The 65157-nt window shown below is 35.6% G+C and overlaps 7 protein-coding genes across 12 annotated transcripts in view; 3 read left to right on the forward strand and 4 right to left on the reverse strand.

The window, feature by feature from the left end:
- Positions 1-2113, forward strand: part of LOC102617142 (probable rhamnogalacturonate lyase B) — a 2677-nt gene extending 564 nt beyond the window's left edge. The window contains exon 1 of the mRNA XM_006490007.2: positions 1-2113. This exon is cut by the window's left edge and continues 564 nt beyond it. Within this exon, the coding sequence (XP_006490070.2) occupies positions 1-1611 (1611 nt within the window). The 3' untranslated portion in view covers positions 1612-2113.
- Positions 2114-8551: 6438 nt separating this feature from the next.
- On the forward strand, positions 8552-15227 carry LOC102629523 (histone-lysine N-methyltransferase, H3 lysine-9 specific SUVH5-like). 6 transcript variants are annotated; one of them, XR_008051658.1, is made up of 3 exons: positions 8552-8888; positions 9057-9178; positions 14978-15227. XR_008051658.1 is itself a non-coding variant. In XM_052433350.1 (3 exons), exon 3 carries the CDS (start codon positions 10864-10866, stop codon positions 12082-12084), a length of 1221 nt encoding a protein of 406 aa, XP_052289310.1. In that variant the 5' UTR covers positions 8734-8888; positions 9057-9178; positions 9294-10863; the 3' UTR covers positions 12085-12170. The 6 variants fall into 6 exon arrangements, 4 of the variants coding, with proteins under 4 accessions (XP_052289310.1, XP_006490027.2, XP_006490028.2 ...); XM_052433350.1 differs by lacking the exon at positions 14978-15227 and adding an exon at positions 9294-12170 and having other exon boundaries at positions 8734-8888; XM_006489964.4 differs by lacking the exon at positions 14978-15227 and adding an exon at positions 10822-12170 and having other exon boundaries at positions 8734-8888.
- Positions 15228-31639: 16412 nt separating this feature from the next.
- Positions 31640-35885, forward strand: LOC102630300 (leucine-rich repeat receptor protein kinase EMS1-like). The gene has a single exon (XM_006489966.4). It carries the CDS (start codon positions 31857-31859, stop codon positions 35757-35759), a length of 3903 nt encoding a protein of 1300 aa, XP_006490029.2. The 5' UTR covers positions 31640-31856; the 3' UTR covers positions 35760-35885.
- Positions 35886-36746: 861 nt separating this feature from the next.
- On the reverse strand, positions 36747-38477 carry LOC102617726 (serine/threonine-protein kinase ZRK1-like). Its single transcript, XM_006490009.4, has 2 exons — positions 38304-38477; positions 36747-38068 (listed from the first exon to the last, which is right to left on the reverse strand). Exon 2 carries the CDS (start codon positions 38061-38063, stop codon positions 37068-37070), a length of 996 nt encoding a protein of 331 aa, XP_006490072.2. The 5' UTR covers positions 38064-38068; positions 38304-38477; the 3' UTR covers positions 36747-37067.
- On the reverse strand, positions 36747-40944 carry LOC102630602 (serine/threonine-protein kinase ZRK1-like). Its single transcript, XM_006489967.3, has 2 exons — positions 40464-40944; positions 36747-40326 (listed from the first exon to the last, which is right to left on the reverse strand). The coding sequence occupies exon 2, from the start codon at positions 40319-40321 to the stop codon at positions 39287-39289; it is 1035 nt and encodes a 344-aa protein (XP_006490030.2). The 5' UTR covers positions 40322-40326; positions 40464-40944; the 3' UTR covers positions 36747-39286.
- Positions 40945-41082: 138 nt separating this feature from the next.
- LOC102631110 (glycine-rich protein DOT1-like) lies at positions 41083-41883 on the reverse strand. The gene has a single exon (XM_006489969.4). It carries the CDS (start codon positions 41788-41790, stop codon positions 41287-41289), a length of 504 nt encoding a protein of 167 aa, XP_006490032.3. The 5' UTR covers positions 41791-41883; the 3' UTR covers positions 41083-41286.
- A 6042-nt stretch (positions 41884-47925) lies between these two features.
- LOC102618011 (cytochrome P450 93A2) lies at positions 47926-50010 on the reverse strand. Its single transcript, XM_006490010.3, has 2 exons — positions 48971-50010; positions 47926-48660 (listed from the first exon to the last, which is right to left on the reverse strand). The coding sequence occupies exons 1-2, from the start codon at positions 49889-49891 to the stop codon at positions 48043-48045; spliced, it is 1539 nt and encodes a 512-aa protein (XP_006490073.2). The 5' UTR covers positions 49892-50010; the 3' UTR covers positions 47926-48042.
- Between the last annotated feature and the right edge of the window lie 15147 nt (positions 50011-65157).

Here is a 65157-nt window from a genome sequence, read left to right on the forward strand (position 1 = left end):
CTGGTGCCCTTAAATGTGGACATGAGGTACATAATGCGGCGTGGCGTCTCGGGGTTCTACTTCTATGCAATAATGGAGCGTGAAGAAGGATGGCCTGATGTGTACATGGATCAAATAAGAGCCGTTTTCAAGCTTCGAGAAGACAAGTTTCGTTACATGGCATTGTCAGACCACAAACAAAAGTTAATGGCATTGAACGAAGATCGTGTAAGAGGTCAGACTCTTGACTACCGTGAGGCCGTTCTCTTGACCAATCCAACCGATCAGAGACTCAAAGGAGAGGTTGATGACAAGTACCAGTACTCGAGCGAGAACAAAGATAACAGGGTGCACGGATGGATATCCCACAATCCACGAGTGGGATTCTGGATGATCACACCCAGTGATGAGTTCCGCACATGTGGACCCATCAAGCAAGAGCTCACATCCCACGCTGGCCCCACCGTGCTCTCCATGTTTTCTAGTACTCATTATGCTGGGAGGGAAATAGATACATTTTATGCTAAAGGGCAGCCCTGGAAGAAAGTACTGGGTCCTGCTTTTGTCTATCTGAACTCAGTTTCTTCCCGTGAAAATCCTCGTGCTCTTTGGGAGGATGCTAAACAACAGATGTTGAGAGAAGTTCAAAGTTGGCCGTATGATTTCCCTCGATCAAAGGATTTCCCGAAATCTTATCAAAGAGGAAGAGTTTCCGGTCAATTACAAGTCCATGACCGATATGTGAATGAGAAACCGATGAGCGCAAAATCCGCTTACGTTGGGTTGGCTGCTCCTGGTGATGCGGGATCGTGGCAAGCAGAAACTAGGGGTTATCAGTTCTGGACAAAGACAGACGAGGAAGGACATTTCACAATCGAAAATGTTCGAGAAGGGGATTACAATTTGTATGCATGGGTCCCTGGATTTGTTGGCGATTACAAATACGGTTTTAATATTACTGTCAGAGCAGGGTCAGAGATCAACTTGGGAACTGTTGTTTTTGAGCCACCCAGAAACGGTCCTACGTTGTGGGAAATCGGAGTCCCAGATCGCTCAGCTGCTGAATTCTTCGTGCCAGATCCCTACACAAAATATAAGAACCCGGTGTTCACTGGACCCTCGGACAAGTTTAGGCAATACGGATTATGGGAACGATACGCAGACTTTTATCCGAAGGATGATCTCCTATACACCATTGGCGTCAGCAATTACACTCGAGACTGGTTCTTTGCTCATGTTAACAGGAAAGTAGGGAATAACACATTTCAGCCAACCACACGGCAGATTATATTTCAATTGGAGGACGTGAGCAACAAAGGAAATTACACACTCCAATTGGCCTTGTCAGCAGCTACATTCTCTAATTTACGTGTTCGGCTCAATTTCAATAGTCGTCGAAGAAACATGCGACCTCTGTTCTCGACGGGAACGATAGGAAGGGACAATGCCATTGCTAGACATGGGATTCATGGGTTGTACAGATTTTACAGCATCAACGTGCCACGCTATTTGCTCAACCGAGGGAATAATACAATCTATCTTACTCAGTCAAGAAACAACGGACCCTTCCAAGGAGTCATGTATGATTACATACGCTTTGAAGGTCCTCCAAATTCCAACGAAGGAAGCTGAATTATGCATATTTTAGAGGAGATAATTAGAGAGTAAATTTTTTCATGTTACAAAGAAAGATATACATATGTGCAATTTTTTTTTTCTTTTTATTCTTTTTCCAAATTGAACTACATGTTTAAAAAATTATAATGGCAAAATAAACATTTTTTTGCAAAGTTGATTGTGGCTAGGAGATCAGCCACGTTGATTGGTTGATTGCTTGCAAGTACTACGATTTCCAGCAGAGAGAAGCTATGTGCTGCACTGTGGGTTCTCATTTTTTTTTTAATATTTTGTTTATTTATTTTGTTTATTTTGTTGAATATTTTTTAATATTTTTCCCATGGCTGAATTTATTTATTTTGTTGCTCCTAATTCAAGTATGTCTAACTAATTTTCTTACACTGAGGTTAAGGATGAAACCCTATTCAATAAAATAATTATCTTTTTATTTAATTAATTCCCTATATATGTTCTTTGATGGTTATGGTTTTTATTTCATATGATTAATTGGATGTTAGTAAAATCTTTTCATCAATTCTATCATGCATTATTAATTGTTAGGATTAATATTCGATTAATTCTATGCTTGGATCTATAAAGTTTATACATGGTTATCTTTGATTTTATGTCTTTCATTAAATTGTTTACATGGAGTGCTTAGGAAACTTTGACTCTTTGTTATTCAATATGTTTACATGAGATTCTTAGATGTCATATTATTAAGCAGAAAAAGAACCTACATTAGATTTAATTACTTGGGCTTAATTGTTATATCCATGAGATGACATAGATTGATTTCGAGTTGTCACTCTAAAATTGGGGATTAATTAATAATTAGATAATTACTAGTTGAATAGTGGTGGATTCCGAAACCTTGGTAATTTTTATCTCATTGAATTCTCATTTGCTTTAATTGTTTTCTTAGTTTAATTAGTTTAATTTCTCTTAAAACTCAATTTGGCCAACTACGTTAGAATTAATATTAATTTTAGATTTAAATTAGACTTTTCAATTTATAACAATCCTTGTGGGATCGACCTCGTTACCACTACTCTATTTCTAGATTCGTGCGCTTGCGAGTATATTAAAATTTTCACAACAAGAAGCAATAATGAATTGAACAACGTCTTGTAGTTGGAGTTATTTGTATGGGTTTCTTGATCATGCAAGGAACTTAGCTTCAAGAATTAGTGGTTAAGGCAAATTTCACATGCTAGTAGTACAGGCTAGAAGTCGTATCCTGCTGAGTTGGTGACATTAACGCTTCTGCTACTGTGGTAGGATCGGGAGGAATTGGAGACGCAAAATTCCTTATTGCAGACATGATTAATTGTTTAGTTAATTAGTTTGATAACAAGTTTAATCTATATGCATTAGCTAGTCTAATGGCAGTGATTATTCTTTCTTGTAAACAAATTGAGAGCCAAAGCAATGAATGATCGATCATAATAGGATTTTTTTTCCCTTTATAAGTGCGGGAAATTTATTAAAAAAAAAAGAATGGAGTTAATTACAGGTTAAAATTCAATAGGATTTGTTTCACTAATTTCTTTCCAAGTAGTGAGGCCATTAGCACCTTGGAAAGTACTCAGCACACCCACTTTTTCTATTATTTTATTTTTTAAAAAAATTGAATATTTTATTCTTTTTCTTTCAATTTTTTGTAATACTAAAATTGATATCTTGCACCAGAAGACTTTTCAAAATTTAATAACAATTTCTCTGAAAATTAAAATTCAACAAGCATTAATTTTTGAACAATTATGAATTTGACAATATGAACTGCACAGATCTACAACAATTGTGAATTAAAAGCTAAAACTAATCTTTGCAAGAAAGATTGTAATTTATTTAATGTCAATGGATATATAAAATTAGTTATTGTTTGTTAGTTTTTTGTTATATACTGTGACTCGTTAAGTACTTTTTGCTTGCTTGAAATAATTACGGTCTTCAAATCTCTTCAATGGTTGTGGTTGTAGATAAGGAGAAGAACACTGCGAATGAAGTTGGAATATCTTAAAACAAATAAGGAAAATTATTTGCCTGTTATGGTAATTTGATTATAAATGATTCGGTCATATACGTAGGCCTCCCTTAATTTTTTTCAACATGCGGTTTTAAAATTAATATCTCTATGCATAGTGGACAATAAAGTAGTTTTTTCATAAAGAAACAAACATTTTATTGGAAAGAGATTGAACTAAAGTTAGTTTGGGTAGATCATTGGTGTCTTTATAAATAACAAATCTTTAATTAGTTATTAATATTATTTTTTAAGTAGAGATGTTTTATTTAGATTTTAAAGGGTGCTAATAGTCCAACCCTAGTTAAAATTTGTTTGGTCCATTAAGTGCCCCATTAACATTATATAAATAACTCAATTACTTCTAAATACATCTATTTTGTTTCAAAAATATCATTTACCTTTATGTCAATGCATAAAAGTGATTCTGATTATCTCTTATTCTGCATAATATTTTTAGATATAATTATAAGTATTCCTCACTTATACTATAATTCAAACTAATGAATTTCATATGGATGGGTTCTTCAAATTATATTAGATGATATTTAAACTGATCAAAATCATGAGGCCCTCCTTTCCCTACTTAATTGTTTGGCATCTTTGTATCTCGTTCAATTGATCTTCACATATGTATTTGTTTGTTGCTGCATTCAAAGCTTGGTCTGTTGGACTGAAGATCCAGATCCTGGTCAATTAAGTGTTATTATTTGTTGGTGAAGAAACGCCTTGAAGGGGCATCATGAGCCCCTTTTTCTATAAAAAAAAAATCAACGAAAATTAAAAGAAGAAACATGGTATTCATTGTTTCATGGTGCAATTCTCAAGGGTAGAAATGTCAATATGTGAAAATGGGGTCATGTAAACATTATTTGTGGGGGGTCATTAATAGCCCCACTCATTATAAGTGCGGGAAATTTATTAAAGAAAAAAAATGGAGTTAATTAAAGGCTAAAATTCAATAGGATTTGTTTCACTAATTTATTTCAAGTAGTGAGGCCATTAGCACCTTGAAAAGTACTCAGCACACCCAGTTTTTCTATTAATTTATTTTTAAAAAAAATTGAATATTTTATTCTTTTTCTTTCAACTTTTTGAAATACTTAAATTGATATCTTGCACGAGAATGTTAGGAAATCGAGCTTCATCCTAATATCACTCCAAGTAATTTGTCAAGTAACAAATTAATAAGAAAAATTAAATGAAAAATAATATCAATTCCACAACACAAGATTTACGTAGACAACTCTAAATCCAGAGAAAAACCACGACCGTTGTCAAAAAGACAACCAGAGAAAAATATTCATTATGTGAAAAATTATTACAACCACACTCTCATAAATAATTTCTCTTACTCAAGCCCTAGATACACCCAAAATACTAAAATTTCCTAATACTCACTTAATGCTTAACTTGCATTAGATTTTACAACTCTGAATGTTTCTCTCTGGGATGATTAAAATGAAGGAAGGGCATCTCCTATTTATAGGCAAAAAACTTGCGTAAGAGTCTTCAAGTTTGATCAAATTTGGTGGCTTACCTACCAAATTTGATCAACAAATTTGGTCATGTTCAACCATGACTGCTCCCATGGTTCAAGAATGGAGGTTGAAGTCTTTACTTTGACATTCTCCCACTTGGAGATTTGATTGAGAATCAATCAATCTCCACACCACCCTTATTGTCTTCACCTTAGTCATAATCCTCAACATAGAGAATTATCATACTCCACCATAAAGAGTATACCACTTAGAATTAATTACCAATTCTAAGAATTTTACATCGGCACATGTCGAAATATCCTGCTGAAATTTATGGTGCAACTTCTATGTTGGCCTTCTTCGAAGTTTGTCAGCCATCGACATAAATTCCACCACACACCCTGCATCAATGCCAACCATGCCTTGTGTGTAAATCTTGTGGACCCGATAGTAGTAACATATCCCCTTTCATGGTACCAGCGTAATACCATGAGGATGTCGTCATTATCATTTTTACAAGGGACCATCGTCTCCCACGATGATGAGAGACTTACCACTAGCAATGCTATCAGTATCTGATCTGGAGCCACTTGCCGATCTTGCTCCATTTCTCTTATGACAATCTTTTTTTAGGTGTCCTGATTGTCCACACTCCCAGCAGACTCCTTTCTTATAATTATTTTTCTTCCAATTCCTTACAACTGCCAAAGCTGAGACATATGTAGTTTCAGTACTTTCACCACTCAGTCTTCTTTCTTCTGAGAGTAAAGTATTAGTAACTTCTTCAAGATCTACTGTCTCCTTCCCATACATCAAAGTAGGTAACAGGTGTTTGTAGGAAGTTGGAAATGACCATAGCAACCTAAGCACCTTGTCCTCATCTTCAATTTTAACTCCAATGGCTTCTAGTTTTGACACAATACCATTGAGAACACTGAGGTGATCATAAATTTTTGTACCTTCACCCATTCGCAGTGTGTGAAATCGCTCATTCAGGTACAATCGATTTGAGATGCTCTTTGTCTGATACAACTTTTCTAGCTTCTCCCAAAGTTCTTTCGTTGTAGGAATTTTTCCTACATTTGCAAGAACATTCTTTGCTAGACACAATCGTATGGCACTTGCAGCTCTATCATCAAAATCTTCCCAATCTTTATTGCTTATACTAACTTTTCCAGAGCCACTACTGGAAGCAGGGGATGGCTTTCCCTTCAATGCCTTGTGTAACACAGATTGAATCAACACATCCTTGACTTGAACTTGCCATAAGCCAAAGGTAATTCTCCCATCGAATTTTTCTATTTCAAATTTCACCGGACTTGAAAATTTTTAATCCGGACATATTTGCTTTGCAGATCAGTCTTTACTCTTCACTACAGACTGTTTTGATTGGCTCCCACTATTTCACGTGAATATTACTGTATATGTGAATAGTACCGTATACTTGAACAGTACTGTATACGTGCCCCGACACCAAAACTTTAATCAATGGCTCTAATACCACTGTTAAGAAATCGAGCTTCCTCCCAAGATCACTTCAAGCAATTGTCAAGTAAAAAATTAACAAGAAAAATTAAATTAAAAATAATATCAATCCCACAACACAAGATTTACGTGGAAAACTCTAAATTCAGAGAAAAACCACAGCCGTTGTCAAAAAGACAACCAAAGAAAAATATTCACTATTTGGAAAATTATTACAACTACACTTTCATAAATAATTTCTCTCACTCAAGCCCCAGATACACCCAAAATACTAAAATTTCCTAATACTCACTTAATGCTTAACTTGCATTAGATTTTACAACTTTGAATGTTTCTCTCTGGGATGATTAAAATGAAGGAAGGGCATCTCCTATTTATAGGCAAAAAACTTGCCTAAGAGTCTTCAAGTTTGAACAAATTTGGTCATGTTCAACCATGGCTGCTCCCATGGTTCAAGAATGGAGGCTAAAGTCTTTACTTTGACATAGAAGACTTTTCAGAATTTAATAACAATTTCTCTGAAAATTAAAATTCAACAAGCATTAATTTTTGAACAATTATGAATTTGACAATATGAACTGCAAAGATCTACAACAATTGTGAATTAAAAGCTAAAACTATTCTTTGCAAGAAATATTGTAATTTATTTAATGTCAATGGATATATAAAATTAGTTATTGTTTGTTAGTTTTTTGTTATGTACTGTGACTCGTTAAGTACTTTTAGCTTACTTGAAATAATTACGGTCTTCAAATCTCTTCAATAGTTGTGGCTGTAGATAAGGAGAAGAACATTGCGAATGAAGTCGGAATATCTTAAAACAAATAAGGAAAATTACTTGCCTGTTATGGTAATTTGATTATAAATGATTCGGTAATATACTTAAGCCTCCTTTTTTTTTCAACATGCGGTTTAAAAATTAATATCTCTATGCATAGTGGACAATAAAGTGGCTTTTTCATAAAGAAACAAATATTTTATTGGAAAGAGATTGAACTAAAGTTAGTTTGGGAAGATCATTGGTGTCTTTATAAATAACAAATCTTTTAATTAGTTATTAATATTATTTTTCAAGTAGAGATGTTTTATTTAGATTTCAGAGGTGTGTTAATAGTCCAACCCTAGTTAAAATTTGTTTGGTCCATTAAGTGCCCCATTAACATTATATAAATAACTCAATTACTTCTAAATACATTTATTTTGTTTCAAAAATATCATTTACCTTTATGTCAATGCGTAAAAGTGATTCTGATTATCTCGTATTCTGCATAGTATTTTTAGATATAATTATAAGTATTCCTCACTTATACTATAATTCAAACTAATGAATTTCATATCGATGGGTTCTTCAAATTATATTAGATGATATTTAAACTGATCAAAATCATCAAAATCAGGAGACCCTCCTTCCCCTGCTTAATTGTTTGGCATCTTTGTATCTAGTTCAATTGATCTTCACATATGTATTTGTTTGTTGCTTCATTCAAAGCTTGGTCTGTTGGACTGAAGATCCAGATCCTGGTCAATTAAGTGTTATTATTTGTTGGTGAAGAAACGCCTTGAAGGGGCATCATAAGCCCTTTTTTCTATAAAAAAGAAAAATCAACGAAAATTAAAAAGAAGAAACGGGGTATTCATTGTTTCATGTTGCAATTATCAAGGGTAGAAATGTCAATTAGGCTTTTTGAAGTGGGCCCAAACTAAGGCCTTGTAAGAAAATTCAACCCACAACGACTTCAAAAGTAAACTTGTTTCTTTCGTCTTTAATTTTTCTTCCTTTCTCTCTCTCTTGGGGTTCAAGAAACTATTAAACTCCTTCCTTTTGGATAATCGACTAACAAGTAACGAATCAGAATCCTACCATAATTAGAATTTTGGTATTTGTTCAATTACCCTTCTATGCTGCGGTTTTTACTCTGATGCTCTGCTTCTAGGCTTAAATTAAAAAACCACGCCGCCGGCCCAACAATGGGCTTCTTAGCTCTTGACTGGATATCGTAACCGTTGATTAAAACAACACAATAATTGCACATTCAATTGACCCTATCTCATACACTTGGCTAGATGCAATTGGCTAACAGCAAGTACAAAACCTTTAACTCCAAATAGATCGTAGTACACTAGATAATCTCTATTCCCAAGTGGGAACACGACTACACGAGTACGAAAAGTTAACACGGAGTCGGTTCCGCGTTCGCAGCAGTCACGGAAATTTGAAAAGCACCGACTCGCAGTATGTATAGGTCTCGAGTCTAGAGTTTTCCATTAGTTCTTTCTCTTTTAAAATTCTGAAAGTTAAGGTATGTTCTCTTTTCTTTTTCTTTTTCCCTGTTCATTGTATTTCATATTGTCTGTATTTGGTTTATTAAAAATACTTGCGTTTATTGTTCTGTTCCTTTCGTGTTATTGCTTTAGTTTGTTATTTGGTGCGATTGGATTGAGTTGTTGATTCTTATATGCTTGTTTAGTTAATTGGATAACAACATCAATTTAGTCCGAGTATGCATGGATTAGCCCAATATAGTAATCATCCACTCTTGCCGTCTTGGGAACTTGAGTGTCAAAGTACGCTAGAATGACGAAAATAAAGGTATGTGAAGTTAGGGGTGAAAGTCTATTTTGTATATAAAAGGTTTTGAGTTCGGTGTTTTGCCTCAGATTGTGATTCCATACATGGGTTTGTTTCGCAATTTTTTTTTTAGTAGTATGCAGATTAAAAATTGATATCTCTGATACATTGTTGCCAATACATGAGTTGTTGATACCATCCACCAATCTGCCAATACATGAGTTGTTGATACCATCCACCAATCGTTAGCGTTTTTGAAGTCGAATTTGGTAGTGCTGAAGTCATTGTTGCGGATCCACGCAAAGATATGGACATCATTGAGAATGGAGCTCTCATTCACAACCATAATTTGCTTTCGTTTAATGACTGCAAATTGACAGCCTGGTGGCAGTGACTCGTAAATTGTAGTAGTTTAAGGAGGATGAGTTATGGTGGCAAAAACTTCAACCATTCGGCAGATGGAAGCTGAATCGCTGGTGGAGATTATACCACTGCGTGGATACCATGAAGAGGATTTCAGCATTACCAATTTCGACTTTAACGGACGTTATCAGGAGGCAATTAATATTTCATTAATTGATAAAATAAAATTAGAGGTACTGGGTCATGATCATATTTTATTAGTGCATTATGCACTAGAAGTTACCCAGGTAGGGGTGACTCTAGAGAATTTGAGGCCCTAGTGGAAAATTTTGTTTTAGGCCTTTTTTTTTTTCCCAATTTTCTTAACCAGGTTATAAACAGGTTGACATGAAATATCATGTTGCTGTCAATCTGTTAAAAAAGTTGTGTAATGTCCAAAAAATTGTGTTGTGTTAATATTTGAGTCCAAGAAATTGTTTTTGTGTCAATATTCGAGTTAAAAAATATGTGTCGTGTTAATAAGTCCAAAAAATTGTGTCATGTAATTGTGTCCTGATTTATATTGCCAAACTTCTATTTTAGGAACTTTTATTTATAAGATTTGTTCTAAAAAGATAATTTAAAAGGTTTCTTTGGAAAAGATTAATTTAAATTTTAGTAGATGCATTAATAAAAAGAAAATTTACTTAATGTTGTACTTAATATTAATTTAAATTTTTTAAAAACTACTAATAACTCCAATTACTCATAAATTAGGGGGCATAAATTGATTATTTAGAGATAGGTCATTAGGCAACTAGCTAATAGCCCAGGACTGCCGCCCCTGGGAGGTTTTTTCCTTTTCAATAATAAACTAAAAATGATATAAGTTAATAATAATTAGAGTAATACAACACTTCTCAAATAAATTGTTAGAAATTTCATCTAAAGCCTTTTCAAACATTCATGAGCCAATTTTGAGTTATCCTTTTAAATAATAAATTACAAATCATATTAGTTAATATAAATAATAAAAGTAATGCTACACTTCTCAAATAATTTCTTAGAAATTTCATTTCAGGCGATGTTGCATTCATTCATTGAGTGTTGACCATACCATCAAATCGATTGTTTTCTAATTAGAATTCAATGTTAATTTATAACTAAAAACCCCTAAATATGAATTTCAATATGTATGAGTGGTGTTTTGTTTGTTCATAATTCCTTGTTGTATTCCTTATGAACTTGTAAGTATGTCAGAGCTAATTAATTATTGTATGTTTTGTTTATCTTTTTAATTAAAATCTTCCCGTTAATTTCAGTGATAACATAACTTTATAATTGGATCTACTAGAAGAATCACCATGGTTACATTAAATACACTTGGACATGATAATGGATTCCCCCAAAACCCAAAACGCCCAAAAGTCTATTGTGAATTTCCTTCATTTCCAAAAGGATGTGCAGATAGTGAAGTTCTTGATTCTAGATTTGGATATAGTGGAGTCGTTGATTCTAGATTGAACAACACTCCTAGGACATACCCAGCTAGAAGAAATTTGAAAGGGTTTCCTGTAAATAGAGACTTTCCTGCTGGCTGTGGAGGAAACCAAAGAATTTTGAAAGTGTTTCCTATAAAACGAGACTTTCCTGTTGGCTGCGGGGGAAACCAAAAAGGGTTTCCCAGAAAAGGAGATTGTCCTGTTAGGTGCAAAATCCAAAGTCTTGATAATTCATTTCACTTTAACGATCAGAATAAGCCTATCATAGAAGTTGTTAAACCTTTAGAGGTTTACAACGGACTTGGTAATTCTGATCGTGAAAAGGTGAAGAAGACTTTGAATTTGTTTCGGGAAGTAGTCTCCGTGCTCATGCAAGAGCAAGAGCATGAGCATGCAGGGAAGTCAGGAACCCATAAAATTCTTTTCAAGGCTGCTAAGCTTCTCAAAGATGAAAAAAGATGGATCAACACACCCAAAAGATTAGGTTCAATCCCTGGAGTAGAAGTGGGTGATAAGTTTCAGTGGAGATTTGAAATGACGATTATTGGCCTTCATCAACAGTTTAACAATGGAATAGATTACATGGAAGAGGGAGGAAAATTACTAGCGACAAGCATTGTTGAATCAGGTCGTTATACCAATGATGGAGGATATTGTGATCATGTGTTGATTTATTCAGGCCATGGGGGGAATCCTAAGGTCTCAAAAGATGCGGTACCTGAAGATCAAAAGCTTATACAAGGAAACTTGGCACTAAAGAATAGCATGGAAGCAAAGACTCCGGTAAGGGTCATTCGTGGGATTAAGAATTTGGTGTCAAGTAATTCTTCAACCAGTGCAAGTGTTATGAAAAAGAACAATGTTGTCTATGTTTATGATGGATTGTATTTTGTGGAACGCTATTGGCAAGCAAGAGGGCCTTTTGGTAACCTAGTTTTCAAGTTCTTGCTAAGAAGCTTAGGGCAAAAGGGTTATAGATTGGATGAAATGAGAGAGGAGCAAAGCAAATCCATGATTAAGAATAAGCCATTAATGTGGGAAAGAGAGAATATCATCCCATGTAACAACATGCTTGTTGGTTGATATTTTGAGACATGAAAGGTTTAAGAAATGTACTACTTTTATTAAATTTCATTCTACTATTTACATACTACTTTTATTAAATTTCATTTGACATTTTTTAATCATTTTATATCATCTTCATAAGTATTACATATTTCTTTATTAGTTTTGGTTCAGGATCACGAACTTTATTAATGTTCAAAAAAGTTATTATTAATTTATACGGCTTAATAGCTTTTCAATACTTTAACAAAACTAGGATCCTAGATAGAAACATTTCTAAGGGCTTTATTATCATTTTTATTTTTTAAGGTTGTTATCATTTAACTATCACAAGAATTATAAAATATTAAATGATTATAAGAATTATTGTTGTATATTATTTTATTGTTGAATCTTTGTAAAATTTTTTATTTTATTGTAAATGCAAAAAAAAAAACCAACTCATTTTTTTGCCTGATTAACCCAGCTTGAGTTTTTGGACTTTGACCTGCATTTAAGGGTCAAGGGTCAAGGGTCAAGTTTAGGAATGGTGATGGGACCCAACCTTAATTTTGGCCCGACTAACACGATTTTAATTTCTCGGGCTTTGACCCGAATATTTGGGCTTTGAGTTGGGTTTGAACCAAAATTTTTTGGCCTGATCAAATTTCGAGTCAGGGTTGGGCTTAATCTGACATGACCCTATATATATAAAAAAAAAATACACACTCACTCTCTCGCACACATCACAACATTACACATGCACACAGCACAATCACACGAGCACGCATCACATGCCAAGAACACACACATTTCACAATCACAAAACCAAATAACCAATCGAGCAAGTACCAAACCCACAAATCCTAAGTTAGCTGTTGATAGCCAGCATCGTCACTGTCAACTGCACCCTTGTCATGCTGCTGCCACTTCTTGCCTGCTCCAATCAACCGCGAGCTGTCTCCCACTGGCCTCTATCTCGCCTGCAGGCTGTTCCAATCAGCCGCGCGATGACATGACGTTAACTAGCCAACCAACCGCCCATTGTCTCACCATCTTGCCGCGTCACTGCCACACACGCTCGAGGTCGATGAGGGATGGAGAGGGGTTGAGCCACTGTCGCTAGCTTTGGTAATTTCACAAAATAGTGCAGCTCAAGTTAAATTTGTTAATCTGAAAAGTGAAAACAATAAGGTATCGGGTCGGGGTTGACCTGACCTGAAACACAAATGATAGGACTTTTTAAGGGTTGGGCTTTTAATTTTACTGATCGCCTGAGCCCGACTCGATCGATTGCCATTCTTAGTCGAGTTAGGGCTTAAATATTATGGTCTGATCAAATTTGGGTTATAGTTCTGCCCTATTTTGCCAAATGTGACTGGAACTCTTGAAAAAAAAGACATAATTTTTGTTTATGTTTATTCATATAATTATATGGTTGAAACGTTGAATAGAGTAATTTTTATGTTTATGTCACTTTAAGTAAGTTCCAAGGTTTTTAAATTTTATGATATGGGGGGATGTTATGTTTATTTTTTAAAAATTTAAATTAAATTTCCTACTGTTATTCTTACATTTTACTATATTAACACTAGGGTCCGCCTAAGTTACGTTAAACGTAACTTACGGCCTGGCTGTGAAATTTCATCCAGCCCCCCATATTCGCTGTTATTTATATTATATTCATGAATATTATAATAATTCTTTATTTAGAAAATTTCATTTAACCCCTTACACTCAATTTTATTTTATTGAAGTCCTAGAGTACGAATTCGCCCCCTATAATTTTAAATTCTCAAAATAACCTTATTTAATTATTATTAATTGAATTATAATTATAACTATTATTTTATTATAATTATAAATATATTTATATTTTTTAAATAGATTATTGTTATTATTAATAACAAGAATAAAAAGTATTACAATTAATTAATCTATTAACAATAATTAATAATATTTTTTATTAAATTGTTAATAATAATAATAATAATTAACGATAATTATTATTAATAATTAATTTTTGAATAATAATAATAATTAACAATTATCGTTAATAGATTGTGACTGACTCTGAACAAGTTGCCCGATATTTATATCATACTGTATGCATTCACTTCTAGCTGCAAAAGAAATTAAAGCAATAGCTTTCTTGTTAACCAAACAAGAGATTTAACAAAATCAGAAACACACGTTTCTCAAAACTAACAAGGACTTGGACAATTATGGCACTAAGTAGTACTGCAATTAATATCAGTGATGAGGGTATGTTGCTACTTTGCTAGCTAAGCCTAGGTGGGCATTAGCATTCCTAGGACTCTGAACAATTATCATTAATTTTCAAAAATTAATTATTAATAATAATTATCGTTAATTATTATTAATTTAATAAAAATTATTATTAATTATTGTTAATAGATTAATTAATTGTAATACTTTTTATTCTTGTGATTAATAATAATAATAATCTATTTAAAAAATATAAATATATTTATGATTATAATAAAATAATAATTATAATTATAATTCAATTAATAATAATTAAAATTTTTAATTAAATGAGGTTATTTTGAGAATTTAAAATTATAGGGGGCGAATTCATACTCTAAGATTTTAATAAAATAAAATTGAGTGTAAGGGGTTAAATGAAATTTTTTAAATCAAAAAATTTTATAATATTTATGAATATAATATAAATAACAGCGAATATGGGGGACTGGATGAAATTTCACAGCCAAGCCGTAAGTTACGTTTAACGTTCGGACCCTTAACACTATTAGTTAATTGGTAAAATATCAATAATATCTTTACTTAAAAAATTAATTAAATTTCAGGTAAACAAAAAATTTTAAAAAAAAATCAGTGTATGCTTATGGTCCAACGCCATTCCTTCTTCGTTTCTTTTGTTCTTCTTCTTCACCTTTAATTCCAGGTTCCAGCTGCTCTTGATGGGATGTGCGACTATTAATCGGATTTGGGCGAGAGCGGTGAGTTCGGTGGCGACGAGGACATGTGACTGTCTTCAATTGGGCGTGAAGGCTGTGATTGCCAGTTGGGAATTTGGGATTGAAGGCGTTGTCGGCATAGATGTACAATTGTCAATTGGAATTTTATTTGATAATGACTACATTGTACACGTGTATAATTTTATCTTGATCTATTCAATCTTACCGTAATAGTCATCTTTTGAATTCTCCTTTACTTAATGTGGGGAGCACAACCCTATAGGAGTTTGATGGCTTATTCAGCGTCTTGTTGTTGTTACTGTTGTTGGACCGTCATCGTTGTTGGTCAAAATGACACGTGCTAGTTTTACTTTGGCTGAATAAATTGTATTGAAATCGTTAGTAATTTACATCAAATATATTTTATATAATATTTAGCTTTAATATTAAATTATTTTTATTGTGACAACAAACATTCAACTTATTTTTATATTTAAAGCCGGTTTTAAGTTGGGAGGAGAGATGGAAGAGAGAAAAATAATTTAAATTTTATTTTTATTTTCATTGTTTGGTTGGATAAAATATATAAGAATTTAATTTTTATTAAAATTTAATATCCATCATAATGTAGAATTTTAAATTCACACCAAGGAGTGAAGAATTTAAATTTCTCTTATGTTGGAAACTAAAGCTTCTAAAATTATCCTTCAACTATTTAACTTTTAATGCTATTAATAATTATCATATAAAGTTTTATTTTATCAATTTAACATTATAAATAATATTATATTAATTAAATTTAATGAATAATTTAAGAAACTTAACAAAATAATTGAACTTATTTATTTATTTAATATTAAAAGGGTAAAAGCTTATTTAGTCCCTGTATTTTAAGATTAGTATCCATTTAGTCCCTATATTTTTAAAAATGCCTCGAAACATCCATGCCGTTAAAATATTGATACCCATACCGTTATTTTTTTATTTCTTTTGGCTTACTTTTACAATATTATCCTTTTTATAATAATTTTTTTTGTTTGAACATTAATAAAAATAATAATTTAATTAGCAATTTAACCCTAAAAATTTATATTAATTTTTTAATTGTCAAAAATTAAATTGTTAAAAATAGTATGCAAACTACCAAGTGTGTAAATGGTGCTTGCGAAAAAAATTATATATATATATTATTTTTTAGGGTTAAATTAATAATTTAATTATTTTCTTTTTATTAATGTACAAAAAAATTATTATAAAAGGGTAATATTGTAAAAGTAAGCAAAAAAAAAAGTAACAGTAGGGGTATTAATACTTTAATAGCAGGAATGTTTTGAGGTATTTTTAAAAATATAGGGACTAAATGGACATTTACCCATATTAAAATATATAAATATAAATTAATTGTTGTAGGACCACTGCCAACCGTTGTCGGATAGCCGTTGGTCGTCGCCGAACCGATGTTTTATTATATTTTTGGGGTGTGCGTCTCTCTCTCTCTCTATATATATATATATATATATAATTCTAATAATTCATGAATTGTTTCAGGACTTTTTGACATTAAAAAAGTTTGGAATTTATATTGAATTATATTTCACACTAATATAGACAGTTTAGTATTTAAAACAAAGGATAAATTTGTTTAAAAAAATTGTAATTCATTTCCTATCTAATTTTATGTTAAACCAAATAGTGAAATTTAATTTCACTATTGACCTCCATTCATTTCTTCTCCTTTCCCCTCTATTCCACTATTTTCCTCTCCTCTCATTTCTTCGAGCCAAACATGGCCAAAAGACATTTTAATGCTCAATGCATACTAAAATTAAGTACTATGATTAATCTTTTTTTTTTATTCCAATAAGTTGAAAATACTAATGCAGGGGGTGTTAGTATACTGATTCAAGAATTTAATCTAGAAAGGCGTTAGTAGTAAAATCTCTATAAATTAATAATGTCGAGTATAGAATTTAACTAGGGGGTTTGGTACAAATATACAAGTAAAACATCTATAAATTAATAATATCAGGAATATACAAAAATTAATAATGTCGATTCTTGTTAAGATTGGATCAATTACAACTTAGATGCTTAATTAGTAAGAAAACTTTAATTAGAGAAGAGTGCTCCTTCTTTCATTAGAAGTAATATGGAAAAATTTGGGATTGAGTGGAGGTGTTTGCAGACAAGTAAAATAGTTTAAAACTTTTTAATAGTAGGAATTTACGAGTGGACCGTGGAGTTTAATGAAATATAAAAGAGGGATTTAACTAATAGCTTCAGTAGTCATCCAAAAAAATCATGAAAATTAGGTCACATTTTATCAAGCTCAAAAGACTTTAACGTAGTTTAAATAGGAAGTGGATCCATTTGACACCCCCCTCCCCGGCGCTAAAATTTTCTCACTAGTCCTACTTTTCAATTAAACATGTGTATAATACCAAAATCTCCTACGAGAGTTCTTTTCCTCTCTAGAAAAAGAACTCGGTATGGAAGAACAGGGGGGTTGCCATAACCCGATTTACGTCACTCACATGTTGGGTGTTTTTTCAGCACTTAAGTTCAGGACATAGTGTAAAAGGCAGTCAAATACAGAAGCTTAACTACTGTTGGCGGTGGTTGGCTTCTTTCTGAAGAACTTAATTTGTTGTGAAAGTAGTGGTTGTGAGAGCCATTTATTAAGGAAGGTTTAAATACGAGATTAGAAAATGGATACAGAGGAGCTCATACGTAGATGTAAGTCTATCACTTTGAAGGAGGAAGAAGAGGATGTAGTCATGTTCATCGGAGAAATGAAAAAGGATGGAGAAAGGGTAGCAGCCCATTGTCTTGTGGGTAAGATTCTTCTCAACAGAGATGTAAATAAGGAGGGGTTGAGATACGCAATGCAGCTAGCTTGGAAAACCACTAAGGAGATTAAGGTGGAGAGTTAGGGAGACAACATTTTCGTCTTTAAGCTTGCTACAGAACATGATAAAAAGAGAGTGCTGACAGAAGGGCCATGGCATTTCGACAAAGCTTTAATTGTGCTTGTGGAACCTGTGGGAATGGGGAGCATAAAACGGCAGCCTTTTACACATACATCTCTTTGGGTGCAAATCCATGGAATGCCCATCAAGTGTATGGTGAAAGGAACCATTGAAAAATTGGGGGAAAAGATAGGACGAGTGGAGGAAGTAGAGACCGACGAAGAAGGGGAATGCATAGGTCCTTTTGCTCAGGTGAGAATTTCAGTGAACATTACTAAACCATTAAAGAGAATCCTTACACTAAAACAGGAAGTCGATGAAGATATTGCGATGCTTATTAAGTATGAGAGGCTACCGGATTTTTGCTTCTGCTGTGGACTTATTGGACATCAGTTTCAGGAATGCATCCAGTACAAGGGCCAACCAAATGAGAAGCTCAGTTATGGAGGATGGATGAAAGCACCTACCCCTTTTGAATTAGCTAAGCTTAACAAAGGAAAAAACAGAAAGGGGAGGAGGGATGATCAACCGGATGCAACCACCGGAAACACAAGTGTTCAGATACAGATACAACCAAAACCGAAAGAGCAACCAAGAAACCCAAACCCGAGTAAGCATGATGGATCGGGTGCAACCCAAATGGATAGCCCTAATGAGGAAATGTTAGTGGATGTGACTTATGTGGCAGAAGTAGGTGAGGAATCATTAATGAAAGCGGCTGAGGAATCGAGAGAGTCGTACCTAGAATATGAAAAGCCTGCTGGGGCAGCAGCTACAACTGGGGAAATCCACAGAGCAGATAGCAAAATAGAAGGAAACTTAGGCGGGAAAGTGAAAGTAGATGAATTGAGGAGTGGGGAACGAAAAATGGGCTAGATGGGCCAAAATGACAAAAACGAAAACGAAACCCAGGGGTCTTCAATAGGCACAGAATCTAATCTTGAGCCCACGAAACCAAAATCTCACTCAAAGAGCCGAAAGTGGAAAACACAAGCTAGAGACTCAAACCTTAGTACCAAGATGACTGGTGGACCTATTTATGTGAAAAGGTCATGCAGTAAATTAGATTGGCTGAGTCCAAACAATAAGAGGCTGAAGAAGGTGAGCCCCCAGGAAACTCCCATAGCGCCAAAGCTGAAGCTGGCCTGGGAAACCAAAGGAAATGCTGATGAAAGTGACACAGTTCAGCAAATGGAGAAATCAGCGGTGGAGGCTGGGAGCCAGCCTCGCCGACAGCCATGAAACTCGTAAGCTGGAACGTTCGGGGTTTGGAGAATCCCCGAACGCGTCTCGTAATGAAGAAAATTCTCCAATTGCATAGGTCTCAGCTATTGTTTCTCTGTGAAACAAAGCTATTGTTTAGGCAAGCAAATGAAGAATGTAGAATACTGAACTTAGATAATTGTTTTGCGGTTAGTAGAACTGGGATGAGTGGGGGGTTGGCAATGATGTGGAACTCAGAGATAACTGTAAACATTACCTCTTACAGCAGCCATCATATTGACGCCATAATTCAAAATGAGAGTGGTAAAAGGTGGAGATGTACCGGAATCTATGGTCATCCAGAAGCTCAGCAAAAAAGACATACATGGACTTTGATGCGAAGATTGAAAGGTTTGTCTCCTCTACCTTGGCTCTGCATTGGTGATTTCAATGAAATTATGCATCCAAATGAAAAATCTGGTGGGAATGATAGAAATGTAAGCATGATCTCCGAATTCAGATAAGTAATTTATGAATGTAACCTTATTGACATGGGGTATAAGGGGCATCCCTATACATGGTCCAACAGACAATTCGGATCTCACCAAATTGAAGAGGAAGAGAGGCTGGATAGGCTTTATGTAGCAAGGATTGAGGGAACTTTTTTCAAGAAAAGACTGTGACAAACATGGTTATGTGGGAATCAGATCACAATTTGCTTGTGATGAATGTTCAAGAGAAAAAAAGTAGAGTGAGCTATGATAGAAGAACTTTCTCTAGAGTACATTATGAGGATTTTTGGACTCCGTATGAGGGTTGTAAAAATATTTTGAAGGAGGTGTGGTATGGTTTTGGTTGTAGAGATGATATAAATCCAGTGCAGATTTTCAAAAGGCTATCAAAGGCTACGATGGCCCAATTGCAATGGTGGAGTAAGGGAGAGTTCGGGGAGCGAAAAGAAAGGCTGAAAATTCTAATGGAGAAGCTCTGGTGTGCTGTAAGCAATAATTTGCAGTATGACAATGGTGCTGAAATTAAGAACCTGGAACGACATATCAACAACTTATTAACTGATGAGGAGATTTATTAGAAGCAACGATCAAGGGCTGATTGGCTTAAGGAGGGGGATAAAAATACGAAGTTCTTTCACTTTAAAGCTTCATCACGAAGGAGAAAGAATAGGATATCTGGCATTGAAAATCAGCAAGGGCATTGGCTGGAAGATGAAGAAGAGATTGAGATATGAATTAGATTGGCTGAGTCCAAATCAATGCTGTCTTAGCAGGCCTGAACCCAAAGGTGACTGTAGATATGAATAAAGCATTAAATCAACTATTCACAGCTGACGAGATCTTCGACGCTCTATTCCAAATGTGTCCAACTAAGGCTCCTGGATCTGACGGTCTACCAGCAGCGTTCTTCCAAAAGCATTGGCAAACTGTTGGCTGCGGAGTCATCGACACATGCTTACACATCCTCAATGCACAAGGCAGAAAGACAAAACTTGATCCATGGGCTACGGTTTGGGCAGGAGATCTCCATCACTCACTTATTATTTGCTGATGACAGTTTAATTTTTGCAAGAGCCTCAACAAATGAGTGTAATCAGTTGAAAGCTTTGTTTGACTCTTATGCATCAGTATCAGGGCAAATATTCAACTATGAGAAGTCATCGCTGTTCTTTGGCGGCAAGGTGAGTGAGCAGCAAACTGAAACCATCAAAAACATCTTTCAGCTTAATGTAGTATCGAGACACGAGAAGTATTTGGGGCTGCCTTCGATGATTGGTCGGAAAAAGATGAGCTTTTTTAATGATGTAAAGCTCAGGGTATTGAGTAAGATATCTAATTGGCAGCACAAGTTCTTTTCAACTAGAGGGAAAGAGGTGTTAATTAAGGCAGTAGCTCAAGCGATTCCAGCCTACGCCATGAGTGTTTTTAAGCTCCCTATCGGGCTGTGCGAAGATATTCAAAGAGCGGTAGCAAAATTCTGGTGGGGCTCCAAGGAAGACAAACACAAAATTCACTGGGCAAGATGGAAGAGACTAAGCCATGCAAAGTGTAAAGGTGGTATGGGCTTTAGAGATTTTTGTAGTTTCAACTAAGCGATGGTGGCAAAGCAGGGATGGAGAATACTTCAGGATCCGAATTCTTTGATTGCCCAAGTTCTAAAAGCCAGATACTTTAAATGTTCAGATTTCTGGAATGCTAACTTGGGATCAAACCCATCCTTCCTCTGGAGGAGCTTGTTATGGGGTAGACAAGTTTTAAAAAATAGGGCTAGATGGAGAATAGGTAGAGGCGATATGGTGCAAGTTTATAAGAGTAATTGGATCCTAAGGCCTTTGCCGGAGGATGCTAAAGTGGCAGAGCTAATTGATGCAAGGAACCAGTGGAAAGCAGATCTAATTTTGGAGCACTTTAATAAAGAAGATGCAGCAGCCATAATGAAGATCCCTCTCCCTAGAAGCCCAAAGATGGATGAAGTTTGCTGGCATTTTGACAAGAAAGACATGTACACAATTAAAAGCGGCTATCAGATTGCTCTAAGACTGAAATATCCTGATATCCCCAGCACCTCGGAGGATTGCTCTTGTTACTGGAAGGCCATATGGAGATTGGAGTTGCCTGAAAAAACAAAAATCTTCTTATGGAGAGCTGCTCAAAACATACTACCAACGGGGGAGAATTTATGGAAAAAGAAAGTGACTGCATCCCCTTTATGCCAAATTTGTAGAAGAAGTGTGGAAACTATTTCTCATGCCCTGATCGAGTGCAAAGCAGCGGGTAAGATTTGGAAGAAGTCAATCCTAGCTGATAAAGGCATTGAAGTTTATAAAGGGCAGGATATGCTGGAAGTGTGGTTTCAGATGTCAAAGAGGCTATGCAAAGCAGACTTGGAATTATTGGGTGCTACCTGGTGGATTACTTGGAGTGCTAGAAATCAGCTAATTTTCAAAGGGGAGAAAATTAACTCAAATGTCTCAGTTGCAAAGGCCCAAGCTATAGTCGAAGACTATTGAAGAGTGAAGCATGGTGGAAGTTCTCAAGCTGCAAACCGAGAAGACAAGAAGCATCATCAGTGGACTCCACCCCCTATTGGAAGCTTCAAAGTTAACGTGGATGCTGCTATCAATGTTGAAGCTAAAACAGTAGGCTTAGGGGCTGTTATCAGGGATGATAAAGGAAGAGTAGTGGCAGCTGCAGTTAAACCATCACGACTAAGCTTGGACGTGCAGTTTGCAGAAGCAGAGGCTGTCGAGCTGGGACTTCAAGCGGCCAAAGAAGTTCAATTGACATCAATTATCATTGAGACAGACTGCCAGGAAGTTGTTGATCTAGTCAACCATAAGAAATGGAGTAAAACAGAAATTTGCTGGGTGATATCTGCAGTTCAAGATATGAGAGGTGACTTTCACAAGGTTACTTTTCAACACACCCTAGGTTCACCAATGAACTAGCTCATAGATTAGCTAAGTATGCCCTTAAGAGTGAAAAGTCTAGTGTTTGGATGGACTCTTTCCCGAATGATATTGCTTGTATCTTTGAAAATTTTGCTTAATGGAAAGTCTATTTTCTTCTAAAAAAAAAAAAATTAAACATGTGTATACATTTTAGAAATTATCTTTAAAAAATAAAAAAAATTAAAAAAACACCACTGTCACCCCCCACACTGCTAATATTTCATCGTCAGTTAAGCCAACCAAAAAATTTCACAGCAATGGCGACCAAAAACTCCTCATTTATTTGATTAATTCTGCTACTAGAGAGTTTCAGTTTAAGTCAAAATAGCTGGAAATTATGACCATCAAAGCAAAATATATATCATAGTGACGGCAACTACTTGATATTCAGACATGATTTTTGGATATTACTTCTTCTTTTTAAGAAGAAAGAATTAATGCAACTCGCAAGGAATGCTCGAGGACTGGCAGGCAAAGGAGAAGTAATTGCATTTTGGGCATCCTGAAAAGAGCTGTGCTTGTGAGCTTTTATTATTGGCTTTGCTAAAGGGGCAGTGTACCGGGGTTAGTTTAGATGGGCTTGCACGAAAAGTGTTTGTTAAATTGACTGTGAGAAAGCTTTTGTTTCTCGCTGGGGCAGGGGAAGAGTTGTCGTTGCAGTCATAAAGTGCATTGGTTTAAAGGGTAGTGTCTTGTCTTTTGGCAAGTTTGGTTTTGTCTTGTCCTTTGGCAAGTTTGGTTTCGTCTTGTCTCTCTGGCAAGTTTGGTTTCGTCTTGTCTCTCTGACAAGTTTGTTTTGGCTCAAAGTTGGCTATGTCGATGCAGCTATAACTAGCTCAAGGGGAATGTTTAGTCTGGGGGCTGTTATCCGGTCTGCTCATTGTGACTTCATTGCGGCAAAAAGTGACTTTTTTCCGGGAAGGGTTGAAGCTAGAGAGGCTGAAGCGATCGAAGTTAGGGAAGCCCTTAGCTGGCTTAAGAAGTTTGCTTTCCATTCTGTAATTCTAGATATGGATAGTTTACAAGTTTTCAATGCTTTACATGATAAGACTAGCTATCCTAATGGTTTTGGTTCAATTATTGATGATTGTAGAGCCTTGGTTCGCTCTCTAGGAGAAGTAGCTTTCTCTTTTGTTCGTAGATCTGCGAACTCTGCTGCCTTCACTGTAGCTCAGGTGGGGAGTTCTATGTCAGATTCGGGTGAGTGGAGGTTTGTTCTACCCCTGGTTGTTGAGACTTTGGCTGTTTAATGAATTCCTTATTTTCCTCAAAAAAAAAGAAGAAAGAATTAATATTTAGGTTTGAAAGGAAAAGACAGGTCTCCAAAAAATTGTAATAAAAGTCAAATGGGTCTGCTCACGAGTGGCTTAGTGCGATGACAAATAAATGAGGGATTTTGGTTGGTGACTATTGAGGAATTTGTTGGTAGGGTCAATTGGCGAAAAAGAGCTAGTAATGTGGTGGCTCAAGGAAGTGATAATGGTCGTGGAAGGTAGCTTAAGACTTCTAATTTTTGTTTTTTTTTGTATTAATTATATTTTTATTTGTAATAAGGATAATTTAAAAATAAATGGGATTAATTGAAAAGTGGGGATTGATGAGAGAAATTAAGAGACTAAACATCATCACTTTTAAAGAGACTAAACATCATCACTTTTAAATAGGCTATTCATAAATGAGATTAATTGAATACCTATTTTTTAAATTAAATTTTCCTAACCAAAATCTACAAAGATAATCAATGAACATCATTTCTGTTGTGGCATGACCCTAATTACTATTTCTATGTCAAAGAAAAAAAAACAATTCTTATTTAAAGAGCAATTCTACAGTTGTAGGATCTGGAACTCCCACATGCATGAGAGAGCGGATTGTTGCCACGCTGACTACAAAAGCCCAATCACCAATTTAATGTTCTTTATAACATTTTACTATCCTGCTATCTTTGAAGAAGACTTTAACAAATAGTGTAGAACCTCTGTATGCGGAGAACGCATTGAAGTACAACTCACGCAATCGATGGCGGCTGCTTTCTTTGATGAAATAGCCGCTGTCCACCACCCTCCTACAAATGTCTCTTCCTCATCCCCGCCAGCAACTACTAATAAAAAAAATCATTTGCAGAGGTTACTGGAAAGCCGGTTGATTTCACACTTCCATTAAGCCAACTACCCAGGCGTATCAAAAGAGGTGATCTCTCATGTATCAAGATTTCAGAAAATGTTTTTCAACAGCGACTTCAGTCCTGCAAAACTAATCTTATTGGTCGTCTGATTCTCAACAAGGGAACAAAACCAATGCGCACCAATGATTTACAACTGCTTCTTAAAAAAATTTGGAACCCTTCTGGACTTTGGCGACTAGTGCCTCTTTCAAAAGGCTACTTTGACATCCACTTTTCTCTTGAAGAGGACATGCGCAATGCATGGGCGGGAGGCACTTGCTCTCTTGGTGGTTGTGGTGTTTTTTGACTTTATCAATGGTAGCCTGATTTCGATCCTTATGCACCAGCTGTCCAATCCCACTCGCAAGTATGGATTCGTATGTATAGTCTAAGCCAGGAATATTGGGATCGTGCAACACGTGATGGTTTATTTGGACATTATGCCCGGATCTTGGTTGAGGTTGATTTATCAGACATTCCTACATCAATCCTTGTGGAGCGCGAAGGATATAGCTTTTCAATTGGAATCCACTATGAGAATCTTCCCCCCTAATGTGATAGCTGTGGCCTCCTAGGTCATAAATCCTCTCAATGTTGACGCAATAATGATTCTGCTATAAACAAAAAGGACATTAAAAGGCATTCAATAATGGTATACAGACCAGTTTCTAAACCTTCTGCCGACGTTAATGCCACAACAGTGCCGCAAGAAGTTTCCAAGATATCTATTGATGCTAATGCTGGTATGATGTAGCAAGAGGTATCCATGGCACTTGATGTTAATGCTACAATGTTGCATAAAGATGTGCCTATTCCGGTTAATGAGACTGGGATTATTAATGATATAACTCCTGAACAGAATGCCCCAAATGATGAACTAGTGGAGGTTGATAATGAGATAGATGTGAATGTTAATAATGATTTGAGTGAGCACTACACCGCTGATCCAGCTTTGAACCTTTTAGACAACTTTGTGCATGATTCAACTCAAGCCTTAGCTGCTGATGGCTCTTCAGTATCAGCAGCAGAGATAGCTACTAGTTCGGATCAATTGCTACAAGAGATTAATGCAGTGACAAAAATTATTAAGAATCAGCCTATCAAGGACGCTAGCCAGCCGATTGATGCAGATGGTTTTCAACTGGTGATCTCTAAATCAGAGCAAAAAAAATGGAAGCAGCGTGCTCGACACGCATCCTTGTCCACTTCCTCAAGCCTCACCCGAGGCAAAACTACCCTATTGTCTAAATGAAAGTTCTCTATTGGAATTTGAGGGGTGTGGCTAATTTAAACACTCAATCTGAATTAGCCAATCTCTGCCACACGCATAAACCCGACTTATTGTGCATTTCAGAACCAATGGTGTCCTTTGACTCTATTTCGCCATCATTTTGGAAATCTTGCAATATGAAGCTTGTCTGCACAAACAGTAGAGATTGTTTGCCTAATCTTTGGCTTTTTTGTGCTTCTATGCATAATTTACCAAATATCATTGTTATTTCTAGCCAGTCTATCACAGTTGAGATGATGGTAGATAATTTTACCTGTTATCTTACTTTTGTCTATGCAGCTACGTCTTACATTGATCGTAGATTTTTATGGCAAGAGCTAATTTCCTTAAGCTCTTTGTGTTCTTGCCCTTGGCTTCTGGTAGGATATTTTAATGCTATTTTAGGAGCTCATGAAAGGCACAGTGGTGGTCTTCCTTTGGGTACTTCTTGCTCAGACTTCTCTAGTATGATTAACAACTGCAATCTCTCTCATTTGGAGGTGGAGGAAAACCAATTCACCTGGTCTTATGGTTCAGTTTTAATAAAAAACTGTATTACAAATTCAATTTTATTGTTAATAATAAAAAACAAAATTATTTTATAATCGTGAAACCGTAATATTTTAAATAAAAAATTGTAATATTTTAAATACAATTTTATGGCATCCTCTCATCATTTCATGGGTTAAAGTTAATACTGACGATCTATCTAAAGGAAATCCAAGTCCAATTTCTTGTGGTGCTATTTATAGAGGTTTTCATGGGACCTTTTTGGGCTACTTTATAATGTCAATTGGGAATCAAATTTTATTTTATGCTAAACTTTATGCTATTATTTGTGCTATTGAATTTGCTTGGCATAAGGGTTGGCATTCATTGTGGTTAGAATGTGATTCGATTACTACTTATTCTTGCCTAAAAAGTAACATCTTCTCTCCTTCTTGGCAGCTCCGTACTAGATGGCTCAATTGCCTAATTATGATAAAGTCTATGCGCTTTCATTGTTCTCATATCTACAGAGAAGGTAATGATGCAGCTGACACTTTACCCAACATCGGCTTAAGTTTCTCCGATTTCACTTGGTGAGATTTTCCTCCCTCAAAAATTAAAAAGTCTCTGCTTGATGATACTTAGGGAATTCTTAAGTACCAATTTTCTTAATTTCGTTATGATCTTGTATTATTTTTAAGTTCTTTTATCTTTATTATTTTTAAATGAACTTTGTACCTTTCCTTTTCATTTAATAAATTTTACCTCTCTTGAGGTTTATTTAAAAAAAAAAAGACTAGAGATTAAGAAATATGAAACAGAAGTTGTGGGGCTCTAAACAATGCGTTAACAACAACCAAAAGATAATCTACTTAGCTTGAGCAAACCTCTCCGCACTTCCCCAAAGATCCATACAATTTTATGGCATCCTCCCATTATTTCATGGGTTAAAGTTAATACTGACAATCTATCTAAAGGAAATCCATGGACAATTTCTTGTGGCGTTATTTATAGAGGTCCTCATGGAACGTTTTTGGGCTGCTTCACAATGTCAATTGGGAATCAAACTTCATTTTATGCTATTATTTGTGCTATTGAATTTGCTTACCAGAAGGGCTGACATTCGTTGTGGTTAGAATGTGATTCGATGACTACTTATTCTTGCCTAAAAAGTGACATCTTCTTTTCTCCTTGGTAGCTCCACACTAGATGGCTCAATTGCCTAATTATGATAAAGTCTATGCGCTTTCATTGTTCTCATATCTACAGAGAAGGTAATGATGTAGCTGACACTTTACCCAACATCGGCTTAAGTTTCTCCGATTTCACTTGGTGAGATTTTCCTCCTTCAAAAATTAAAAAGTCTCTGCTTGATGATACTTAGGGAATTCTTAAGTACCAATTTTCTTAATTTCGTTATGATCTTGTATTATTTTTAAGTTCTTTTATCTTTATTATTTTTAAATGAACTTTGTACCTTTCCTTTTCATTTAATAAATTTTACCTCTCTTGAGGTTTATTTAAAAAAAAAAGACTAGAGATTAAGAAATATGAAACAGAAGTTGTGGGGCTCTAAACAATGTGTTAACAACAACCAAAAGATAATCTACTTAGCTTGAGCAAACCTCTCCGCACTTCCCCAAAGATCCATACAATTTTATGGCATCCTCCCATTATTTCATGGGTTAAAGTTAATACTGACAATCTATCTAAAGGAAATCCATGTCCAATTTCTTGTGGCGTTATTTATAGAGGTCCTCATGGAACGTTTTTGGGCTGCTTCACAATGTCAATTGGGAATCAAACTTCATTTTATGCTATTATTTGTGCTATTGAATTTGCTTACCAGAAGGGCTGACATTCGTTGTGGTTAGAATGTGATTCGATGACTACTTATTCTTGCCTAAAAAGTGACATCTTCTTTTCTCCTTGGTAGCTCCACACTAGATGGCTCAATTGCCTAATTATGATAAAGTCTATGCACTTTCATTGTTCTCATATCTACAGAGAAGGTAATGATGTAGCTGACACTTTACCCAATATCGGCTTAAGTTTCTCCGATTTCACTTGGTGAGATTTTCCTCCCTCAAAAATTAAAAAGTCTATGCTTGATGATACTTGGGAAATTCTTAAGTACCAATTGTCTTAATTTCGTTATGGTCTTGTATTATTTTTAAGTTCTTTTATCTTTATTATTTTTAAATGAACTTTGTACCTTTCCTTTTCATTTAATAAATTTTACTCTCTTGAGGTTTATTTAAAAAAAAAAAAAGAAGACTAGAGAGTAAGAAATATGAGACACAAGTTGTGGGGCTCTAAACAATGCGTTAACATTAACAACCAAAAGATAATAACCAACGGCTTCAAGTTATAAAATTAATGAGGCACATGGCTTTTAATGTTGAGTCCCTATGTATTCTAATACGTGAGCTTAATTTTTCTGGAGGTAGTTTTTTTCTTTATAAAATATGAGTAGGGTAAATATTTTTTGAATATTAATAAAAATAAAAACTAATTTTAATAATTATTTAATTATAAATAACAGTAATAATTTTATGTATTATTAATTATACTTTAATTGTAATACCAAGATAAAAAAAAAGAAAAAAGTTATAAAATTGACAATGAAGACAAACACTCTCAACCCAAAGCACTTTTTAATTAATTCTTGATCCATCAATCTATCAATGCATCATCATCGTCATACCGAAAATACATAAATTCACCAGTTCATCTCAATCATTCAATTTCGGCCTCTCCCATTATTTACTCTTACAGTTCCATAACTTAATTTGATCATAAAAGCAAACTTACCCATGCAAACAGATTAAATTTTCTCTCATTTAATGAATGTTCAAAGCGTGCACGCATAACTTATTAGTAATGCACTCTTTCTCCATCCGCAAACACTTTCTTGTTGATGCTTTTTTCGCTTGGTTAAGAAATCTCCGCATAGAAATTGATGCCCAGTAATGCAACTGATGAACGACATTAAACTGATTTCAGCTACTCTCCATTTATCATTTTGTTTTTTTGCTTTTATATATTTATCTGCAAAATGTAAGTTATAATAGTTTCTGAAAAAATGTGGTTAAAATTTTATTTTGGTCGGCCTGTTCGCACATGGTATGCTGATCTAAGCTGAGCAATTGCTCAGTTATGAGTAATCATATGGCATGGTATCTTTTCTCCATAACTTCTGCAGAGGAGCATAAGCCAGCCAATGGGGACATTTAAAGTTTCCTGAACCATTGCAGCTTTCCTTCAACTAACGTCAAAACATTTTGCAGCTTTGTAAATTTAAACTTGTCTGCAGTTTTATTCATGGGCTTAAAAAATTACCAATTTCTTTTTGACATTTTGGGTTCTAAAATGTTCAAAATTTTGGGTCCAATTACAACGGTTTGGACACCGACAAATGATCAAAAAGTTAATAAATATTAAAATCTGATGGGCGTTCAGAATATGGGAAATGATCAAATATCATAATCATAAGCCATAATTTTTATTAGATTAAAGTTGAGAAGAGGGGAGAAGTGAACAAAAATGAAACAATGAAGCCAAAGATAAAAATTGTAAAGAATCAATGCAAGATCAGGAGTAGTCCGACTCTCTGAAGAAACCCTATTTCTGGACAACTCATCTCCTATAAACTTGCAAGCTTTATTCTTTAGCCTGCTCATACGTCTCATCGTTTCACAGGAACCTAAAATACCCTCTGAATGTTTTGGAAATTAGCTGAAAAATTAGGGGCGTTTTCGACATTTCAGACGGACCCTTTTTTTTTCTTGGACTCGGCCCCAATAACATTATGCGGACTTTATTGTCGCCGTATTTCTTCGGAATAATTATATTTTCAGATTTTGTAGGGCCATAAAATTGGGACAGTTTAATGTTTCGTCTTTATTTGAAGATATTCTGTATTTTATTTTCAATTTTTAAAATTCAACCAATAAGAATTGAGAATGTAAGTTAATTTAAAAAATAATGAAAAAAAAAGTAATTATTTTGACCTTTATCTCAAGGCGGAGGACACTCACGCAACTCACGTCGAATCAGTCAACCGTCTGTGATTCTCAGATATTTTATGTATTTGTACATTTATCCCAAATCTTGTGGGACCGTAAAATATGATCCTATTTGCAGTTTTGGCTGTAATATATCACTCTCTCTACCAAATCATGTACATTTTGGCAGCAAAGTTGTTACGCTTAGCACAGCTGCAAGTCGGCTCCACATAGTGTATAATTAAGTCAAGAAAAATAAATGCAAGGTGAAATGTAATTAATGTAGTGTGAGATTTTAAATCAAAACTCATATTTGATTGGTTAGATACTTAAGAGATAAATGTTATAATTTTAATGATTTTAAGTTGTAGGTTTTTAATTCTTGACTTTTTGGGCGGTGATAACATAATGTCAGCCCTCAAATTTTTCCTCCCAAGTACTAATTATATAATTGAAAGAATAAAAATTTATTTTGTAAAAATATTAATAGACCGAATACCACTCTTAATAATATTAACGAAGGTATATATAAGTTAGTTTTAGTATTTTTTTAATCGTAAACTGATTATAACGTAATGTGTACTATTAAACAAAAAGATTGTAAGTGTAAAATAATCACGAGTTTTACAAACTAAATTGGTTTAAATTACTAATCATAGTACCCTATTATATACAGTGACTCGTTAATAAGATTTGATTATTATAAAAGTTCATTAGTAACTAGATACTTGGCCTATACATGGCACCTAAACTAGCAGACGTCTTTTTTAAACAAGGTGGGTAACATCACACATGGTTTGAAACCGTCCAATAAAATCTATAGATAAATATTTTAAAATATTAAAGAAACAAAGAAAAACATTTAAAAAAAGAATTAAAAGACAGAAGTACAAAAAGTAGATGGGACAAGAACCGGATTCTCTCAAAAGTAGGCTTTGCTTTTGATATAATTCTGCATAGCATAGGCATCTCTAGAAAAATATCAATATTTTCAGATAATTTCGAATAATGAAACTCTTGAGGGACTTTTATGAAAATAACTTAATTGCCGTTGCCAAAACTAGAAAGTTGATCATGCCACGTGAGTTGCGTGCCGGTTTCTGAAACAGTGAAGCTCATTCATGCTGAAGCTTTTATTATGGCGCTTGAGCTTCCTATCTGAAAGTTCCTTTGTTGCCTCTTCATTTTGTAAAATGGCTTTTGTTCTTCTTCACCCTATTCTTTGTGTGTAGGAAAAAAAAAAAAAAAAACACTTGCTGGGTTAAAAGTTCTCATTTTTTTTTCTCTTGTCTGTAACAAAAATGGCTTTTAAGCTTCAATGGCTGACATGGATGTGTGTTTTTATGCTGTTTGTTTTAGAGTCTCAACAGGCGTTTGTAGAAGTTGACGAGCAAAACCCCGAAAGGGAATGTCTCATTTCTTTCAAAAACTCTCTTGAAAATCCGCAAAAACTGTCTTCGTGGAGCCAAAACACACCACATTGTAACTGGGTCGGTGTAACTTGTGAACTCGGCCGAGTCGTCTCACTTGTTCTCCCAACTCAGTCACTCAAAGGCCCTCTTTCTCCGTCTCTCTGCTCTCTTTCAAGCCTCAGAGTCCTTGACCTCTCTCAAAACCTGCTCTTTGGTCAATTGTCACCTCATATATCGAACCTTCAACGTCTCAAACAGCTCTCTCTTGCTGAAAATCAACTGTCTGGTTCTCTCCCGAGTCAACTCGGTGATCTGACTCAACTCGAGACCCTCACCCTCGGTTCCAACTCTTTCATTGGTAAAATCCCACCTGAGCTTGGAAACTTGGAAGCACTTAAGATCCTTGATTTATCTGGCAATGGGTTGATCGGGACCGTGCCGAGTAAACTCTGTGAGTTGACACAGTTGCAGTTCTTAGACTTGGGTAACAATCTTCTCTCAGGTTCACTTCCTGTATCTCTCTTCACAAATTTACAATCTTTGAGTTCTCTAGATGTGTCAAATAATTCACTGTCTGGTCAAATCCCTCCTGAAATTGGCAAGTTGAGGAACCTGACTGCTCTTTACCTTGGCATTAACAAATTCACTGGCTCGTTGCCACGAGAAATTGGCGAGCTTTCACTTCTTGAGAGCCTTTTTTCACCTTATTGTTCAATTAGTGGGCCTTTACCTGAAGAATTATCCAAGTTGAAATTTTTAAGCAAGCTTGATCTTTCATACAACCCTTTAAAGTGCTCGATCCCAAAAGCCATAGGAGAGTTACAGAATTTGAGCATATTGAATCTTGTTTACACTGAGCTCAATGGTTCAATACCGTCTGAGCTTGGAAACTGTAAGAATTTGAAGACTGTGATGCTTTCTTTCAACGCATTATCTGGGTCATTGCCTGAGGAACTATCAGACCTCCCAATTTTGACGTTTGCCGCTGAAAAGAACCAGCTTTCAGGATCACTGCCTTCTTGGCTAGGAAATTGGAACCAAATGGAGTCCCTCTTGCTTTCTAGCAACCAGTTCATTGGCAAAATCCCACCTGAGATTGGAAATTGTTCCATGTTGAAGTCCATTAGTTTGAGCAACAACTTTTTGTCTGGTTCTATTCCAAGAGAATTGTGTACTTCAGAGTCCCTTGAGGAGATTGATCTTGATGGAAATTTGCTTACAGGGACAATTGAAGGTGTATTTGACAAATGTAGTAATCTTTCGCAGCTGGTTATATTCAGGAATCATATCTATGGTTCTATTCCTGAGTATCTATCCAAGCTTCCACTGATGGTTCTGGATCTTGATTCTAACAACTTCACTGGTATCATACCAGTGAGTATTTGGAATTCTGAGACTTTGATGGAATTTTCTGCTGCGAATAATTTGTTAGAGGGTTCTCTTCCTTATGAGGTTGGTAATGCTGCTGCACTGGAGAGACTTGTCCTTACTAACAATATGTTGAAGGGGCATTTACCTAAGGAAATTGGGAATCTCTCAGCTCTTTCAGTTCTTGACTTGAATTCAAATCTTTTTGATGGGATCATTCCTTATGAGCTTGGAGATTGCATTTCACTTACCACATTGGACCTGGGAAACAACAATCTCAGTGGGTTAATTCCAGAGAAGATTGCAGACTTAGCTCAGCTACAATGCTTGGTTCTGTCTCATAATAATTTATCGGGGCCGATTCCTTCAAGGCCTTCTTCCTATTTTCGTCAGGCCAATATGCCCGATTTGAGTTTTATTCAGCATCATGGGGTATTTGATCTTTCATACAATAGGCTGTCTGGTCCAATTCCTGAAGAATTGGGAAGCTGTGTGGTGGTGGTGGATCTTTTGCTCAACAATAACATGCTTTCTGGTAAGATTCCTGGATCACTCTCTCGGTTGACAAATCTTACAACCTTGGATTTGTCTAGGAATCAGTTAACAGGTCCCATTCCTTCAGAATTTGGTGACTCTATCAAGCTTCAAGGCTTGTATCTAGGCAATAACCAGCTTACTGGCTCCATTCCTTGGAGCTTAGGTAGTTTGGGTGGTTTGGTTAAGCTAAATTTGACTGGCAATAAGTTATCTGGCAAAGTTCCAACTAGTTTTGGAAACTTGAAAGAGCTAACCCACTTGGATTTAAGCTTTAATGAGCTTGATGGTCAGCTTCCTTCGTCTTTGTCGAACATTCTGAACCTAGTGGGGCTTTATCTTCAGCACAATAAACTTTCTGGTCCAGTGGATGAGCTTTTCTCAAATTCAGCAGCTTGGAAGATTGCAACAATGAACATGAGTAATAATTTATTTGATGGGGGCTTACCACGGTCTTTGGGTAATCTTTCATACTTAACAAATTTGGATCTTCATGAAAATAAGTTTACTGGAGAGATTCCTCCAGACCTTGGTAATCTTATGCAATTGGAATACCTGGATGTTTCAAGGAACAGGTTGTGTGGACAGATTCCAGAGACAATGTGCAGTTTGTCCAATCTGTTGTACTTGAGTTTGGCAGAAAATAGATTAGAAGGAATGGTGCCGAGAAGTGGTATTTGCCAAAACCTCTCAAAAATTTCACTCACTGGCAACAAAGATCTTTGTGGGAAAATTATAGGTTCAAATTGCCAGGTTAAAACGTTTGGTAAATTGGCACTGTTGCATGCCTTTGGACTTGCTGGACTTGTTGTTGGGTGTGTTTTTATTGTTTTAACTACTGTCATTGCTCTCCGAAAGCAGATCAAAAGAAGAAGCAGGTGTAGTGATCCTGAGGAGATTGAAGAAACCAAGCTAAACAGTTTCTCGGATCATAATCTCTATTTCTTGAGTAGCAGCCGGTCAAAGGAGCCTTTGAGCATCAATATAGCTATGTTCGAGCAACCTCTCATGAGACTAACTTTGGTTCATATTCTTGAAGCCACAAACAACTTCTGCAAGACAAATATTATTGGAGATGGTGGCTTTGGAACCGTATACAAAGCCGCTTTGCCTGATGGGAAAACAGTTGCTGTTAAGAAGTTAAGCCAGGCTAAAACACAGGGGCACCGTGAATTCACTGCTGAAATGGAAACTCTGGGCAAGGTGAAGCACCAGAATCTTGTGCCGCTGCTTGGTTACTGCTCATTTGATGAGGAGAAGCTTCTTGTTTATGAATACATGGTAAATGGAAGCTTGGATCTGTGGTTAAGAAATCGGACGGGTTCTCTTGAAGTTCTTGGCTGGGATAAACGCTACAAAATTGCATGTGGCGCTGCTCGTGGGCTAGCTTTTCTTCATCACGGCTTCACCCCACATATCATTCATCGCGATATCAAAGCAAGCAACATCTTACTCAATGAAGAGTTTGAAGCCAAAGTTGCAGACTTTGGGCTTGCTAGACTGATCAGTGCATGTGAGACACATGTTAGCACTGATATTGCAGGCACATTTGGTTACATTCCCCCCGAGTATGGGCAGAGTGGGAGATCTACCACAAGGGGTGATGTATACAGCTTTGGTGTAATCTTGCTGGAATTGGTGACTGGAAAAGAGCCTACTGGGCCCGAATTCAAAGATATAGAAGGTGGGAACTTGGTCGGTTGGGTGTTTCAGAAGATGAAGAAGGGACAGGCTGCTGATGTTCTAGATCCTACAGTCCTTACTGCAGATTCAAAGCCCATGATGCTTAAAATGCTCCGGATTGCTGGTGATTGCCTCTCTGATAACCCTGCTATGAGGCCTACCATGCTGCATGTGTTGAAGTTTCTGAAAGAGATCAAAGTTGAGTAAGTTTCTTTTTGTTACTCTGGATAATAGAGCAAAAGATGGAATAACTCTGTGAAGTATGTAGAATTAACTTAGAAGGATAAGCTGTAAGAGTTACTTATTTTAATCAAATCATAATATAGCGTCAAATTCTTCTTGATTGTCAATTAAATTCATTACGTGGGGAGTTGCACTGACTTTTAGAACAATCCTATTACCATGATAGCAGAAAACTACAACTGAGGCTTGTGCATCTGAACACTTTGCTATGTTAAATACACTTTGCTGTCTCACAGCTGCGACCTGCTAACTAGGCTAACATTATCTTGTTTGCATCCCCTGTGAAAAATTGTGATACTCTAGTCATTTTTTTGTTAGCCATGTGCTGGAAGGTGCTTTTTAATAATTGGTCAGTCCGAAGTTGTTCAGGTCTACCTGTTCTGAGCCTCTCTGGACCAGTTAAGACTCAGTTCTATTGCTGCTAACAGGTGGCGCATTTTCATCTGCATAAAATTTAAGCTTGCTGCACTATTTGCTGAAGGCTATCAAAGCATACTTAATGATCATTCAACTTTCATACATAACAATATAGTATCTCAAAATCGTCCAGCTACCCAGAATTGATCTGTAAATATAATCAAATATAACAATTTCTTCTAGATTACATTTGAGCATAGGCATCTCACTGCAACCTGATCTCTTTAGTCTTTAGTCAATAATTTGAAGCAATAAGCACGGATATATGTTGATTCTACTGGTGGGATATTATAACCCTGATGCCACTTTGTCCGGGAAAGTCACATGGGGTTGGTATTTTGCTAACTCGGGCAATTTTGCCTGGATGAAGCAGAACTTTTAATGTTATGAATATTATATGTTGAACCATCGATATGCTTTTAGCCTTAAAAATAGTGAAAAGTTGTGTCCCATGCAAATACGAACAGCATTGAGTTACCAAGATTCAAGAATGATGTATCCGAGTATTGAATTACTACATCGAGTGAACAGCGATTGAACTTCAAACTTTTTATTTTCATGTAAGTAGAAGGATAGTAAGGCTTTGATTATCTAGTTCTTTGAACATCACCGGTTAATAGATCATTCAAAGTTAAGGACAGACAAGAAAAAAGGACAAGTGCAATGTGGACTTCAAAATTTACTCATCCACAGGTGTGTGCGGTCTGCACAATCTATCACGTACATGATGTTGAGTGCAGCAACTACATAACGAGTAACACAACATGCACACACCCGATCATGTGGGAGCTTTTTAACGTCTATTACATACGTTTTCTAATACAAAAGATATACACATGAGCATAAATTTAGATATCAAACAGCAGATAGATACATTTGCCTGAGTTGCTTTGCAGCATAAACCATTGTTGGCCTATCTCCCGCAGATTCATTGACACATTCGAAAATAAGTTGTAACAAAGCTTGCAGCTGCTGCTCTTTCTCAGGACAGGACTTGTCTTCAACTACTATTGGATCTACTATCTCACCAAGTCTATTATTTTCAACATGTTTCTTCACATGTTCTAGTAAAATGTTATCTCGTCTTCCCGTGAGAAGCTCTAGTAGCAACATCCCAAAACAGAAAACATCCGTCTTCTCATTGCATAAACCTGTTAAAATGTACTCAGGTGCAAGATATCTCTTTGTTCTAGTCAGCATATGACTTGTTACATGGGTTTCGCCTTCTGGGATATATTCGGACTCTGAAAAATCACTGAGTTTGGCAACATTATATTCGTCGAATAAGATTTGTGATAGCTTGATGTCCTTAAAAACAATAGGCCTGCGGAATCCTATGTGAATATACGCCATTGCATTACCTATCTCCATTGCTATCTTTAACCTATGTCTCCATAGTAAAGGCTCCAAGTGAGGTCCATGAGGACTGCAAATACGATCAGCAAGAGTGCCATATTCTACAAATTCGAAAACTAGAATTGGAATTTCGGTCTCTATGCAACATCCGATTAACTTTAAAATATTTCTATGGTTCATCTGTGCAGCAAATACAATGTTATTGAAACAAAAATTTTCTCCATTCTCGCTATAATTGTCTCCGAACTTCATGACAGAAATCGGGCGGTTCTCCAGGAAGCCTTTGTACAATTTGTAGTGTTCAGATGCTATAACTTGATGTCCATTGTAATTGTTTGTTGCTATCTTGAGTTCTCCAGCAGAGAAACTACGGATTGGATTCCGTTTACCATCACAAGAGATGATCAACTTTTCTAGCAAAATTTTGCCATTTCTCAAAAATGTTTTTTTATCTACTTTTTCCTGGTTCTTTGTTTTTCTCAAGAACCAATTCATTGTACCTATTCATAAATCCACAAGCCCTATATGTTAAAAAAACTAGAAATATAGTCTTATAATGTATATTACTCAATGCTATAAGCTTGATACAGTTTGAGAAAAAGGTGCTCTGTTAGAAATAAATCAAGATGTGTATCATATACAAACAATTGATTATGAGAATTCAGAGTCAGTTGAAAGTACAAACATGTCGCGCAAAAAATTCACAAAGCAGCTCAGATGGAGGACAGGACTTACCTGTTAAGATCACGAAAATGCGAAGACGAAATTTTGAGAGTTCTCTGGAATTGGCAATATTATGTAAATAGGAAATCTGAAGCAGCGGATGAACAAATGTAACCAGATACTTTGGTTTCTTGCAAGTATAGAAGTCTTCCCAGTCAACCGTTAATGCTTGAATGTAGTCTTTTATTCAATATCAGGCGCCTGACATGAGGAGAATTTGGACACTAGGAAAGTTCCATAAAAATGTGGATGTTTTCCAGTCAAACACCATATAAATCTGTGTGGATGGCATGATAAAAAAAAAAGATAATAACTATTCTTTGTTACACCTGGAGCACGCCATAAGATTTCATGATAAAAAAAAATTGGTTTAAAAGGAAAAGAGAAACCAATCACGAGCATAACTTTGCGGATTAAACAAGAGATAGATACAATACTATGAGCTGCTGGGCAAACATGCATCATTCTTGGCCTATCTTCCGGTGATTAATCATCCGCCCTAATTAAGGCAAAGTCTCAGCACTTTGCCAAGTAGCAACATACTAAAACTGAAAAAGTCACAGCACTTCTCATTGCAATCAGATGTAGTCAAGTACTGAAACAAATCCTACTGTTCCCATCACTTCACCGTATTTCTGGAATGAATGGGGATAGCGAAAAGTAAAACCGTTTTGTCAACATTTTGCTTTACATGACTGCTTGATATGATGATATCTCTAAAAGCAACAGGCCTAGAGAATCCGATGTGAAAATATGCAACAGCATTAGCTATCCCCATTGCAAAAGTGTCAAGCTAATGTAGCAAAGAAAAAGAGGAAGAATGCTAGGCCTCAGGACCAAGATTTTAAATTGAGTATCACATTTAGCAAAACCTACGCGAGCCAAAAAGCTTACATCAATTTTTGATGAATACATGAAATTCCAATTACAAGATCCATGGGGCTGCAGAATGAAGAAGATTCACTTCACAAATAAGAAAGTCTCCGCTCTGCATATTAAATAACAGATAGATACATTCGTCTAAGCTTCTTTGCCACGTCCATCATTGTTGGCCTATCCGCCGGTGATTCACCGACACATTCAAAGATAAGCAGTACAAAGGCTAGCAATTGCGGCTCTTTCCCAGGAAAAGACCTATCTTCAACAACTACAGGATCCACAATCTCTTGCAATCTATTATTTTCAACATGATTCTTCACATAATCTAGTAGAAAGAAACGATCATCTTGCGCAGTGTGAGCAAGACTATGTATTGCCTTTCCTGTCAAAAGCTCGAGTAGCAACATTCCGAAACTAAAAACATCGCACTTCTCATTGCTATAAGCTGTCATCATGTACTCAGGCGCAACAAATCCAGCCGTTCCCATCAGCACAGCATCTTTTATGTGGGTCTCGCCTTCAGGAATCGATTTGGATGCTGAAAAATCATACAGTTTGGCAACATTTTGTTCATCGAGTAAAACGTGTGACAGCTTTATATCTCTAAAAACAACAGGCCTGCGTAATCCAATATGAAGGTACGCCACCGCATTAGCTATCTCCATTGCAATCTTTAATCTGTGCGCCAATAGTAAAGGCTTAAAATGGGGCCGAGAACGACGACGGATACGATAATCAAGAGAGCCTGACTCCACAGATTCAAAGACTAGTGTCGGAATTTCAGTTTCCAAGCAGCATCCTATCAATTTTAGGACATTCTTGTGACTCATTTGTGATGCAAATACGATGTTGTTATAGCAGTATTCTTCTGCCCACTTGCTATTATGGCCTAAAAAGCACATAACGGAAACTGGGCGGTCCTGAAGAAAACCTTTGTACAATTTAAAGTCATCATCATATGCCATAACTTGGCGTTGATCATAGTTGTTTGTCGCTGCTTGAAGCTCTTCAGCTGAGTATCCGCGGATGGGATTCTGTTTACCATTACAAGAGCGAATTAACCTTTCTAATAGAATTTTGCCATTCCTTAAAAATCTAGTGTTCTTTTCCTTTTCCTCATTGTTTCTTCTCCTAAATAACGAAATCATCATCTCACCTATTCACAAATTCATGAAACATTCTTTAATTACTTAAAAAGTAGAAAAAGGAAATGGACCGTTATGTTGATATAAACTAGGAATATAGATAGTGTGACTAGGCAAAATTGAAAAGCAGCTGAGGAAGAAAATTTACCTTGTATGGATGCCCAATTAAGGTATCAGGATCAAGCAAAGGCATAGATTGAATTTGTGAGACAGCTCTGGGATTGGCTGTAATGTGCGACTATGAAGTAGCCAAATCATTAACATATATAACCAAAAAATCGTGATTTCTTGGAAGTATGGAAGTCTACATGGTCAATCATAAATAATTGAATTTTTATTAGCCAGGAAATTTCGTAAAGGTAGTAATTTGAGCTGTCGGGTTGAAATTCGTGTCCAGTTCTACATGAATCTTGTCATTGTCAACTTTTAATTACCACGGATTCAACATGTTTATTATTTATGAAATAATATAAATTTTGAATTTAAACTGTTTAATAAATGACTACTACGAGTCAATTCATTTAAATTCATTAGACATGGTTAATATGATTAAACTCAAATTCGACCCGTTTAACTTAAATTTGAATTTAATTTAGAAGTTATATACAATAACAATTCAAACATATTTTCATCCGAAGTTTCAAACTCCAAACTATCAATCCATAAATGAGTTTTAAGCACAACCCTAAGGTTTCCATGAATCATGCGGCCATAAGGCAATGAGAAAGATTGCCAACCAAAATAAATAATAAATGAAGACAAACAAATAAAAGAAGTAAACACTCTTTATATATTGGTGCTAATGTAACATAAATAGCACTAGCACATTAAGCCAATAACATAATTTAAGTAGCCAATCATAAACTATATAAGCTTATACCACACACCATCCATGCATGAAACATAAACTATAGCCACATATATTCTCCTAAAAGTACACACAAGCCAAGTGAACAAACAAACTCATTTAATTAGCCATGGTGGCTCCTGTCCCTAGCATCCGACGGAGAGTGACTCCCGTAGCCACCACCACCGGCGCCACCGCTTCCTCCACCAAACCCACCGCCAGCAGAGTTGCCGGACCCACTTCCGGACCCATACCCACCACCATGAGCACCACCACTTCCGGACCCATATCCATAGCCAGAACCCGATCCTGACCCAGAGCCAAACCCAAATCCGAAACCTCTTCCAAACCCATTTGGTGACCTCCCCGAGCCCGACCCATAGCCCCATCCACTCCGAGGGCTTGAACCCCAGCCCCAATTGGAATCCCAATTCGGCCCATGTGCTGAACCAGTAGCACCATTCGAAGAACCACTCGGCCCATTGGTCCCCATGGGGGAGTCTACTATTTTCTCAATCTCACCACTGTCCGCAGTGCCACCGCGGGTAACAAAATCAAAAGCAAACGAAGCTTCAAAGATGAAGAAACAGCAGAGGAGAGTGATGAATTTGAATAAGTTAGCTTGCATAATTTTTCCTCCTTTGTTTTTTGCTTTGTGGGTGTGTAGTGTCTAGGCTTGTGAAATATGATGCTTTGCACTTGAATGACTTTGGGTGCATGAAAGTGGAGGGGGATTTTATAGTGGTCATGATAATGATATTGAGCACTCGTGATGGCATTTACTAGTGCACATGTCGGGTTTTTGGAATTTACCCGCAAGATAGAAAGGGAGAGCCTAATGATACGCACCACCGCCTCACACTAAAATAATGGTTACATTTATTTGGTGATCATGACTAATGACAAAGTTGTTTTATCCGCAAAAAGGACACCGTAAACTTTCCAACTACACCCTATCTCATATGGGATTTAATTTCGAGGATATACTGTTCACTAGCCTCATTCTTGGTGTGTTCGTCTGCTTTTGTTTTTTCAACAACTTTTGGAGGGTACCTAAATCATTCTTGCATGCAATATTTTATATATGTATATAACAAAAGATGCGGTTTTACGATATTGATTAGATGAGATTATTGCACGACTCATATAATTTATTTTTATTATTTTATTTCTTATAAATTAATTTATATGAAAAAAAAAAATTAATGAAAGCTAGGCATGAAGCAATGCAGCTTATCCTTATTTGCAGGACTAAAATTTAATAGGAACGTTTTGAGTTATGCCAAATAAAACCATCATTTAAAAAAAAATATTATAACGAATGACTTATTGATATTAACAATTATAATTTTGGTTGAAACCTCATTTTTTTCTAGAATTACAATTACAATTTTAATTTTTATTAACAATTTGAATTTTATGAGGTTATATTTAGAATAATTTTTTTTTAATTTTTCATTAACATGCAGGAAGTGATTCGAATTCATCCTCATAATTTAATACATCATTCTTAGCCGATGCGAGATAATAATATTTCACTAGTTAAACAAATTAGTATATTCTTTATTATTAGTGTTGGCTAAAATTTAAGCATTTCTACACTCAGTGTGAAACAAATTTGAAATATTCTCAGTTGCAGAAATTTTCCCATTTTCTACTTGAACACATCAAGGACATATTTTATGGGGAAACACATGGAAAAGGAAAGAGTGCACAGTAGAGGTCCCCGTCCGGCAAGTTTTAGTGGCGGCAGATTTAACCGGCCAATAACACCCGGGACACGTGGCAACACGGAGCAATTACCACCTCCTCACCTCTCTCTTTTTTCGGCATTATTGTTGGTTTGGTTGGAAGTTGCCAAAAGGCCTTACTTTTTGTTGTGCTTGTGCCCTTCTTCTACCCATAGTGAGTGGCACATTACTAAACTTTTTGACTTTGAACAACAATTTTTTTTTTTTTTGTTCCAATGGTGATTCATGGATCTGATCCAGTTGTGCAAGTGACCTGATCTTGCCACGTGTACATCCGTTCATGATCATCTTTTCTGTGGTGGGACTTTATTTATTTTATTTATTTTTTTAGTGCACGTACCGGATTTAACTGCTTTGCAATTCAAAAATATCAGAGAATTTTTTTTTAAATGTGTATTATGTATTTTTTCTGGACCACAATTTCACTGCTGCTTTTGCATTTCTGCCGTCGTCGTCATCCAAATTCGTACGTGTACAGCGCCATTTCCATAACATCAAATCAATCCCCACTAATGTTCTTTCCATCTTAAGAAAATGTCCGGCGTTAATTTGACTTATTAATATAAAGAAGAGGAGAAAAAGGGTCTCCTCTTTTTGCCTGTCTCGCATAAATGAAATTCTTATTAATTTAAAAAAAATCTCAGGTAGGGTTAGGGTTTTGATTAAAATTTTATCTGTTTTTCAGTCTCTTAAGATTTGCAAATTTAACAACTTAACATTATCTCTCCCGTGAAATCAAAATCCTGATTCTGTTGTTAATGGACTGACTTCTTTATTTAAAAATTCTGATGGAAAAGGTTACAAAGTTTTAGAAGAAGAAATCTTAACTAAAATCTTATTACATGGCTCTTCCAAGTATTTAAGTAGTTTTATTTATATATCATTAGTTATATCCCATTTGGACGTAACTTTATATAGGACAAGGCAATCCCTAAGTTGCGTTTAATGTATCTTACAGTCTGATTAATATCAACAATTAAATATCTTCAATTTCAATCCAACGGTTGACGTTTAATTTATGCAGCAGTAATAACAAAAGGGAAACCGGCTGAATTGGTTAGGAATAACTTATGGGCAACCGACCAAAATGTTTCACCTTTCATCATCGTTTGAGAAGGCAAAAATCACTAAGAAATGGAGAGAGGGAATGATTTAGGGATTGTGGAGGAGAATAGAAATTTGGTAAATGTTTGACGAAATAAGAGATGGGATTTGATCTAATTAACCAATTCTATAGATCTCCAAACCATGAGAAAATTAAGGAAGAATGAATATAGAAATTAAAGAGGCCATTACTGTTGTTGATCAGCTGCCTGCAGAGAATTGCAAATTTCCAGTAAATTACATGTATCGGTAATTGATTGATTACCAAATGCAAGAAAATCAAATTATACTCAGCAATTTATCATAAAACTAGAATTAAAACCCTAGAAATTTATGTTTCTCTTAAGAATTTGAGTAGCCAAGAACTCGGCTTTGAAATTGGCTAGCAACAACTGGAGATCGGAGGAGAGGATAGAGGTTGCGACCTCCCAAGCAGCGTTGGTTTGTCGAAACTAAATGAGCCACTAATTTGCTGCCAACCGGTTACATGATTTGGTCTTGTCATTCAAGAAGTGAACAGCGTGCGCCACTTTGATTTGCAAGTCCATTTGCATTAATTGAAGCCTAGTTTGTAGAAAATTCGATGGTGGATTTTGAGTAGGATGGTCGTTGGAGGAGATGCAGCTTCGGCTTCTCTTGGTGGTGGACTTTCAGTAGGATGTTGGTTGGAGGAGATGCAGCTTCAGCTTCTCTTCGTCAATGTTTTTTATTTTTTATTTTAAGAGGTGAGGGATTCAATTGTGAAACGAAGTTGTTTAATCGATTGCAACCACCTGCAACAGTCGATCATTTGGCTTGACTTTTTCAGTCAACCCGGTCTGCAACCGTTTCAACCAGTTATGCTTTCTCTCTTTTTTATCCATGTGGCAGATTTTTATTGGCTAGTTAGTCAAATCGCAGGCTGTAAGTTACGAAAATTGTAACTTAGGGGGATCCATAGGACAAATGCGCTTGAGTTGAAGTGGAGGGGAAGGAAGCATGTAAGGATGGCTTAGCTTGGTTTCAACTTGTCAAAGTGCTACTGGTACCCTAAAGCCTGAAGCTGCCAAGGATCTAGGGCACAGTGCTACTGGTACCATACTTTCAGAATTCACGTGCACCCACTTGTGAGAAATATCTAAGCCCCCATTTAGTTGAAGCTCATTTTGGGCCCCTCTCAAGTCTCAACTAGCCCAACTGTGTGGGGTACTTTACCTTTGTTTCCTCAGTCCTCACATGCACCCATTGGATTTGGATAATCACGTTGCAGTATTTTTATGTTGTTAATGGGAATCAAGTTGGATACTTGTACTGGTTCAACGAGTCACTTGAGTATACATTGGCCCAACTCATGTGCAATACATATATATGTTCAACAAGATCCTGGGTGATGCTGTCGTTTGGATAATTTTTTCTCTAGTAATAAACAAAATAAATAAATAGAGACTCAGGTGACGTTTGTTTTTTAACTTAATAACTTAAAGTGACCTAACTTAATTAATTAAGTTAATTAGAGGTGTTTATTTTTATAACTTAATAGGATTTTTTAGATAATTTTAACTTAATAAAATAAGCCAATTTTTTTGATTTTTTTACTTAATGGAGACATTTGAATTAAGTCAATTACTTTCTAATGTAAAAAATATCCATACTTTATAATTTATTTTTCATGTCTATCCCAAAACTCACCCATAGACATTTAACTCACATAATAATCTCATCATTATTTTTTAGCCGTTATGGAATCCCTCCTCACTTTGGTATCAACTCCTCAAGTATTGAAGATCAAAATTAAATGCAACAACTTTGAGATGAAATGGCAAATCAACTGTTTCAAGCATCTTATTAGATTTTTTGTCTTATATTATATACGATAAAATTTAAAATTTATGGTATTTTATATATTAAAATTTCAAAATCATTATATATTCACTTGAATATAGTTTTACTTATAAATGTTAAAATATTGTGGTATTTAATATATTATTTATTTGACATTCAAATTTAATAAGGATACAAATGTAAAGTACATATTTTTTATTTTTTAAGTTGAAAAAAACAACAACTTAATAATTATTTTTCGAGATTCAGATAAAAAAATAAATATATTATTCAGATTTAGACATTCGGATCTATTCAGAATTTAGACTAATTCATGTTTATTCAGATTTTAGAAAAAAAAAAAAAACAAACGCCACCTCAATATACATGTACGTTAAGTAAAATATTCAGCTCTTTGGTGCTCTTTCTTCATTCAATTTTTTGAATATTCATATTTTCTTTTGTGGATGATGACACGAATACTATTGGGCATCCAATTATTGCAGACAAGACTTGAGAGAGGACAATGGAACCCGGATGAAAAGATGTCCCAGCCAGCAAGGTTTGGCTAATTATTTTTCTTTCCATTTTACATCAATTTTTAAAAAAAATTCGTCAATCATCTATCTTACAATGACATCATCAACTCTTAATTTCTATCAATCAATTTCTACCGTCTATCATAATTACGAGGCAATCATATATATGAATACAATCATTAAGATTTTAAAAATACGTAATTTGATATTGATATTGACATGGACAAATTTCCAAAAATTTAATTTTTTTATACGTTGCAAGTTGCGAATAAAAAGTAGAAGCTTGTTGTACGATGAAAAGGGGCGTGCATTTGTTTACAAGCTCGTGGATTTGCATAAACAGCTTAAAAATATATAATACAAATGTTTTATCTTTTATGCTTCAATTATTTTCCTTCTGACTTCTTAATTGAATTTTATTTATAGGTAGCCAATCTCATCAAGGAGTTTGTGATGTGGTCCATGACATAGAAGAAGCTAAAAAATGCAGATTAATTAGTGAAATGTCTAACGAAAGCTTCTTCTTCTCCTCAGATTATTTTATAATTGATTGAATTCTAAACATTGCAAATCCTTACGCAAAGGCATTATTTATATGGTAATATGATTATGACATATAATAATGTTATAACTATGACAATAAGTTTTATTAAAATAATTAGTTCAACAATTTGTTATCGAAATAATAAGTCATTTTTTAGTGTGGTGTCCGCGTCTTTTAAAATACAAATTCAAGATTTTATAATGTTATAAAAAGCTTTTACAATATTGTAAAATGATTTTTTAGTTTACAACATTGTAAAACATCCACATTTAAAAAAAAAAAAATAGACATCGGTACCTGAGAATGATTATGAAGATACATATCTCTCAATAATGATTTCTTTAAAGGACTTGTTTATGAATTTAGAACTTAGTTTTTGATGATGCAAGAGGCATAAATTTTTCTCATTTATTTATGTTTCCGTATATAAGGCTCATATGTATTAATAAACAAATTAAAACAATGAAATAATTAGATTGAGACTAATTTTTTAATAATATTATATTATATAGGACAGTTAACTCAACATGCATTCATGCAAGAAGTGAAGTTCAGCTTAATATCTGTCGAGATCTGTCTTAATTAGTGTATCAAATTTGAAGTTCCATTCAAAAATTTAAAAATGAAAAGTAAATAAAAATGATGATGACTTCCACACACATAAAACAGAAGAATAAGGTATCAAGTCATGATTTTGGGAGAAGATTCTGGGAAGGGACTCCATAGGAAGATTTTTCTATCTGAGTTGACATAGTTAAATTTTTCTTAATTTTTGCAAATCTTACACTGGATAAAGCATCTTCAAAAAGAATTTAATTCAAGATTGGAAAAAATGAAGGAAAAATTAAACTTTGTCAACTCAAGAATTGAGTCCCTGCCTATATAAGGAATATGTAAAGATTTCAAGGATTTCCTTCAAAGAATTTAGTCCCTACCTAAGGAAAGATTTCAAGATTTAAAATCTTCACACATACCGTGCACTAAATTCTTTGTGATGTATCAAGGCATGGAGAACCTAGCAAAGATTTCCTTCAAATGCTATCAACTGTTGTAGTAATATTTCAATAAACGTTCCAAATTAGAGTAATACACTCAAAGACTCAAACATCTACTGAAATTGATCACTTCTTTACATCATGCATCTAATTAAAAGGATCAAAACGTATGATAGGGTAACAAACAAGAGGACGCGCCAAAGCTCCTGTGTATCCCGTGACAATATCAATACCAGCCTCGTTTTCATCTTTGAGTTTCCAATCAAAGCATTGAACCAAAGATCCCACCGTGGCGTGCATCACAAATGAAGCATGTGATGAGCCTAAGCATGCTCTTCTTCCGCTGCCAAATGGAAGGTAACGAAAATCTTGGCCCTTGAAATCGATCAGTCGGTAATCAGGCTCCAAAAATCTCTCAGGCAAGAACTTATCAGGATCATTCCATTCGTTTGGATCACGCATGATTGCGTAGACATTCACAAAGAATTTAGTCCCGGCCTTTATGTCATAGCCGTTGAGCTTGCAATCCACGGTGCATGTTCTACGGTGCATGGGTCCTGGAGGATGTAGTCTTAGGGTTTCTTTAAGGACTGCCTGTAAGTATGGGAGACTTGGGACGTCTGATTCTTTGATCAGCCTATCTGATCCCACCACTGTATGAATCTCCTTCCTCAGTTTCTTGAATATTTGAGGACGGTTGATGAGCTCTGCCATAGCTGATTGCAAGGTCGTTGCTGTAGTATCAACGGCTGCCATTAATATTTCCTTGACATGCATAAACAATAGAAGGATAAGAAAGAATTAGAGGTATTGCAAAAGGGCGCCGGCAGTGGTCGAACCAAGATTTATTGCCTCTTTCGGGGCCAAATGAAGAAACTAGAAACTTCCTGAGAATATTGTAAAACTAAGGCGGCCTAAATTTAAAAAAAGAAATTGAGTTAAATTTCAATTAAATCTTTTTCTTCAGAAATGAAGAGGAAAATCTTCCAACCAAACAACAATATTCCTATTTTGTGAACAAGTTTTTACTTTTTTAAATCTTAATGTTTTAGCATGAAATTGCAATGAAACTCACCATGAAGAAATATTTGATATGATCTTTGGTCAGCTTGATTTCAGCATTTGTGTCATTATATGTGTCCAGCAATATATCCATCACATCTTTCTCTTCCTGTTCACTTATGTTCATCCGATTATCCTCATACTCCTGAATAATCTGATCTAATTTCTGATCATACCGTAAAAATGCATCTTTAATTCTTTTCCCATTTCCAAATAGGTCCAAATTCTTCAATGGACCATATACCTCAATGAGAGAAAACTTTGCCCCACACTCCATAATGTCCCTAATTAGTCTCCTAATCTCCACAGCTTGATCAGAATATGCTTGTGATGTGCATCTTTTTCCCATAGCCATCCGATAAATCATACGATTTGTCAAGGCCTCCAGTTCCAAACTCAAGTTACATGACTCTCCTTCTACAGATCTTTGCAGTAGAAATTTAATTAGCTTCATCCTCTCTTGCTCTCTGATATAAGTGAACCGATCAAGTTGTGACCCGGCAAACAGCTTAGTAATGCATAGCTTCTTCATGAACCGCCAATATGGTCCATAAGGGGAATTAACAAAGCTTGATCCTCTATACACGAGATATTGTGCAGGACCAGGCTCAAACTTAGAAGCAAAATTAACATCATGGACTTTCAAGACTTTTTCAGCCGTGCTAGCATCCGAGACAATGACAAAAGCTGTGTCCCCCATACGTATCTTCATAAGAGGACCACAGCGTTTGGCTAGGGTTTGAAGGGACTTTGGTAATGTTGAGCTTAGTAAATGTAAGTGACCGATGAAGGGTAGAGCCGGTGGGCTGGGCGGTGGCCGAGACTTGGTGGAATTATTTGTGAAAATTCTTATGATGAAACGCACCACAAGGGTTGATATTACCCATATGCTGAAGAGATAGCAGTATTCTCTAAGTTCAAATCTAGATGCCATGGATTGGAGCTTTAAGAGGTTCAAGCAATTAGCAAATGTTCGTCTTGGTTTGGTTTTTGCTTCATCTTCAGAAAAGGAATCCTAAATAGCACCTATAGTAAATGGCTCTACGTACTGCATGATAGCTCCTTTCTCATCGTGAAATATGAAAACAATTTATAAATAGCTAAGTTTTAATCCACATCATTGATCACGTACCTATTCATTTTTCAAATTTTGTGCTCCTTTCGAGGTCTCTTTTGATAATATTATTTTTGCTTCGCCCATGTCGTATGCAACATGCATCATTTTCCTCATGATGAGAGTGATGACAATTTGTTGAAATCAAGAAATTTTATATTTGTTTGAACTTTGAAATGAATAAGGTAATAAGAGACTTATGACATAAGAAGTTATTTAATTTAAGGTTTTTTTTTTCCAGCTAAGTCATTGTTGTTTGGTGAAAGAAACTCAAAAACAAAAGCTTTTAAGGATCAAGATCTCTCCTTCAATACATTCATCATCAAATTAAGAATGGTAAAAAAAATTTAATTTTGCACCTTTGATCTGTATATTCATCGATCAACTTCCATGAGTATTACTGTTACTTTTTAGTTACTTTCGGCTATTTTCCATTATGTCTTTTGTTGAAATGAACTCAAACTCGTCAGTACAACTTGTCGGTTTTAAGTTGTAAAGATGAGTGACGTGTCGTTTCATCTAAGCAAGATACCAGAGCTGACAAATTGCCAATGTCGTACAAGACCTTTAATACTCACATGTATAATGCATGCCTTATTTAAGCTTAAACGACAATGCTAGCAGTCGTTTAAGGAAGGCTTTATAATAGCACGTGAGAAGCTCGTGACAGGTTGGTTAAAAGGTTGTTAGATTTGGAGGGAAAATCTGGATCTGTTACACCTGCACAACTGGTATATAAACGAGATGGTTCTGGTGTTATCTTGCGTGATCAAGGGAAGAGAGATATAGCAACCATAGTGAGAGTAGAGCTTTGTGTGTAATCTCTGTTTTGTGTGCTTTCATCTCTGTAACCTTGATGCTTAATAAAGTTGCTCCTTGAGTTGTTTTCTCCAGTGGATGTAGGCACCCTCAAAGGTGCTGAACCACTTAAGTTCTTGACTGTTCTTGGTTTTTTGGGCTGTGTTCATTGATATGATCTTTGTTCTTGTTTAGCTTAAGTTTGATTCCTGAGTCTTTAAGTCTGAGTTAGGTCTTGGGGTGTGATTAATCTAGTAGTCATAAGGGTTGATTTCATAACAATTGGTATCAGAGCTTTAAATATGATTTCAAAGATTTAAGAATGGGTTCAAAAGTGGATCTTGAGAAGTTTACGGGGCAGAATGATTTCAATATGTGGAAGATCAAGATGGAGGCTTTGTTAATTACTCAAGGTCTGGGAGAAGCCATGATCCAATCACTAAGATTGAAGGAGGTGAGACTTCATCATCTAAAACCCCAGAACAAGTAGCAGAGATTGACAAGAAAGCCAGAAGCACAATCATTCTAAGTCTTGGTGACTCTGTAATTCGAGAAGTGGCTAAAGAAAAAACTGTTGCTGGTTTATGGGCCAAGTTGGAAAATCTGTATATGACAAAGTCTTTGGCAAATAGACTTTACATAAAAAAGAAGATGTTCTCACTGAAGATGATTGAAGGGGCATAATTAAATGTGCATATAGATGAGTTCAATAAGGTTTGTGATGAACTGGAGACTATTGAAGAAGGACTGAATGATGAGAGCAAAGCTTTGCTACTAATCAGTTCTTTACCAAATTCTTACGAACGCTTTGTGAATGCACTGCTGTATGGGAGGTAAACACTCTCCTTAGAAGAGGTTAAATCTGCTATTGGCACCAAGAAGCTGAAAGATAAGCAAGATAATCCAGAAAGTGAATCAAGTGAGGGACTGATGGCTAGAGGCAGACCTGAGAAGAGAGAAAGCAAAGGAAAGAAGCAAGACAGATCAAAGTCTACACAGAAAAATTTGAAGTGTTTCCATTGCCATAAAGAAGGGCATTTCAAAAGAGATTGCCCTGAAAGGAAGAACAAGAATTAAGAAACCAAAGAAAGAACAGGAAATGCAGCCATAGCCACAGAAGAAGAATGTAACTTTGAAACAGCTGGAGTACTCATTGCCACAAGTCAGAAACCTCAAGGTCAGTGGGTCCTTGACTCAGGTTGTACCTTTCACATGTGTCCAAATATAAGCTATTTTACAACATATCAGCCATGTGATGGAGGTATGGTTTTAATAGGTAATAACTCAATGTGTAAGGTGGTTGGTATTAGGATTGTTAGCCTTAGAATGTTTGATGGTGTGATAAGGGAATTGACACAAGCAAGGTTTGTTCCTGATCTTAAAAGAAACCTAATTTCAATTGGCATGCTAGATCAAATATGTTGTGTTATTAAGGCTGAGAAAGGTGTATTGAGGGTAATTAAAGGCTAAATGGTAATCATGAAAGGTATTAAACAAAATGGCCTGTATATGATGGATGGACATACTGTTGTTGGGGAGGAAAGTGTAACTGATAATAGAGGGAACATATCAATGTTGTGGCATTTGAGGATGGGGCATATGAGTGAAAGAGGTTTGAGAGAGTTACAAAAACAAAGAGTGTTTGGGGATGATCAGATAGGAGCTTTGGGGTTCTGTGAGGAATGTATTCTAGGAAAATCCTCCAGGTTAAGGTTTGAGACTGCAGCTCATTCCACCAAAGATAAACTTGGATACATACACTCTGATTTGTGGGGGCCTGTACAAGTGAATTCACTTAGTGGGTGTAGATATTTTCTGACTTTTATAGATGATTTTTCAAGGATGGTTTGGGTCTTTGCACTCAAAAGTAAAGATGAGGTTCTGAAAAAATTTAAGAACTGAAAGTTTTTTGTTGAGAACCAAACAGGTTTGAAGGTGAAAACTCTTAGGACAGATAATGGGTTGGAGTACTGCAACAAGCTGTTTGAAGAATTCTGTGAAAAGAATAGTATTCAGAGGCACAAAACAGTCACCTATACTCCTCAACAAAATGGTCTCGCTGAGAGGATAAACAGGACCTTGGTGGAGAAGGTAAGGTGCATGCTAATCTATTCTAAGCTCCCAAAAACCCTTTGGGCAAAAGCTTTAAACACAACATGCTACCTAGTCAACAGGAACCCATCAACTGCTATAGATTGTAAAACACCAATGGAACTTTGGTCAGAAAGAATGGCTGAATATGCAAAACTCAGAATTTTTTGCTGCACAACATATGCTCATGTGAAACAGGGTAAGCTGGAACCAAGAGCATTAAAATGCAGGTTTCTGGGGTATCCAGAGGGTGTCAAAGGCTATAGATTGTGGTGTGTTGACTCAAAGCCACCACAGTGCATCATAAGCAGAGATGTAAGATTCCATGAAGAAGAATTATTGAATAAACAAATGAGCCCTGTTAACAACACAGAATCAGGTACTGAGACTGAGAAAGTGAAGTGTCAGGTGGAGCCTTAAAACTTGAAAGAACTTGAGCTTGAAACTGAGGGTACTGAAACAGAACCTCAAGCTGGTGTTAAACATGAATCAGCAGAAAGTGAGGAGGACACTTATCAGTTGGCAAGAGACAGAAAGAGAAGGACAATAAGACCACCTAAAATATATGTAGTGGCTGATCTGATTGCATATGCTTTGAATGCTGCTCAAGAACCTTGGACTTATCAAGAAGCTATCACAGGCAAAAACAAGCTGGAATGGAAGAGGGCAATTGATGAAAAGATGGCATCCCTGATAAAAAACAAGACCTGGAAATTGATTGAAAAACCAGCTAAGAGGAAAACAGTAAGCTGTAAATGGATCTTCAAGATTAAAGATGGTATACCTGGAGCTGAACCTAGAAGATTTAAGGCTAGACTGGTGGCAAGGGGCTTCACACAAAAGGAGGGAATTGACTTCACTGAAGTATTTTCTCCTGTGGTGAGACATGCTTCCATCAGAATTATTCTTGCACTTGTGGCTGTCCAAAACATGTACCTTGAGCAGATGGATGTAAAAACAGCCTTCCTGCATGGTGAATTACAAGAGGAAATTGTAATGCAGCAGCCTAAATGGTATGTGACATATAGTAAAGAAGATTGTGTTTGCTTACTTAAAAAGTCTCTGTATGGGTTAAAGTAATCACCTAGGCAATGGTATCTGAAGTTTGATAACTTCATGATAACACATGCCTTCAACATGTGCAGCTATGATTGCTGTGTGTACTTCAAAGAGACAAGAGGAGGGGGAATGATATATCTTCTGCTGTATATAGATGACATGCTAATTGTATGCCATGACAGGGAAGAGATCAATCATTTAAAAAGGCTTTTGAGCAGAGAATTTGAAATGAAGGAGCTTGGAGAAGCTAAGAGAATTCTGGGAATGGATATCATCAGAAACAGGAGCAAGCAGAGTTTGTTCTTAACTTAACAGAGCTACATTCAGAAGGTTCTGGTGAGATTTGGAATGAATGATGCTAAGCAAGTACAGACACCATTGGCGAGCCACTTCAAGTTGTCTACTGCTCAGTGTCCTCAAACTGAAGCAGAACAATAGAAAATGGCTTGCATACCCTACTCCAGTGCAGTAGGTAGCTCATGTATGCCATGGTACTCACCAGACCTGATATCTCACATGCTGAGTTTGGTGAGCAGGTTTATGACAAATCCTGGATATGAACACTGGAGAGCTGTTCAGTGGATCATGAGGTATCTGAAGAGGACTCTGGAGGTTGGTTTGGTTTATGGTGGAGAAGACAAAAGTGGACACACATTGATTGGTTATGAGGATGCTGATTTTGCTGGTGATCTTGATAAAAGGAGGTCATAAACTGGGTATTTGTTTACTCTGGAAGGCTGCACAGTCAGCTGAAAAGCAACATTACAGAATGTGGTGGCTTTGTCCACAACAGAGGTTGAGTATACTGCAGCAGCAGAAGCTCTCAAATAAGCAATTTAGCTGAAAGGCGTGACAACTGAGTTGGGAGCAAAACAATAGTCTGTAACAGTATACAGTGACATTAAGAGTGCTATACATCTTAGAAAGAATCAATCCCATCACGAGAAAACAAAACATATAGATGTTAAGTTGCATTTCGTGAGGCTTGAGGTGTTAAGGGGAGCTGTAAAGTTGTTGAAGATTCATACTGAAGAAAATCCAACTGACATGTTAACCAAGGTTGTGTCAACTGCCAAGTTCATCCTTTGCATGAACTTAGCAGGTATCTGCAAGTTTTAAGAAGCCGCAGATGTGGAGAAGACAATGTGAAATGAGGGAGCTGGGAGTGTTGAGTTCAAGGTGGAGATTGTTGAAATGAACTCAAACTCGTCAGTACAACTTGTTGGTTTTAAGTTGTAAAGATGAGTGACGTGTCGTTTCATCTAAGCAAGATACCAGAGCTGACAAATTGCCAATGTCGTACAAGACCTTTAATACTCACGTGTCTAATGCATGCCTTATTTAAGCTTAAACGACAATGCTAGCAATCGTTTAAGAAAGGCTTTATAATAGCGCGTGAGAAGCTCATGACAGGTTGGTTAAAATCTGGATCTGTTACACCTGGACAACTGGTATAAAAACGAGCTGGTTCTGGTGTTATCTTGCGTGATCAAGGGAAGAGAGACATAGCAACCATAGTGAGAGTAGAGCTTTGTGTGTAATCTCTGTATTGTGTGCTTTCATCTCTGTAACCTTGAAGCTTAATAAAGTTGCTCCCTGAGTTGTTTTCTCCAGTGGATGTAGGCACCCTCAAGGTGCTGAACCACTTAAGTTCTTGATTGTTCTTGGTTCTTTGGGCTGTGTTCATTGATCTGATCTTTGTTCTTGTTTAGCTTAAATTTGATTTCTGAGTCTTTAAGTTTGAGTTAGGTCTTGGGGTGTGATTAATCTAGTAGTCATAAGGGTTGATTTCACAACATCTTTGAAGTTATATATCTTGCTTTGACACTTGGTTCGTTGGATTTGCAAGGAATTAATTGTCCAAAGCTGCTTTTAATTACAAAGATTGCGATAAAAATACTTCATATTCACAAAACTATCCTAAAATCTAAGCAGTGTCGCAAATCTTATTGGTGGATAAAACTGAAACCATGAACCTGGAGCCAGACTGATCTTCAGTCACCATGAGATGCAAACTACAAAATATAGTGCAGTATAAATATGAAAAATATTTAGGACTCCTATCAATGATAAGAAGGAAGAAGACAAGCTTTTTTAGAGAAGTCAAGCTAAAGGTCTTAAGCAAGATTAATAATTGGCAGCACAAAATGTTTTCAAGTGGAGGCAAAGAAATCCTTATAAAAGCTGTTGCTCAAGCCGTCCCTGCATACGCCATGGGTGTCTTCAAGCTCCCTAAAGGCTTATGCGAGGAAATTCAGAGTGAAATCGCAAAATTCTGGTGGGGTTCAAAAAAAGACAAGCGGGGCATCCATTGGGCTCGATGGGACAAACTGAGTTGTGCAAAAAGTAGGGGCGGATTGGGTTTTCGAGACTTCATAAGCTTTAACCAAGCTATGGTGGCAAAGCAAGGGTGGCGGCTGATTCAATTCCCAAACTCCCTGGTTTCCAAAGTTCTTAGGGCAAGATACTTCAGAAGCTGCTCATTCTTAGACGCAAAGCCTGGCTCCAACCCATCCTTTATATGGAGAAGCATCTTATGGGGTCGGCAAGTGATTCAAAAAGGAGCGAGGTGGCGTATTGGAAATGGCAGTAACATTTTGGTGTATAAAGACAATTGGATACCAAGACCGGACACCTTTAAACCGATCTCCCCCCCAACCTTACCAATTGATACAACTGTAGGTGAGCTGATGGATAATGAAAACAACTGGAATGTGGCAAAGCTAAACCAACACTTTATGCAAGAAGATACAGAGGTTATTCTCAAAATTCCTCTCCCAAGAAGCCAAAAGGTGGATGAGATGTTGTGGCATTATGACAAGCATGGAGAATACTCAGTAAGAAGCGGTTATCAGATAGCCCTTAAACTCAAAGCCCCTGACGAGCCTAGCAACTCTGGATCAAACTCTAAAAGATGGAAAGCTGTATGGTCTATGGAGTTACCAGAAAAAATGAAAATTTTTATGTGGAGGGCAGCTAGGAATCTATTGCCAACGGCTGAAAATCTTTGGAAAAGGAAATGCTTGAAAGATCCAATATGCCAGGGGTGCAACAGGGAGGTGGAGACAGTCAGACATGCACTCTTGGATTGCAAAGCAGCTAGGAAAATCTCGTATCATGCCACTTCTTCAGTCCAAATATCAAATGCCCAGAATCAGGATATTCTAGAATTCATCCATGAGGTGTGGAGCACTTGGGGAAAAACAGAGGCTGAGCAAACAATAGCTTTCTGTTGGGCAGTATGGTTTGCAAGAAACAAAAGGATTTTCGAAGGAAAAAAGTCAGACCCAAGAGCCTCAGCAGCAAAAGCTGAATCACTTCTAGAAGCCTACCATAGAGCCCGAATACCAGATGCATCTCACATTCATAATGTCAAAAGGATTGTGCAGAAAAAGTGGGAGCCCCCACCTGGAAATTTCCTCAAGGTTAATGTGGATGCAGCAATAAATAACAGAGACCAAGTAGCAGGATTGGGAGCTGTTATAAAAGACCCAAGTGGCAAGATAGTGGCGGCAGGCACAAAGCAAGTACCACTAAGGGAGGGAGTGAGTTTTGCAGAAGCTGAAGCGATGGAGTGGGATTTGCAGGTAGCAAAAGAACTCTCTCTATCCGCTTTGATCATGGAGACAGATTGCAAAGAAGTTGTGGACTTACTTAACAACACCAAGGGCAGTAGAACAGGTATAAGCTGGGTGATTTCAGACATCCAGGAGCAACGACGAGACTTTAAAGAGGTCAAGTTCAGACATATTCCAAGAACCTGTAACACTTGTGCCCATTCCTTGGCAAAGCTTGCTGTAGGAGCAAATACTTCAGCTGTCTGGCTGGATCATATTCCAGACGAGATATTGAATGTATTAAACAGTGTTGTTTGATTTATGAAAAGATCATTTTCATTCAAAAAAAAAAAAACAGTGGCTGCCAACTATCGTACGCATATTATCAAATGCAGGGCATGCCACAATCCAAAAGAATAATACGGTTTAGTGTTCAGTGATCAGATCATCTTCGATGAGGATGAAAATTCTAACATATATTTATCATTAAATGGAGGACACTTAGAATTTGTATTTACAATAGAGTGTTAATGCTCCATTTTGTATATCCTTAGTTAAATAGTAAAAACAAATAAATAACACTGGCAAATACTATATAAAACATTTTTTTTTCACATATGAATTGATTATCCTAGATCTCTAAAATCAAATCTAATTAATTTGTTTGTGAGAATGTCAAAAGCTAGTTAATTGATCAAAAAGCATAATCTCGCCAAGGATACAGCAATAATTCTCTTGCCCCATTATAAAACATCGAACAGGGCAAAGAAATCAAATTAAAAAACAGAGGACTATAACATAGATTATATTGTTGCCCATGGGCTTATTTACCATACAACTGACTAAAGCATGTAATTGATTAATTGTGTTACCCAACAACTTTTTTTTTTTCTCCCTTTTCTTACTCGGCACCATCTTCTTCAGCTTCGCTTTCCTCGCCACCATCTTCTTCAGCTTCGCTTTCCTCGCCACCATCTTCTTCAGCTTCTTCTTCTTCTCCGCCATCTTCTTCAGCTTCAGCTTCAGCTTCTTCACCAACATCTTCTTCTTCTTCTTCATCTTCGCCTTCCTCGCCACCATCTTCTTCAGCTTCAGCTTCTTCACCATCTTCAGCTTCTTCACCAGCGTCGTCAGGAGGCTTAGTTGGCGCAGCGGGAACATTTTCCTGTGGTGTCGGAGGACCAGGCTTAGGAGGATTAGCTTGCTGAGCAGGAACATTCTCCAGTGGTGTTGGAGAGCCAGGCTTAGGAGGATTAGCTGGCTGAGCAGGAACATTATCCGGCGGTTTTGGAGTGCCAGGGTTTGGAGGATTATTTGGCTTAGAAGGCACATTATCCGGCCGTTTCGGAGTGCCAGGCTTTGGAGGATTAGTTTGCCTAGGAGGCACATTATCCGGCGGTTTTGGAGTGCCAGGGTGTGGAGGATTAGTTGGCTTAGCTGGTACGTTATCTGGCGGTTTCGGAGTGCCAGGGTGAGGAAGAATAGTTGGTTTAGCTAGTACATTATTGGGCGGTTTTGGGGTTCCAGGGTTTGTAGGATTAGCATTATCTGGGAGTTTTTTCGGAGTGCCAGGGTTAGTAGGATTAGTGGCTGCATTATCTGGGGGTTTTGGAGTGCCAGGGTTATTAGTAGGAACAGGAGGCAGCGGTTTTGCTTCAACGACGTCATCCGACACAAGGTCCATTACCACAATGCTGAACAGAATCAGCAACACCTTGATAACTCTCTCCATTTCTTCGATATGGATCTAGCTTTCTATGATCTTTGCTGCACTTTTGCGTAACAGCTAGCAATTTCCACCGATAATATGGCACATTAGCACCTCACTTTCTAGTTAGGAAGGTGGTTATGTAATGTGCACAGATATGCTCTTTAAGAATCAATGGATGAATGCTTTGGCTGAGCCAATTCAATTGGCCCAAGTTCTGAGAGCTGAAGAGAAAATGACCCGAATTTAATTAAAGCTGAATTGGCAATGGCGTCTACTTTAGCCAAGCGTCAGAATATGATAAAATTAAAGTAATGCTAAATTTTCAGGCAACCTTAAGGATATGGGAAAGTGAGAACATATCACGAGGCATGAAATTTGAAGCGTGAGATAGATTAATGGTACTGGTCTTGAGTACGCAATTGGCGCCCTTACCCAACAAAATACAAAGATGTTAACAGCCCAACAAATTTCTATAGACAGGGGTACATGGGTTAACTCAATTGATATGTTTCCACTTTCTAATATTTAATTCTCACAAATATACGTATACGGTATACCATTAGTTCATTTCTTTAAATAAAAGCATTTGAATGAACGATATGGTATTGACTATCAAGTAGGTTTACTACAAGTACATAAATTTGTTGTCAGCTTTATATCATACCCAAAATTCGAAAACTAGAATTGATCACTCTCTCGTAGGATTAGTGCGGCTCATGCATTTTTATATTTGGATCTCTCACTTTTGGTGGAATTATGTCTCTGGTACACAAGCTCATGCTTTTGTATTTAGCATTCTACCACAAGCACCAATCCTCGTAAAAGCTTTTCATTTTCATGCTCCACCAATATTGATTCTGAAGTTCAATGGCATTCGTTGTGTATTCTTTTCTATTCTTTTTATAACATGGTTCTTTTAAGGGATAAAGTTCATAATATTCTCTACTTAGATGTCTTTTTTATTTAATTAACAAGATTTTCCTCACTCATCAAGTTCGCTTAAAAAAGAAAGGGAGATTGCCAATTTTCCCTCTTATGTAATATATATCATTTACTCCTTTACTGTTTTTATAAACTCTCTGATAGTATTAGTTTACAATGTTATCCATATTTTCAAATTCACTTTTATTTATATTTATTATGAATTAAATAAATTATATGAATAGAAACTGAATAAAAAATAAGTACTAAAAATAAGAAATATATGTTTCGATGTGAACAAAAAAATTATTAATAAAAATTTTTCTTGTACTATTTTATTTTGTAAACATTTTCTTCTAATAAATATTTTATAATGTTTTAAAATTAAATGCAAGAATTACAAGAAAAGTATTTTATTATTTATTTTATAATAATTTTTATTTATCATTCAAGTTTCCTCATAATAATTTTTTTTATCATTTTATAATAATTTTCTTATATATTTATCATAAGAAAATGTTTATAAAATAAAAAAGTACAAGAAAAATATCATATTATGATTTTTTCACATTAAAACATATATTTCTTATTTTTAATACTTAATTTTTTATTTTAATTTTTATTCATGTGATTTATTTAATTTATAATAAAAACGAATAAAAATGTATTTGAAAATAAGGGCAATATTGTAAACTTATGCTGTTGAGTGAAGTATTGGTTATTATAAATATAGAGAGACAAATGATATATATTGATTACAATAGGAGAAAATTAACAGTGCATACTGTTAACCGTGTGTTATTTAAATGTGTTATTGTCGTTCAGGACAGTGTTTGATCCTTGTAATACACGTGTAACAGTGCATACTGCCAACTTAATAGAACCGAAATTTGGCTGAATTAGTGACCTGTTTACTTCACATATGCTACTTCACTCAGTGGAGTATAATAAAGTGACAAGAAACTAGAAGCTGCTTCAATTCATTTGTATTTGAGTACTCGATAAACGAGAGCTAGCAGATTAGAGACGAGAGCAAAGTAGAAAGAGAGAACGAAAGAAAAATAAAGAAAATGAGAAAATAGAGGAAAAACAAAAAGATGCCGAGAGTGGAAAATGAAGGAAAAAAAAAGGAATTGAGACGGAAAGGTTACTGGAAATAAAATAGGATGGCTGGTTAGGATTATATTTTGTTAAATAGTGGATAACATATTTATAAATTTGGGTAAAAACTCGTTTAGTCCCTATATTATAAGGTTAGTACCTGTTTAGTCCTTATATTTTTAAAAATACCTCAATTCATCCCTATCGTTAAATTATTGACACCCTTATGGTTACTTTTTGTTTCTTTTGACTTACTTTTACAATATTACCCTTTCACAATAATTTTTTTAGACATTAATAAAAAATTAAATTACCATTTTCACCCAAACAATATAAAATGAAAATAAAAAGAATTAACATTAATTTTTGTGAAATACTCTATTGAGGAGATAATATATTAATTTTTTATTAATGTCCAAAAATTGGTAATTTTTTTTATAGAATATTAATTTTTTTGGACATACGTGAGCTTCCACAAAAATTAATATATATTCTTTTTGTGTTTATTTCATTTTTTGGGTTAAATTGTTAATTTATTTTTTTATTAATGTCCAAAAAAAGAAACATTATTGTAAGAGGGTAATATTGTAAAAGCAAGTAAAAAGAAACAAAAAGTAACCGTAAGGGTGTCAATAGTTTAACGACATGGATATTGTGAGGTATTTTTAAAAATATAAGGATTAAAGTGACACTAACCTCATAATATAGGAACTAAACGAGTTTTTACCCCATGAATTTTGAATAATTATTTTACAGTTTTCAATATATATACATATACATAAATGCATATATCTAAAATTTTAAAGAGTGAGAAAGTCCGTAAAACTCATATATCATGCGGCTTTAAATTTTAAGTCTCTTAAACTCCATGGTTTTAAAGTTTTCTTAGATTTTTTCAACACTTTAAAATCCCGAACAAAAAAAATAGATATAAGTTTTTATATCAGTTCTAATAGTTAATTTTTTAACACTAGTATCAGAATTAGGACAAGGCATATAGTTTGGTTTGACCAATAAGGTACGAATTTGGTTTTATTCTATGAAATTAATTATCTTGAGGGTCTAGTCTAGGTTTAACTTTAATCTCAACCGAACCAACAAATCGATAGATTTATGCATTTGGAAACTAAAACATAAAATGGAAAAGAATTACGGAAAAAAATAGAAAAGCCTAGTTCTAAATTGAAACAACCCAATCACTTCAAAAAACTAAAGGATAAAAGCCATAAACCTAACTTGAGATCCCTTCACGGCTCTATTGTCGTTCGTCTGTCCACCCACCATATTTGTTGTCTCACAATCCTTTCAGCACTGCTATTTGCACAAATAAATGAATAAATAAATAAACAGAAGGAAGACATAATTATTTATATGGTGTAAGAGAAAAAAGGACAAAATAATTAGTTAACACTATGATACCACAAAGTGGTATATATAGTTCACTCTTTCTTCCTTTCGTCTTCCATAAGTACCTTTAGCATTTTTCCTACCCTTTTAGCCCGTAGCCAGTAGTTCTGGACTTCGGTAGTTTTTTTTTTTTTTTTTTTTCAGTTTTTTGAAGTTATAATATTTTGAAATCATGCTACATCCATGAATTTAATTTTTTTTTTCAAAATTTTGAGATTCAAAATTTTAAATTTTTTTGTACGCATAAATTGAATTTCATGCTTGGGTTTCGAAATTCGTGTGTAGAGACTAGGGTTTGCTTGGCACACTTGCTGTTTCATACCTTTTTCTTTTTCCTTTTAGTAAACTTCAGTAGAATGAGGAAGCTTTATTATGAAAAAGAATCGATAACGCCTAGGCAGGATGATGTAAATTCATGAAGAATTTTATTAACGGAATCCCCATTTACCCTAAAGGATACGATTGTACCTTCACTGAGAGAGGATTGTTGATGGAGAATTTTACACGCCCAAATCGATCAGGTTGTTTCTAAGAGCTACATATAATTTATGAAACAACAGTGAAGACTAGTAAAATTGAAAATTGTAGAGCAGAAAGTGTTATTCTCCTTGGATCAAATAAAACAATGAAGCGTACAAGCATAGCTCAAATGAAACAGCATGTAGATGGACTTATTTTAATCTGAAACTTTTATAAAAGCCAATCAGCAATTGAGCTGCTAGATGGTATCAGGAAGCATAAACGCGGCAAACATATATATACAATATTAAAACATCGATCAAACAAAGTACAAAATCTAATCAAATAAATAAATTAACAAAGAAGTATAATATTATAGATAACTATTTACATGCCGATAATGGGATTATTTACCCTTTAACAAATGAAACCGTCTATAATAAGACTTTATTATATATTAATTGATTGATTACTATCACCCGGCTATATAATTTATTTTTGAATTTTTCACTCGGCAGGAGGGGGTTCTTCCCCACCATCAGCATCACCAGCTTCAGCTTCTTGGTCATCAGCTCCACCAGCTTCATCACCTCCTTCTTTACCAGCTTCATCATCTTCATCAGGGTTTATGTTCACAGGCGTTTTGGAAATAACAGGCGCATGGCTTTTTATTTTACATTTATTTCCCTTACATTTCAAAACTCTGCCATCGGCTGTCGGAATATAAACTGTTCGCTTCCCTTTCGAGCTGAGCCACTTGGTTACACGACTTCTTGCTTCAACGACGTCAGTTACAAGGGTCACCAGAACAAGGCTGACGATCAGCATCACCTTGATAAGCCTCGCCATCTCTTCAATATCTACCTAGCTTTTCATAACAACGAGCAATTTCCGCCCTTCTTATAGCACCCACAAATATTTATGTATTTTGCGTAGAGATGCAATTATTTATCGATAATGGAAAAAATCGCTGGGGAATTTTATATAAAAGCAACTTTCGCCCTGGCATATACTCTAGGCAAGTACCATAGGTATGATGAAATTAGAGTAATGCTAAGTTTTTAGGCAACCTTAAGGATGGAACACGAGAACATATCACGAGGGTTCGTAATTTCAAGTAATTAAGATGGAGATATATATAGACAATTTAGAGATGTCAATTTTACCCACGAGCCCGCAAATTAATTGGTATCCACCCGAGTGGCATGAGTTTGGTATTATCAAAATTTGCTGCGGATTTGGTCAATACATAGCCAAGTCCGTTTTTTCTATTTTAGTTTTGTTTATTATTATTTTTAACATTTTTAATCAAAATAAAGAATGTTATTTTGTTTATTGGGTTTTCCATCTTGCATTTAGACATTGCTGTTTAGAGATCATTGAGTTTTTCTAATTACAGGTTCGTGTAAATTTTTTATTTTGTTTATGTAACTCTAATTTTACTCTATTATTTTTAACTTAAATGCGAAAAATTACTTACAATATACGTATGATTAAAAAAAAAAAATCAGTATTTGACGTAACGAAGTTCTCATAAGATATACATAAAAAAATAATAATAATAAGAGATTGTAAAAATAAATCAATTGCAACTAGACAATGTTGAGAGGCTGCACAACAAATATCCACTCTCAACTTAAATCTAGTGTTCCAACTGTTGAATACACCTGATAGAATAAATAATTCATGAAATTATCTTATCAAATGTAGCAAGTGGCGTAGCCAGGTTTTATGTATATCTAATAAAATTTTAAGTTAAATTCCATGCTGTAAAGAAAATTTAATTTGTACTTAATTAGCTTAAGTTACAATAGCAAAACTATGAAGGAGTTACAATAAAAGAAAGAAAAAAATAAATAAAATGTAAACACAACTTTAGAGTTGTGTCCATGAGTAGGAAGACACAATAAATTGAAGAATTTATTTTGGATTGATACATCATCTGTTTTGTTTTAATGTTAGAAATTTAATTTCTTAAGTTG

The sequence above is a fragment of the Citrus sinensis genome, chromosome 9 (assembly GCF_022201045.2).
Source record: "Citrus sinensis cultivar Valencia sweet orange chromosome 9, DVS_A1.0, whole genome shotgun sequence".
Classification (NCBI taxonomy): domain Eukaryota; kingdom Viridiplantae; phylum Streptophyta; class Magnoliopsida; order Sapindales; family Rutaceae; genus Citrus; species Citrus sinensis.

What these genes read in the sequence shown, in the direction of transcription:
- LOC102629523 (XM_052433350.1), top strand. Translation starts at nt 10,864, where the DNA reads ATGGTTACATTAAATACACTTGGACATGATAATGGATTCCCCCAAAAC.
- LOC102631110 (XM_006489969.4), bottom strand. Translation starts at nt 41,790, where the DNA reads ATGCAAGCTAACTTATTCAAATTCATCACTCTCCTCTGCTGTTTCTTC.
- LOC102630300 (XM_006489966.4), top strand. Translation starts at nt 31,857, where the DNA reads ATGGCTTTTAAGCTTCAATGGCTGACATGGATGTGTGTTTTTATGCTG.
- LOC102618011 (XM_006490010.3), bottom strand. Translation starts at nt 49,891, where the DNA reads ATGGCATCTAGATTTGAACTTAGAGAATACTGCTATCTCTTCAGCATA. An exon ending in ATATCAAATATTTCTTCATG is followed by an intron (nt 48,661 to 48,970) that starts GTGAGTTTCATT and finishes ATGCATGTCAAG; the next exon opens with GAAATATTAATGGCAGCCGT.
- LOC102630602 (XM_006489967.3), bottom strand. Translation starts at nt 40,321, where the DNA reads ATGATGATTTCGTTATTTAGGAGAAGAAACAATGAGGAAAAGGAAAAG.
- LOC102617726 (XM_006490009.4), bottom strand. Translation starts at nt 38,063, where the DNA reads ATGAATTGGTTCTTGAGAAAAACAAAGAACCAGGAAAAAGTAGATAAA.